We start from the raw sequence: 72,089 nt of genomic DNA, 5'->3' as shown, positions 1-72,089 counted from the left end.
GTCATCTCCCACACACAGAGCACTCATGCTGAGAGCAGGGGCTCACAGCTCAGCTGCCAGTGGGTTCTGGATCTCAGTGTGTGAGAGAAAGCTGAAGGCTGAAGGACCTGATGGCCAGTGCTTGCCCACCCAAGCATTTGTCTTCCAAGAAAGAGGATCTTGAAAGGTATCCTGGGAGCTGCATCATCAGGAAATTCAAAGAGCTTGGGAAGGAGTTCCTTTTCTATGAAGCCATCACTAGCTAAGTTGCACAATTCAATCACTTAGGACTATTTATCTAGGTATAAAATAACATGGGTGAAGTTGTTTTTAATTTGTCATGAATCATTTGGCAGCCTTCCTTTTCAATGTGTATCATCCAGATTATGCTGAAAGGGACACACAGCACCACTGCTACAAATAAAAATGACACACTCTCAACTTTGGACCAAGGATGGACAGCAGGAGACGTGGTGACCTTTGTAGCTTTTTGTGCAGTTATTCGGTGACCTGCGAAACGCATAATCATCAACAAAATGTTCAAGAAAGGAGAGAAGGAGAAGAAAATGAAGAAACTTAAGAGGAGAAAATAAGAGGTGGTTGACAGGGGAAAGAAGATTGAAATACGATGTCCACCCGGCTCAGGGCCCATGTCCATCTTCCCCTCAACCCTCCCTCCCTCAGGGACCTTTAAGGAACATAAGTTAGCTCTTTTTCCCAAATGAATTTATAATGAGAACAGTGTCAAAGGCAAATTTTTAGTTAGCCTCGTCTGTAAAATAGGTATCGTAGTACTATATTACCTCTATTCTAAGACAACTTTAAATCAACAATATGTTTTTAATTAACATACATATGTAATGTAGTAGTATTCATTTTTGCCAAGAAGACATTATCAATCAGAAGACAGATCCCAATTTCAGAAACATTCAAGTGTGACAAGATACTCATCTACGAGAAAGAGGAAACTGTGCAATATCACCTTGGCTTAAGTGAGCCACCGGTGGTCAGGTGACTCATACTGGGCTTTGCACATAACTGGGGCTCATGCATGAGGGCTGCTTGTGTGACTGTTATTCTTGGACATTTAGTGACTACGGAGTCATGGCATTACCATCAGTCTGAGTTAGGAACTCACAGAATGAGCTATGACACTATGGGGACACTTAAATGGTACCCTGTGAGTTGCTTGTTTCAGGGGACCCCTCAAAGCATTATTGGAGCCAGAGCAAAGCTTTTAGAGGAAATTGTTACATTTTTCATTTATTTGTGATTTATTCATAGGTTGGTTTCCTACCTACCGAGTTGATCTAGTGGCCAGTCAATGATGACAACTGTTCAGACATCTTTTCTTCCTTGTGCTATGATCAGCCACGAGGTGATGTTCTCAGAAGCTGGCCGAGTGTACACTCCCCCCAGTCACTGGCTTCGGTAGGAAGAGGTCTGCTCCTTGGAATCTTCTGGGGCCAGGCCATCCCTGAAAGCACGTTTTCCCCATTCCACCGTCTGGGCTTTCTGCTGGCAAGCCCACAGATGCTGAAGGCAGAGCTTGGAAACAAACTGCAGCTGCCAGATGGCTTCTACTCATCTCTACTTCACATGTGGGGGCCAAGTGGGCCTCAGAACAGACTTGAAAATCCATGTTCTGCAGCTGGAGACTGAGCAATCCTGTGCTGGAAAGGGGCTCTGAAAAGGCAGAGGTTTTCCATTCCCGCCTGCGGCACACTTCCTAAATCATGCCTCTTTTAATGCACGTGTAGGCTCTTCCCAGAAACACCACCTTGCGAGGGCCCTCATTCTGCCCTCATAGCTTGAAAACCAGTAGTGGAGTGAGTTTCCTTGTGGCATAGTGGGCTAAGGATCCAGCGTTGTCACTGCCGTGGCTCGGGTTGCTGCAGTGGGATGGGTTCCATCCCTGGCCCTGGAAACTCCACATGCCATGGGTATAATTTAAAAAAAAAAAAGGAAAAAAAAAAAAAAACCCAGCAGTGGAGTCTTCTGTACATACAGCTGAGCCACGCACACACAGGGGCATCTGGCTGGGTTGAAATCCCATGGGGTAAAGATGACTCTTGAAACTGAGTGATCATGGGCTCTCAATTTTTAGAAAATGTCCATTTCTGGTCATGCTGAAGATGAGGATGCTGACAATGACCTTGCTGTTCATTACACAGCCCTGGTCCCCTACAGTGCAGATCTTAAAGAATGGCTGTTTCTAGGTACTGCCATGAAACCCCAGAAAAATAATAAGGGTATTTTGTGAAAAACTCCTTAGTCTGTGGGATAAACCTGGAGCACTGACGTGTATAGCTCGAGGCTTATTTTTAGATCCTCCAGAGAATGAATGTGTGTGAGAGAAAGTCAGAAAGAAAGAGCAGAGAGAGAACGGTTTAAATCATAATAACTTCATAAAACAGAGTTTTCTTGTAATATTCTTTGGTAATGTTGAGCTGAAAATAGATTTACAATCAAAATGGGCTTAATCTGATATTAAAGAAGTCTCTTAAAATCCCCCAAACAATTGAGATTTTTTTCCCCCTTTGGTTTGTTTTTCCTTGGCTCCTCCAAGAGGCTGTGGATATAAAGAAATAGACTGACGTTAATTAAAATGAGTCTTACTTGCTTAGTGGAGGGATTTTCAGCTCCAGATTATCTGCTACAAATAACCCTCATGTTTAACTTAGAGGGTGCCTACCTCCGCCGGGGATCCGTTACCCCCAAAAGGACAGGAGACTGCGGGACATGGGCACTTTTTGACAATACAGACTGCAGGGTAGACGTTCCTATGGTTAATAGAGACTTCTGGGTCCATCCAGAATATTTGAAAGGAGTCAAAATCTAGGTCATTCCTGAGAATATGGAACCTGGACTGTCAGGTTCTGGCTTACTCTGAACAGAAATTGGGAAATTGGGACATTTTAGCAAAAATCTCCGCCAGAACTAGGGCTCTTTCTCCTCAGGCAGGCAGCCTTGGCATCAAAAGTGTATAGTTTTTGCTTGTTTTTTTTGTCCTCAGGAAGACCTTTTCATATCCAGGGAAGCAAATATATTTCACTGTACATCTATTACATTAGTTGATGAGGTCTAATAAAAATGCTTAATTAAAAATAGTCATATTAATGACAACATTATAATCAGGAGCCAGAATTCCTAGTTTTGCATCTAAAATCATTTGATTTTGAAACAAATCCTCACACAGCTCTCAGTCAGCTTCTTATTGACCAAATTAATCAAAGAGGAGAGAATACTTGAAGTGAAATCCCTGTGCTATTGGCAGTTTCCTTCATGATTCACAGCATGTTAGGAGATCCTGATTTTGATGGAAACAGGACAGACCGTGTCTCCTCATCTGTCCATCCCATCCTAGCTGGATCCACCTCTTTGCAATTTGGATAACACTTATCATCTACTTCCTGTTAAGCTCCACCCTGATTCACATGGGCTACAGTATATTTCCCACTACTTCCTGAGTGACTTCACAATCCGATGATGCTTTGGGATGCAGACAGTGTATCACTTCATAATCAGATGATGCTTTGGGATGCAGACAATGTATTTCAATGTGTTCCAGGCTCCGACTGCTAAAGACCATGCTTTTCCTTGCTGAGAGAAGGGAGAACTTTTGAGAGCGTGTGAACAGAGACCCAACCAGGACCGCTAGAGCTCCCCCTGCCCCTCGCTGCCCCGTGCTGCACAAGGAATCTTCAAGGACAACCTGAAGAGGAAATGTCTTCTGCACCCTCACATCAACACTGTGGCTTTGCAGTTACATGTGTGATGCCTGCTCAGGTGGCTTTAAAGGTAAATCATGACTTCAGAAGAATGTCACACATGATTGACAGCTCTGAAAAGTGAGAGGAAATGAATGATAAGCTGAATACACCAGGCAGAATGTTGGACTTTTTTTTTTAACACTAATGAGTTCATGTAAATCTGTCTTGGCTGTAGAGGTTGATGAATAAACTCGGGGCCAAATTCTTAGTCATTCAAAGGTTCTGAGACTTCAAATTGCCTATCGCCTGCTGTCGTGGAAGGATTCTGAGGGGATTACTGCTTTATAGCTGCTTGACTTTTGGCGGCCGCCCCAGCCCTTTATTACATTTGGCAGGTGACAGTGGAGAACAGTTTGCTCAGAGTGGCTCTGGGAGTGACGTTCCCTCCCATGAGAACCTGTGGGTGGAGCCCAGGGAAGAAAACCTAGATGCTGATAACATGTTGACTCTCACTTTTTGGCTTGGCAAAGGACCTCAGATTACAACTATATCCGTAATGGGTTGAATTGTAACCCCCCCATAAAAAAAGAAAAGATATATTTACCCAGGATTTATGAATGCAAGCTTATTTGAATAAAGGGTCTTTGCAGATGGAATTCAGTTAAGGATCTTGAAATAAGCTCTTACCAGATTTAGGGTGAGTCCTCAACCCAAGGGCAAAAGCTTTCTGAGAAGAGGAGAGAAGAAAGGGACCTGCAGCGGGAAGGTGGCTAAGGACGGAAGACAGGGACGGACATGGGAGTGACACGCCAAAAATCAAGGGACACTTAATCCCCGCTGTGGATCCGTGGGTTAGAAACCCGACATAGTGTCGGTGATGACGTAGGTTCAATCCCTGGCCTCTCTCAGGGGGTTGGGGATCCCTGGTTGCTGTGGCTGTGGTGTAGGCTGGCAGCTGCAGCTGCAATTCAACCCCTGGCCTAGAAACTTCCATATGCCACAGGTGCAGCCATAAAAAGAAAAAAAAAAATTGAGGAAGAGCAAAGACCACTGGGAGCCACTGGGAGCTGGGAGAGCAGGGAACAGATTCTCCCTGAGATTCCAGGAGGGTCTCACTCTGCTGACCCTTGATATCATACCTGTGCCCTCTTGGGCAGCAGGAGCGCAGAGAGAAGTGTTGTTTTCTGCAGCTGGCCTGTGGTCATTTCAGCCCCAGGAAACCTGAACACTCTCTGATTGGTGTTCTGGGCACCTCCATCTCTGTGAGAATTTTCGGTGAGTGTAAATGTTCCCTCCTCCTGTTTCCATGCCGGGTGGCCCATCTGAAACACAGGCTCATTTCAGCTGCTGGGTTTTTGTTGGCTAAAGGAAGCCTCTGTTCCGTGGCCCTGTTTACAGCATGCCAGACCTCAAGGGCTCCCTAGTGTGGCTTCTGTCTGAGGTTGGGTTCCCTGAAGCAGAGCCTGAGGCAGGGATTTGGGTCCTTGTGGCTAATTGAGAGAAGGAGCTTCAGGAAACACCTTAACGGGAGCAGGGCAAGCAAGGCAAGAAGGGAGATGAGCTGAGACCAGCCATGAATTCTGCTGGTCTGCCTTGGCCTCATGGGGGCAGGGAGCAATATCGAAGGGCTCTATGAGTATGCATCACACCTCCTTATGCCCGGACTGCTGGTCCTTTTCCCCCCACATCAGCCGCCCGTGCTTCTGGCTGAAGAGGGAATGAGGGTGTGCAGCCCCAGGTGAGCTGTGAGCAGGCAGTGGGGTTTGGGGGTGTGCGCCAACAGCACCTCCTGCAGGTCTGCCCACAGGCACCTTATGCCCTCCGTGCCTCCGACCTATCTTGGAGCTGCCACTTTATATATCATTTTAAACCACCCAGGACCTAGCTATCCCAAGACCACTGGGTAACCCAGTACCCCCAAGACAGATGGCTCCTCAGTTCCTCTAAACACGGGCACTCAACCGCTCTATACAGGAGTGATTACAGCCGCATCCAGCTTCTCATTCTTGGTATTTATCAACATTTCAAAATGAAGCTTCAAGGGAATGGTGTGTTTTGGTTTCATTTGTTCACCCATCCGTCTTAGAGCCACCGAGTCCTGAGTGGTGACGGGAACCAGGGATGCAGCAATGGAAGGTACACTTCCTTCTCTAAAGAGCATGGAGCTGGAGGCAGACCATGGGGACATTGCAGGACCGGGTTGAAGGATGGTGCCCTAGAGAAAAGGACTGGTACCCATGGGGGTGCTCTAGGAGCCGCTACCTCTAGCGGCTAAGAGAAGCAGGACAGGAAGGATTCAGCGGTGGGCGAACCACTCTCCAAGAGGAAAAGAGTGTGGTGTGGGCAAAACCTTGCCGAGTCCGGAAAGCACCAACTTTCCCACACACAGTGATGAGTCTGGTGGCGCTAAGGATGGCCTGTTGGGGAGGGCAGGGCTAGGTGGCGTCAGGAACACCAAGTGGGTCCTTGCCAAGCTGTTTGATGAAGAGGTTTAGGTCAACAGGTACAAAAGTCCTAGTGCAGTCTTGGAAATTGTGGCAACAGCAAGAAAGCATGAGGTTTCTCTGAAGTTTTAAGGAAATATAGCTTAAGGTGCGATCTCAGATATTAGAGTTGGACCCCCTGCCCAGCTCTGACTGTGGGCAAGTTGCTGGAAGGGGCTCTGCCTCAATGTGTTCACTTGTGAAGTGGGAGTCCTACGGAGGTGGTGAAGATTAAAGGACAGCAGCGAAGTGTTCAGGGCAGCGCCCGACCCATCATCAGTCATGTTTTAGCTGCAAAGAGACAAGGACATGCCTGACCTATTGTAGGACAAGATGTCTTTGTGTTTGTTTTCATATAAAATGAATGTTTCACCAAGGGTAGTTTTAAGAGAGCTGCTCCAGGACGATGTGTCCTATTGTCATGGAGATTCTGTGGCTTCCCTGGGGTCACCATGGGTCCCCCGAATTATGTGGTCTGCTTCTCTGTGCTTGAAGCACTGGTAGGAGAGGGTCATCGGTGGGAGGAGCTGGGTCTGAGCAGAGGGGGGTTCTGAGGGTCTAGCCTGGGTCTGCAGTGGTGTGTTGTGCACATCTTAAAAGAGCTTCACAATCAGGACCCTTTTTCCACCAGCGATGTTGGGCAGGCCAGGCCAACATGGTGGACTTGGACTTGCGTGTTACTGCCCAAAGCTAATTCTAATAAAATAGATGTGCTCTACAACAAAGGTGTGATGTTAGAAGCTCCAGGCCATAAATCTTTGCTCATGACTGTAGAATGTCTGGTGCTCAGCTTGTGTGAATGGGATGGGGTGTCAGGCTATTTCTCTCTCTCTCCAGAGTTAGCCATTTCTCTAAAAATATAGCCTCGTTGTGTGTCCTGTGGTCTATTATTATGAGATCAGGTAATAAAAGAACTGTCATTATAAATGTGTGTGATGGAATAAAGGAGGTTGCCATGGGAACCTCGACTCTTAATTTCCAGAAATTTCTGCGTTTGATTCATGAACTTAACGTTGCAGGGACCTAGCTGTTATACTAAACACAGAAAGAACACCATTTTAGATTGCACCTTTCTGTCTAAAAATCCCCCAAAGGCTTTTTACAACATCCTAAGATATTTTTACAGCATATGAAATAGCATTTATTTGACTCCTGGATAAGCAAAAACAAAGACTCCAGCTTTCTAGTAGTCATGTGGCAACTCTGTAGAGCACACGTTAGGAAAACTATTGGGGTTTTAGCAAGTTCAAGTTCTTTTTGCGTTCCTCACTGGGTCAGAACCACCCTGCGTTTCCTGCAACTCTGCAAGGCACATGGTTGAAGAATGATCCTCCATTCTGCTCTCAAAGCAGGACTAAACCTCCAATAAGAACCTCCCAATTCAACCCAATACATTTTCATGACATGCTTTTGGAAGAATTAGGAGCAAATTAGAAAGGGGGTGAGGCAAAGGAAAGTCAAAGAACTGAGTGGACACTTGGTTTCCAATCACTTCCACATGGCTTTGGAGATCCAGGCGAGAGCTTTGGGATGGGCTCTCACCGCTGGAGATGAGCTTCCCTGTCCTTCTCCCCCCCACCACCAGGAAGAGTCTTGACCTTCCCCATGTACAGCCTTTCAGAAGTTGGTCCAAGGGTCCCAATGCTCAAGCATGAAGGTTCCAGAATGGCTAGAGTCATCCCAGCACATTTGAAGCTTGCATGTTTCCTGAGCTGCTCACAGACTGGGATGTCCAACTATTAATGAGGCTGGGGCCGTGGCCTGGGCAAGGACCTCGCTCACTCACCCACAGCAGGATGCCACTTCCATGACAGCCTGGAGTTTTCTCCCCAGTTTGCTGCAGCTCAGTTGGGAGGCTCACACAAACTGCCCCTGGGAATCGATGATGCTAGAATGCCCTGCACAGGGTCTCCATAGTTAATCTGCCTCAGAGATCCCTGCTCCAGAGTCCCTGTCCAGCTTGGCTGTGAGGGACCCACAGCACCCAGAGAGGGATTCTAGATCCAGGATTCCAGAAGAATCAGGAACCAGGAACAGATATTTCACGAGACACCTGCCCAATTGACTGACTCATGAGCACCCCCCCCTGCAACCCAGGGGAACACTGGCATCCCCTGCAGGCTACCTGGGGACACAGACAAGCACCTGCTGTGACGTCCCCCCCGCCATGGAGCGCTACCCAAGGAGCAGTCAGAAAGTTGATGCAGCTCCTTGATGTTTTGAAGGGAGGTGGATGAGTGGACAGGCAGGGGACGGGTGGCAGCTGAACACTGAGGAGGGGTCAGAAAAGGAGGACCTTCCCACCAGGAGTAGCTGGAGATCCAGCCACACTCATAGAACTTGTCATATTTGGTTTAGAGGAGCAGACAAGTCTTCTGTCTTCTCAATCAGTATGTGTTGAACACCTGGACAAATGAATGAGAGCCATCATTAAAGCTTAAGGAGTTTGACATTAAAAAATGTTAAGGTACATATGACGTGCAAACTCCAGAGGGCTTGCTGTGCTCCGCCCAGAGCAATACCGCCCAGTTCAACCCAAAGCCCTGATAGGAGCTTGCGGGCAGGGCTGTGAGCTCCCTGCTGGGGTGTCCAGAAATCTCAGCCTCTGCCTTCCAGGAGCCCATGATGGGGAATTTAGTGAAATGGATATTCCTTTCGGTTGAGGACTGAAGTGATGCTTTCCGTCCCCAAGCTGATGGTTAAGGATGCCTGCATGCGAGAAGCCCCCAAACGTGGAAAGCCTGGGTAGGACTCAGCACAGCATCCCGAAAGCCTGGCATAGAGTGTGGGTCTCACCCTGCATTGCAATCTATTTGGGTGTGGGGGATGCTAGACATAAGTATATTCCAGGCTGAGCCCATGTTCCCTGACACTGCCCAAGCCAGGTGGCAAAGAGCACTCAGGAGTGATGGAGTTACAGCATCCTAAAACCTTAAGGCATTGCTTTTTCCAAAATTGAGATTTAGCATCTAAGGGGACATTCTTGCTGACAAAGGGACCCAGAAGCACCAGGTGGCTGGAAACCCATTCATGTAGTCCGTGCTGAGCCCACACCAGAAGCTCCACCCCTTCTCAGCTCCTCTGATTCCCAGCTGAGCATTCTTTACATTGTTCTCCTATGTGGGAACCTCGTCCAGTGCTTGTCCTTAAAAAGACACCATGGAAAGTAATTAATTAGGGCCGCTCTCTCCTTCTGGAGGTTTCTGTCACTTAGAAAAGGCAAAGGTCTGGTCTCAGTTATGTTCTCTGGGTCTTAGCTTCCAGGGTGAATGGGGTGCTGGTGCTAGGACCACTGCAGTAGGCTCTGGGTGTGAGTAGGCATCTCACTAGGGCATGAAGTAGAAAGAACTCTGTGCATCTCGGTGCTGGGTCAGCCAAGGATTAAAGCAACATTTGCAGCCCCTTGGCAGACTTATATCCACTCCATTTTCTACCCTCCCCTTTGTGGCACCCCAAAGATGACTCTTCAGTGATGGGACCAGGGGATTTTCTGGTCCTGTGGCTGTCGCCACTTGTTAATCCCGTCCCCCACCCTTACATCTTGTCCACCAAGAGATGCCTGTTTCCACCAGACTCTGGTAGCACAAGGAGCTCTTGGGATCCTGAGGGGGCTGTTAGGCTTTCCCTCTAAGCCCCCAAACGCAACTCCATGCGGTCTTCACCCATGAACCCTTCTCGTGTCCTCCCTGACTGTATAGGACAAATGCAGACTTTCTTTCCAGAGATGGACATTCACGCTCTTGGGGTCATCCCCTGGATGAACCCCCACTCTTCTTCACCAGGAAAACTGTCGTGGGCCCCCTAAGCACCCACCCTCTCTCACCAGGGACCCCCTTCCTCCGACAGATGATGGTTTGCTGAAGTATGTTTCAGCACAGTGCTCAGACCCGGACATCGGTGTGGTAGGACCATAGATGGCTGTGAAAGGTGCTCATACGTTTCATTTTGCATTTTGCTGACCTTCTCCTGCAGCTCCTGAGATTCCAGTGCCATGTGGGCACACGCGTGCAGGTGCGCGAGCGAGCGAGGCCAGCCTGGCAGGCGTGGCTGCGTCAGGCAGAGCCCCCTGACAATTCAGCATACTTTCCGATTCCCTGTGATGAGTTAGAGAGACGAGAAGGCAAAGCCGGCTGATACAATGGTGATTTTCTCAGGACTCCAGGACTGAATTAATTGTGTACACCTTGAGGAAAGTGTGGAGGAAACAATAGGAAAGCTTCCTTTAAAGTCATCTTATTAAGGAAGAAGCCGCCTGGCCTCTCTCTCACAGGGAACCTCCAATCTGCCTTATCAAACACAAGGTGCTCGCTAGATGCAACAGGTTCCTTTCTCCAAAGCTGTGTTCTTACATCCTCACACCCCCTGTAGGCTTTGAAATCAGTGTTCAAAGTGGACTTTCTGAATTCATGAAAACCCACAGGTCTATAATCCATCCCTAATGGAAGTCAAACATGACACCGGCGAGATAAAACACAGTGGCCTCCCCCTCTGTTCACAGTAGGTGTCTGCGGATAATAAATATTTTATTTTACTACAAAAACAAATAACTAAACATACCCCCTGTGTTTGTTCTGAACTCGACAGTAGCTTTTGTGAGTTTACTCTATTTCAAAGCCGAGCAAGGAAACCAGAGTATCACGTCGGGAGCTGGGTGCGCTCGTACAAAAGGAAGCTAAAGCTGCTTTCATTCCCTACAAACCGTGGATTACAGGGATGGCAGCCAGCGCCCCTATGCGGACGGCCTCGTTGGCACTCTTTGTCCAAGCTCTGGTTTGGTGTGCGAAGGGTGGCCACGGCCCAAACAGGCAAAGAGCAAAGACGTTTGGAGTTCATTATCTCTTGACCTAAATGGTTACGAGCAACTCTCCATGACCAACATTCGCCAAGAAATTACCAACACCCTTACTGATGTGGTACCAGGTGGACCTTGCCTTCCGGGGCCAAGAACGCAAGGCCCGGGTTCTTCGGCGTCCTCTAGAGCAGAGTGAATAAGTCAAGCTCTCAGCGTCCCAGTCTCCAGGAGACGTCAAGGCCAACTCGGATGAAAACCATCCTGCTCCATGGCCTCCACAGAGCTGTAGGAATGCCATAACAGTCGTGTTTGAAGCTTTCAAGAACGTTCTTCTAAGTTACAAGCTTTAAATCAAAGAAGGGGTTGAACGAATAAAATGGGAGATCCCAGACGTGCATCTTTATGACTATTTATGATTTGTCTGATTGTGAACTGCGAGTTGGTGACTTTGCTGACAGTTCTTTGGGATATAACTGGATCTTCTGCTTCTCTGGTCAGGTTGCTGGGACAAGAGGATGGAGGGAAGATTTTCATGCGACCACGTCTCCAGGTCATTTGCACAAACTAGCAGCCACGCAGAACTCAGTGTGGCAGTGACCAGAGGTAGGGGTGGCTGTAGGCCACGTCTGGGTGAAAAGAGTTGGTGACAGCATCCTGTTACAGAGATTTCATTTTACGCGGCCAATCCCACCGCGTCTTCCGGTTCCAGAGCACATGGATCTGTGTGAATTCTCCTGCAGGACAGAGGAGCAGGCTGACAGATTGTCTTCAGGGTACATCCTCAGACTATCCGCTCTACCTCTGTGATGCTTAACGGTGCGTGTCGACCTGGAGGGTGTTTGGGGATGAGAGTAACTGTGAGTAAAGCAGACTGCCCTCCCCAGTGCGGTGGGCCCCGCCTAATCAGTTGAGGGCCTGGAAAAAGACTGGCCTTCCTGAGCAAGAGGGAATTCTCCAGCAGACTGCCTTTAGCCTGCAACTGCAGCACGGGCTCTCCTGGGCCTCCAGCCTGCCGGCCCATGCTGCAGATTTGGTCTTGTCCACCTTCATAATCATGTAAGCCGACCCCTTACAAGAAATCTTCCTCTTTATAGACACATCTTATTGGTTCCGTTTCTCTGGAGAAGCCTGACTAATATGACCTCCTTGCTAACCTCTGCAAGAATTAGATGCTAACTAATCAGAAAAACATAGTGTTATGACTGCTGGCTTGATCTTAGCGGATTCTTCTCACAATGCAGATGCCCAAGAAAATTCGTGTATTTTGCCTCTACTGAGCTCTGTCTATTTACTCAGGATGTGGCATCGTGAACATAATACCATTTTGAATTCACCACAACCAGCAGCTACTGACATCAGTGGATTTTTGCCTAAAGCCTCCTTTGAAAGGCTCCTCAAGAGAAATAAAGTGATGTTCTGACTTTTTTTTTTAAGGAAAAGGTACTAGAAATCATTATATTTCCATTTTGCAATCGCTCCTCTGAAACTCAGTTTCAAATTTGGTGGTGAATGACAGCATGTAGCGTCTTTCCAAAAACATTGTCTTTTTCCTCATTTTCCTGTCATCATTGCCCGTTCCCACTTTGCTTTCTGTCTCCAAGTGGCTGCCATGATTTGGGGAGGTTGGGTGGAAAGAAACAACTGCTTGGGGTCGGCCCTTCATCCTCCTCACTCTAGCTTTCAGCCTGGGATTCTGGCAGGGAGCTCTGCTCCGCGGGGTCAGCGAATCAGGATTCCGGACAGGAAATCAGAGGGTGTTGAGAAAGAAGAAGCAGCGTGGTTGGTTTCCCTGTGAGATGCTGTGGGCAGGCTGTGTCCCTGATAAGACCTCCCTGCTTCCTCACCAGAGTCCAGGGTTCTTCAGGGAAACAGAACAAAAAGGATGTGTGTGTGTGTGTGTGTGTGTGGAGAAGGGGGGTTGGAGAGCCTAATTTATTTTGAGGGACAGCTCCTACAATTGCAGAGGTTGGCAGATCCAAAATCTGCAGGGCAGGCTGCAGGCTGGAGACCCAGGGGAGAGATGAGGTTGCAGCCTGAGTCCAAGGGCCGTCTGGTGGCAGCGTTTCCTCTTCCTCAGGGACTTCAGTCTTTCTCTCCTCAAGCCTTTGACTGATGAGACGAGGGACCCATAGAAAGGAAGACCCTACTGCTTTAAATGTTAACCTCAACTAGAAAATACCTCCACGGTGATCCAGACTGATGTTTGTGTTGGGTCTATGCAGCTGTGGTGGCCAAACCAAGGGAACACATGCGATTAACCATCACACTGACCCCAGATTATCCGGGTGGACTCTAAAGCCAGTAATGAGTGTCCTTATAAGAGAAAGGTGGAGGGTTTGACACTGTCAGGAGAAGGAAGTTGTCATGAGGATGGAGGCAGAGACAGGAGGGACCAGCCACAGCTGAGGACGCCAGGCTGAAAGAGGCAGGAAGAATTCTGACCCCAGAGCTGGCCCAGGGGGGCTGGCCCTGTGACAACTGGATTTCAGATTTCTGGCTTCCAGAACCATGGGAAAACACATTTCTATTGATTCAAGTCACCTGATTTGTGGCGCCTGCTTACGGCAGCCTCAGAAAATAACATGCACCCATGATGGGGAGTGATGCAGAGCCGGGGGACCTGGGGCTGGGCTTTTCGTGGGCAGCAGCAGTAACCGGACTCCGGAGATCTCCCCAGAGGCCTAGGGCAGCATCCCTGCCTGTGGCTGCCTGGAGGCATGAGGGACCAAGGGCTCCACTCACCCCTAGGTGTCCTGATGTCCCCCCCGGCAGCTGGCTAGAGGAGATGGTGCTGAGAGTGGATTCTTGCCAGGGAGACCTCTGGTGAGCCATAGGCCACTTCTCTCTCATCTTGGGCTCTGGTGAGGGGAAGAGCAGTCCCCTAGGTGTCCTGATGTCCCCCCCGGCAGCTGGCTGGAGGAGATGGTGCTGAGAGTGGATTCTTGCCAGGGAGACCTCTGGTGAGCCATAGGCCACTTCTCTCTCATCTTGGGCTCTGGTGTGGGGAAGAGCAGTCCACAGAAGAAAATCTGATGGCACAGGCGAATCCCAGTGTGCAACTGGTCTCCAATCCCAAGTCGGAGTTGGGGTTTGTCGGAGTTGAAGTGAGCCCTGGTGACTATTCTAAGTTGCCTGCATACCACTGGCCTACATGGCCCATTGACTGGTTTTGTGTGTTTAAATAAGACCCTAAATATCCTTTTAATACAGTTTGGGGAACTTTCTTTTTATGTGTTCCAGTGGTTTATATCATCATTCTTACTCTACTAAAATTTACATGGCCTTTTTTTTTAAAAAAAAATAATATTGTCATGTAAATTTTTGTAAGCTCCAGGGTTATTTTATGACCCATAAACTTAGACAATATATTAAAATCTTGGAAGAATTTAATATCAGTGGCAGATTATCCTAAAAAAAGAAAAACCCACACCTAATTCCTGGGTGTTATAGGGACAGAGGCGTATCAAGTATGTTAAAAGGTTTAATAGCTGTTAGTAAATTTTACTGCTGCTGTCAATAACTTCGTAATATATTGGGCTAGTTAATAGGTCAATGGAACATATTTATATCTTGCTATAAACTGTTTACCCAAGAACAAACTAATTTCTAATGATAATGAAACACGGAGTCAATAAATATTAATTTTAGCATTTCTAATTTAAATACAGTTTTTCTCATCTGCCATAAATGTTGAGCTGGCAGCATTAAGACGTATATTACTGGTTTCGTGTACCCAGGGCAAATGTGTTAAAAACTAGCTGTGATATTGGGCCTGTAATAAAATGTTTGTGATTGACATGGCCTTCAAGGTGGGAGATTCTTTATTTTATTATTAAAACTATAGCAATACTGAGAATATCATCTAAAATATTTGTTCAATAACTATCCAGTTTAATAGATCTTTAAAAAATACTTCTAAATATGTTTGAAGATGCATCTTTAGGAGTTCCTGTCGTGGCCCAGTGGTTAACGAACCCGACTAGCATCCATAAGGACACAAGTTCGATCCCTGGCTTCGCTCAGTGGGCTAAGGATCTGGCGTTGCCATGAGCTGTGGTGTAGGTCACAGATGTGGCTCGGATCACGTGTTACCATGGCTGTAGCTCTGGTGTAGGCTGGCAGCTACAGTTCTGATTTGACCGCTAGCCTGGAAACCTCCATATGCTGCAGGTGCAGCCCTAAAGAGACAAAAGGAAAAAAAAAAAGGATGCATCTTTAATATTAACATTGAATATTTTAAATGCATATTTTAAAAATATACCTTTGAAAATCATGGCAGGTTTTTAAATTTAGGATATTTTGAGTTCATAGATCACTTCTTTTCTTGACGCTAAGGTCTTTTCATTCAGTTAATACAGGCTTGCCTCTCAGCTGTACACACCCAGTAGAAATGAATCTCCCCTTCTGCAAAGGGCATGTTTCCTGGGAAGAAAAGCCAAGTCCTAAATTGACTGTGTTTTCAATAGATTTGAGAGGTTAGGGGGTGACCTGTCCGGGATGTGTCCTCTTGTGAAACAATGTCGCTTGAGAAGAATGAGTTGATGGGGTGTGTTCATCTCCGGGGCTCTCTGGAAGAAGGAAGCAGGTGCACACAAGGACATAGGGAGGGGATCTCACAGCAGGGAAGAGGTCACGGGACCTTATTCCCTGGTGGACAAGAGTTGATAGACCTCCCTCTGCCTGGCACTTTACAGGCACAGCTGCCATCCATCCACCCACCCACCCACCCACCCATCCATCCATCCACCCACCCGTCCATCCATCCATCCATCCACCCATCCATCCATCCATCCCTGCATCCACACACCCACCCACCCACCCATCAATCCATCCATCCATCCACCCACACAACCACCCACCCACACGTCCATCCATCCACCCATCCACCCCTTTGTTCCATCACTGTTGTTGCCTGAGTCACACTCCACTCAAGGCCCCCCTGGCTGAGCTTCAGCTCTTGTTACTGATTCTCCCCAAGCTGCTTGCTGGAAGGAACTGAATTGTGTCACTCAGCCCCCCAGATTCAACTTTTGAAGCCTGAATCCCCAGCACCCCATTATATGACTGTATGTAACAAAAGAGCCTTTAAAGAAGTAACTTAGGTGAAACGAAGCCATAGGAATAGCTCTCATCCAGGAAGACTAGTGCTCTTGTCAGAAAGGAAGAGACACCAGGGGTGTGGACACAGAGGGAGGACCACGTGAGGGCACAGGGAGAAGATGGGCCACCTTCGTGCCATGGAGAGAGACCTCAGGAGAGCCAGCCCTGCCAACTCCTTGAGCTTGGACTTACAGCCTCCTAAACTGTGAGCAAGCGAATCTCTGTTGTAAAGTCACCCTAGGTGAGATGCTTTGTTAAGGCAGCTCTAGCAGACTTCCACACTTGCTGACTCATGGCTCCTAATCTTTAATTTTAAACTATATCACTCTAGTTTTGAGAAGAGAGTAAGTCAAAAATATTTCTATGGCATTCCCCTTGTGGCTCAGTGGTTTAAGAACCCAACCAATGGGAGTTCCTGACATGGCTCAGCAGTTAACAAATCTGACTAGCATCCATGAGGACACGGGTTTGATCCCTGGCCCTGCTCAGTGGGTTAAGGATCCGGCACTGCTGTGAGCTGTGGTGTAGGTTGGAGACGTGGCTCAGATCCCTCATTGCTGTGGCAGTGGTATAGGCTGGCAGCTGTAGCTCTGATTAGACCCTTAGCCTGGGAACTTCCATATGCCGTGGGTGTGGCCCTAAAAAGACACACACACACACACATACACAAAAGCTACCATCCATGAGGATGTGAGTTTGATCCCTGGCCTCACTTGGTGGGTTAAGCATTTGGTGTTGCCATGAGCTGTGGTGTAGGTCACAGATGTGGCTCAGATCTGGCATTGCTATGGCTGTGGGGTAGGCCTGCAGCTGCAGCTCCAGTTCAGCCCCTAGCCTGGGAACCTCCATATGCCGTGGGTGTGGCCCTAAAAAGAAAAAAAAAAAAAAAACCTTCTATCATCCGGGAATTCTCAGCGTGAGAACTAGCGGCGTTGAGGTCAGATAATTCTGTGGGGCCGGGCCATCCTGTGTAAGGTGGGATGTTTAGCAGGACCTCTGGCCTCTATCCACTAGATGCCAGTACCTTCACCTGACTCAGGACAATCAAACTTGTCTCCAAACACTGCCCAGTGCCCCCCAGGGTGGGGCTGGGGGAAAAAATTGCCTCTCCCCGCAAGCTTTTCTGTTAAACCCCTTGCCTATACCCTCTGTGTCTGCCAGGATCTGGTTGGCAGTGATGCTTCTTTGATTTCTACTGAGCTGCATCTCAAGCCGGTGGCCGTCGTCCTCTTGGTTAGTAAAGGTCACTATTGCCCTCAATTTTCTCTTTTATGTTTAAACTGACACAATACCCCCAATTAATGTGTTATATTAAATATTAGGCTTTAATAATCTAGTATTTTATTAATATATTTTAATATTTAATGCTAAGATTTTATGTGGGGTTCTCTGTCCTATTACTCTAGTAAATTTTGCTAATAAAATTGATTTTTTTCTATTTTACCTTTTGAATAGTAAAGATTATGATGAAGTAAAAATAATGAGATTTCTTTGGGGTAAGTGATGGTCAGAGAAAGATTTATTTCCCTGGACATGGTTCTCTGCCTCCTCCTCCAGTTTCCTAAGCCTCCCGTAGGCATCTCATGGCCCCCCACCCCCACCCCCAGACTGGTCCTGAAATGAAGGGGACGGGTGCTGCCAAACGGTTCTTAGATGATCTCTAGGATTTTAGAACTGGGGGAACCTTCCAGAAGATCTACTGAGCCTGTAGTTTTACAGGTAAGAGAAGAAGGGCAGCCTTTGCGACTCCACAGGCAGGAGCTACCCTTGCTGGCAAGGCTCTCTCTCCTCTTCACATCCTCCGACACACAGAAGGTGGCTGGCACAAATCTTTGCATAATCGGGCCTCTGAATTAGTAAGTTGGTCACGTAGTGCATTGGAATATGCATGTCGCCTCGCCGTGGATGGGGCCTCGCCTTCTCTGCCTGTGGGACCGTTTGATGTGCTCCCTTTCATCCTCTTCCTCCTCCTCCTCCTTCAGGAGAGACTTTCCAAGGGGCATGATTAGGTCCAGAGCTTGCGGATGGAAGTGGTGCTGGCATGTTCCCATCGGAAGGTCCCCAGACTGTGGTGCGAGGTCCGCGTCATGGCGCAAGGGTCTCCCTTCCCCGGAAGCCTGGGACCCTGTGCCCTCCTCCCACTCAGCGCCCCTTCCCCAGCTGGAATCCCACCCAGAAGGAAGAGGCCATCCTCCCTGATCTGCATCTTCCTCTCGTCCTCAGCTGGCTTCCAAACTTGCTTTCCCTGGGTAGGGGAGGGAGGCCTTCCATCCTACCAAGTGGTCAGGCTGAAAAATGTCCTAGGGTCAACGAAGGCTTGGAGCCAGGAATTTGGACAGGCTAGTAGCTCATAGGATATTGCTGATGGCCAGTCTGTCAAGGGGTGGCTGTAAACCAGCCCCGATTCTCCATGGGTGGAAGGAAAGCTGCGCAGCAAAGGATCTGGGCAAGCAGACTGTTTGCAAGCCTCAAAGTCGTTCATCTGCATTTCCTGTGGGTGGTGGAAAGCCCCCAGTTTGGTCCCAGCCTGCCCTCTTGGACCGCCTAGCGGCTTTCTGGAAGAGATCCCCCAGGACCCCGCTGCTGCCTCTCCCCAGCAAGCCCAGAGCTCCACGCCTTGGCTCAGTCCATCCTTTCTGCCTGGAATTTCCCATTGCCTTCTTCTTCCCCATTTTACTTCCTTACTTAATATGCGTTTTGATTTTTTTTTTTTAAAAAAAGAACAGATCATAGAGTTCCCTTGAGGCACAGCAGGTTAAGGATCCGATGTTGTCACGGCAGCATTCCCAGCTGGGGCTGCTGTGGCTCGGGTTTGATCCCTGGCCCGGGAACTTCCACATGCTGCAAGTACAGCCAAAATATAAATAAATAAAAATGGTGGATTATAAGGCAAAGAGGATATATATCCACCACGATTTCAATACCCAAAGTTAATATTTTGAACTTTTAATTTCTTTTTATTGCATATATAATTTTGTGGGTTTTTTTTAAAGCTTCATAATTTAGTATTCAGAGAAGGATTTCTATTAGCCAAAGATGCTTAAGTCCCAGGGCCCCTGAGCTGCGTGGGGCTCCTCCCTGGATGGCTGATTTTCATTCTTTCTCAACAAGAGACCACACAAGTTGTGTAGTTTTCAGGACACCCCAAACCTGGATCTGCTCTTGTACGCATGAATTTTCTCAAGGCATTAAAATCTCTTTACGAAGAGCATTCTGGGGTTGCAGAGTGGACCCTGGCAGTGAACCAGAATTTATGCCCTTAGTGCTGGCCCTATCCTGCCATTGCAAATAACGCAGCAGGCAGCACGTTTAGGCATTCCTCTTTGCCTACATTTCTTACTATTTCCTTGGAATAGACTTCCAGAAGGAGAATTACCAGAGAAAAGAGAAGCTATGGATTTATGGTTCATGATGCTCTCCCTAATGGACCTGTCATCAGCAAGATGGGACTTCTTTACCTGTACCCTTACTGGTAATTAAAAAACAGTCTGAAAATTCCTGTCATTTTGGTGGTTGACAAAAGGGATCTTGTTCTAGCCTTAATTTATTTGATTACTAGCAAGGTCGAGCCTTTTGATAACCCCTCTCCATTCGTATTTACATTTGGTAAATGCTCTGGTTATATGCTTGAGTCCTCACACTTTTTTAAAAAAGCAACACGTATGCACTTTGCGTCTTAGGGATGCTAATCTGTGTGCATCCTACTGGTGTGAAATAAGTTTTCCTACTTTGATCCATGCTTCTTATTCTTATTTTTTATAACGATTTTTGTTTTTCCATTATAGCTGGTTTACAGCATTCTGTCAATGTTCTACTGTACAGCGTGGTGACTCAGTCACACGTACATGTATATATTCTTTTTTCTCACATTCTCATGCTCCATCATAAGTGACTAGACATAGTTCCCAGTGCCATACAGCAAGATCTCATTGCTTATCCATTCCAAAGGCAACAGTTTGCATCTGTTAACTCCGGATTCCCAGTCCATCCCACTCCCTCCCTCTCCCCCTTGGCAAGTCTGTTCTCCAAGAACAAGTCTGTTCTCCAAGTCCACGAATTTCTGATCCACGCTTTTTAATTTTCACACTGGAACTTTCTCACCTAAAAACTTGGCCATCAGAAGTCTTGACGATCACGGATGACTCTTTTGTTGATGTTTTCCTGTATTTTTTCCTTTGCATTTTTAATTGGAAAGCCTTCTTACCATGCAAAAGTCAAAGCATGTCGTCTATTATTTGATTTTTACATTTAACTTATTGTTCCATGCAGTGTTGGTTGGAGCATTTGGTGTAAGAGGGGTATTCAGTTCGATATTTCTTCTCTTTGGCCAGGCAGTTGTGCGGGCCCCATTTATGAAGGGACAGATCCGTCCCTCGTTGGTTTGAACAGACTCTTTGATCACATCTTGAGTGCTTGCTTGCACCTCTTAGGGGCTGCTGCAGGGGGCCCATTCTGTCCTGTGGACACGCTTCTTGAACACTGGCTTCATGACTAAACACTATTTGGCACAGTCATCTATGGGAGGGCAAGAATTTCCAACTGCCCTCATCGTGACAAATGTATTCTTTTCCAAAAAGTCTCCTTTTCTTAAGACGCGTTTATGATCAAACATCACACACATATTTAAAAGTGCATGAGACAAAAGTAGAACGTCCCAAATTATGAACATGAGCTTATGGAACTACCATCTGGGTCAAAAATAGAACTCTGGAGGTCCCCGGGTCCTGGCACGCTTGGCCCTGGTCCTTCCATGCTGATCCCCACAAGGAAGCACATCCTGACTTACAGGGCAATCACAGCCCCGCTTTGGTTTATTAATTTTAACTAAGGATGCATCCTAATGTAAGTTTGCACGTTTTTGAATTTTATGTAAATTGACTTTATGTAAAAGGACTTTTTTTTTGTCTTTTTAGGGTGTCCCTTGAGGCATATGGAAGTTCCTAGACTAGGGGTCCAGTTGGAGCTGTAGTTGCCAGCCTACACCCAGCCACAGCAATGTGGGATCCACGCCGTGTCTGTGATCAACGCCACAGCTCACGGCAACGCCGAATCCTTAACCCACTGAGTGAGGCCAGGGATCGAACCTACATCTCATGGATACTAGTCGAATTCATTTCCGCTGCACCACAACGGGAACTCCAGGGTTTTACATTCTATAGCTTTTTGTTGTTGTTCACCGTTTCTTTTCTTTACTTTCCTCCCTTTTTTTTTTTTTTTTTTTTTTTTTGTATATTTAGGGCTGTACCATATGGAAGTTCCCAGGCTAGCGGTAGAATAGGAGCTGCAGCTGCCAGCCTACACCACAGCCATAGTAACTCAGGATCTGAGCTGCCTCTGCAACCTACACTGTAGCTCACGGCGACGCTGGATCCTTAACCCACTGAGCGAGGCCAGGGATCGAACCTGTGTTCTCATGGATATCATTCGGGTTTGTTACCACTGAGCCACAGTAGGAACTCCCTGTTTCATTTTTTAAACTCGTCCATATTTTTACGTAAGATTTTCGTTCAGTCACTTTCACTGCTATGTAATATTCCACAGAATTAATAATTAATTAATTTGTGTATCTGTTCCACTGTTGCTAGAAATTTGGATTGCCTCTGATTTAATTCTCCTATGGATGCTGCTGCTGTGCGTTCCTCTGCATGTCTTCCAGGCTCTATGTGCACACGTGTTCTCTTGAATGTACACCTCAGAGAGCTTGCAACATGTTTAATATTGCTGGATAATAACCCAGTGCTTTTCGGCAGGTGAAATCAGTCTACACTCCTGCCAGTGGAGTATGGGTTCCCCTTCTGCTATATTCTCACCATCATTTAGCATTGATCATCTTCTGCATTTGGCCTTGCAGGTGGGTGTGGCATCATATCTCAGGGGACGTTCATTTCCATTTCCCTGATGAAGAGTAAAGATGAGCACATTTTATTTATTTTATTTTGGCTTTCTAGGGGCTGCGCCTGTGGCATATGGAGGTTCCCAGGTTAGGGGTCGAATCAGAGCTGTAGCCGCTGGCCGGCACCACAGCCCAGCAATCCAGATCCAAGCCGTGTCTGTGACCTACACTCCAGCCCATGGCAACGCTGGATCCTTAACCCACAGAGCCAAGAGGGAACTCCGAGGTGAGTCCATTTTCTGTCAACTGGCTCTTTGAATTCCCTCTTTTGAGGTACCTGTTCTTGTCTTTGGCCCATTTCCTCTCAGGTTTCTGTCCTTTCCATGTTGTTTTGCAGAGATTCTTCATACACTCTAGCTTTAAGCTTTCAGTGGTGTGGAATTAAATATCCTACAAGACACTGCAGGATATGGTAAGATTAAACATCTTTGCCCATGGTGTGGCTTTTCCTTTTCTATACTCGAAGGTGTCTATGATGAAAAGATGCTCTTATTTTGAAGGAATTCAAATGTGTCCACCTGCTCTTTTTGGAATCTGCATAACACGTCTTCTTTAAAGGTCTTTCTCTGCCCACAAGTCCCGAAGTTTTTCTGCGGTGTCTTCTAAACACTCTACTCTTTGGTCTTTCCTATTCAAGTCTCTAATCCCTTGGAATAGAATTTTATGTTCAGGATGAATCGGTGATGTAATGAAATCTTTTTCAATACAGACACCCAACTTTCTCAGCATAGTTTTTGAAGGTTTACCCTTTGCTTTGCAATTGCCTATTTGCTGGGAATCCATTGTCATATCTGTAAAGGTTGGTTTCAGACCTTTAATTCGGTTCCTTTGGTTTATAGCTCTTGCCAGTTCTACCGTCTTTAATAATGTCTTTCTAAGAAGCTTTCCTTTCAGAGAAAGTGATCCTCCCCACTTGTTCTTTTGTTAGATGACCATTTTGAATTTCCATATGAATTTTTTTTTTTTGTCTTTTTGCTATTTCTTTGGGCCACTCCCGCGGCATGTGGAGGTTCCCACGCTAGGGGTCTCATCGGAGCTGGAGCCACTGGCCTACGCCAGAGCCACAGCCACGCGGGATCCGAGCTGCATCTGCAACCTACACCACAGCTCACGGCAACGCCGGATCCTTAACCCACTGAGCAAGGGCAGGGACCGAACCAGCAACCTCATGGTTCCTAGTCGGATTCGTTAACCATTGTGCCACGGCAGGAACTCCCCATATGAATTTTTAAATCAGCTTTGCAATCAGTCCACAAAGAGCACCTGCTCGGAATCACTGAACTCACACCCAAACCTGCTGCTACTTACATTATTGTATCTTATTCACAAACATTACATTTTCGAGTGTCCTGTTAGCTCAGTGATGCTAATAACATCAGTATATCTTCATTATTTTCCTCATCTGCAACTTCATTTAGTAAATTTCATGATTTCTTTTTTTTTTTTTTTTTTAGGGCCACATGCATGGCATATGGAAGTTCCCAGACGAGGAGTCCAATTGGAGCTGCAACTGCAGACCTATGCCACAGCCACAGCAATAGCAACAAGGTAGAATATGAGCTGTGTCTGACCTACACTACAGCTCACGGCAACACCAGATCCTTAATCCACTGATTGAGGCCAGGGATGGAACCTGCCACCTCATGGTTCCTAGTTGGATTCATTTCTGCTGCACCATGATGGGAACTCCAAGTTTCATAATTTCTTATGCAGATGCCTTGCCCATCTTATGTACAATATTCTTATGTAATAAATTTTTAAAATACTATTGCAAATGATAGTTTCCTAGTTTTCACTTTTTGCTTAATGTGCCCATATGACTATGTAGAATGACTTTTGTATTTAACTTTCTACCTAGAAAAAGTGGGAGGGTCCCTTATTCGCTCATTCATTAATCTTAAAATCCTTTTGGGTGACTGATATATACAAATATTTTATTAATTTTTACCATTTTCAAAAATGATAGTCTTGTTTCTTCATTTCCAGTGAGTCTTTCAGCTTTTCTTTGTATTACCACCTGCATTGGTGAGAAGTTCGGAATCGTTTGGAAAAGACATGGGGAGGGAATAGCTATCATGACATTGTTTAGTCTTTAAATTTACTGTTAAATTTTCTTTGGCCATGTCCCCAGCATGTGGAAGTTCTCAGGCCAGGGATCGAACCCAGGACACACAGTGACCCAAGCTGCAGCAGTGACAGTGCTGGATCCTTAACCTGCTGAGCCACCATGGAACTCCAGATTTACTAAACATACTAAATTTAGTAGTGTAGTCCCCTGAATGACTTTTAGACTAATTGTTTTCAAGCTAAAGAAAACCCCCTGAGGTTATGAGAGAGAATGGCCTTTGTTCAGCACCTGTAACAAGTCAAGTCTTCACAACAAGAAGAAAGGGTATTGACCTATTTGTATCCGTTTGGAAATGTTATAACATTTTCTTCTTATAGTGTTGATGCATTCGTACAGGTGTAGTTTTCAATTCCTCTTTTTTATGTTTGCTTTGTTTTCTGATGCGAGAGGGGTGTGAAGTTCCAAATATCTTCTAACTGGTGGTTGCTGATATTTAGAAGCCTATTTGCCTTGAACATTCTTAAATCTGTATTATATTTCCCCACTGATGTTTGGGGCTTTCTAAGTTAATATAATATTTTCAGCAAATGCACATTGGTCTTCTCTTTAGAATGGCTATCTTTTAGATCTGAGATATTTAGAAAAGCTTATTTTGAAAGCTTTCAAATCATTTGACTCTTTTACTCTTCTTTTGTTAGTTATCGCTGATGTTATTATGTTTCTACTTATAACGTTTTTGAACTTTGAAGTCTATTAAAAGTTTATTTTGATTTTCTCCAGTGACTTTATGTATGACCTGTCCTGTGGGTAGTTTTGTGCATATTTAATGGATATTTGTAAAAGTATTTGGAGGGTAAAATTGTGTGTGTGTGTGTGTGTGTGCCCATGTGTTGTATAACCTCATACGCATACAGTAATCATAAAGCAGTAACTCTAGCTCCGCATGTATTCCTGTGCAGGTGTTTGCGTGTGACGGAAACTGCTAACTTTGTCCGTTAAGCCCCCGGCAGGCTCACATCATTTTGTCCCTTAGATTTTCCAGTGCTGGAGAAAGTAGATTAAATCTTTCCTCTATAACTGTGGTTTCACTAAGTCGTAGTTTTAGTCATAATTATTTTTTTCAAAAATGGTTTGATTAATGCTGCTCGCTGACTCGCTGACCGCTGTTCCTTCCTGGGCTATTTTAGCGGTTATCACTGTCAAATATGTACGCCTTAGCCCCATTTAAATCTTTCTGCCTTGAATTACACTTCCTCTGTGAAGCCCAGTGTCACCGTCACTTTTCTTTTTGTTGGCAGTTGACTGTCTATTTTACCACGTTGAGGAGTTCCCAGTGTGGCCCCGTGTGCTTAGGATACAGTGTTGCTGCAGCTGTGGCCTAACCTGCAGCTGTGGCTCAGATTCAAACTCTGGCCTGGGAGCCCCCATATCCTGTGGTGCAGCCAAAACATAAGTAAATAAAATAAAATAAAAAGTGCTTCTCTCTAAAAAATAAACAAATAGATAAAAATGTCTGTATCCCTTGGTTTAACACGCGTCTGCAGGCGCATGTATGCAATGTGTGTTTACTCATCTGCAAATCTTTTAATAGAAAACAAGAATCAGGCACAGTTACCAGCACCGATATATGTTGGCCTTATTTCTGCCCCCATGCTTTTGATTTGTTTTCTATTTGGTAATAAAATGGAATTTAAACTGCCCTGGTTAAATTCTGGAGCCACCCCACAGGGCCCTGCGGTCGTGCTGCAGGGTGACATCCATGCCCAGAGGCACCAGCGGTGCTGGGGACCCTGTGGGGTGCGTGTGGGGCAGCCTCTTGCCAATAGTCTTCTGTGTAAGTGCAAGGCGAGAGCCCTGCGGGGTCATAGCAAACGCCGGAACCTGTGAAACTTTCACTTCTCCCCCGCAAGACTCTTGCCTCGCCCCTGGGAAATTTGGGTCGGTTGTTAATGACGGCAGCAAGAACAGTGTTAATAAAGCAAAAGCATCATCTGAGAACTCACACCTATTTGCTGAAAGACAACGTCGGAACCGCCAGCCCAGCTAGAGTAGAAGAAGCCAAAGGAAAAGGTATTTGCTTCAGCCCCAACTCAGTCTGAGCTCTGCAGCTAACTATAGGAAGTTTTCCACTAGATTGTCCTCCCCACCCAGCACGGGACCTTTGTCACAAAGAAGTTGGAGTCATTTACCTTAGAAGAAAAGCTCATCACATCTAATCAATGCAGCCTCCTCTGGCGTGGGAAGGGCAGTGCCAATACATACCATTCAGCAACAATCAACTTTTTTTTTGAGCGAAATGTCTGAAGGTTTTTATTCCCTCCCATAGGTCATTTCATGAGTCTAGCCACAAGGAATAAGTGATTGGTGTCAAAAGGCCTTACTACAAATTCCAGCACTGCTCCTAGCTGAACCTCAGTTTCCTTATCAGCAAAATGGGCACAGTAGTGTTTATCTCATGAACATCTGGGGTTTATTAAATGCTGTTGCATTTGAAAGTGATAAGCAAAGAACCAGACATATTATAGGCTCTCAAAAGATGCTTTTCTCAGTTTCTCTGTAGGTAGAGGCACCACGGCCACCACTGCTTGGCTTTGAACATGGCCATGGAAAAGGTTAACACATTTGGTACAACTGACCAGATTAGCCCTGACATCTGATCACTTGACTCAAGGTGTTACCATTAAGAAAAACCTGATTTAGTAAGTTGAAGAATCCTTCTACATAGACTACGAGTAAAAAATAGATTTTTACAGTGGTAGTGTTCACATTTTCTGATTGCATACATTCGGATTTAAACCAAATACCCCAATTTACATCCTTTCTTAGAAAGCATAGAGCAATGTGACCAAATGATTTAATTTCCATTCTTTTCTCCCAATTTTAGGCCCAATTTTGCTTCCTTCATATAGTCTCTGTTCAGTTATCTGATGCTTAGTTTCAGTGGATGCTGGAAAATGTAAGCAGCATTCGAATCCTCTGGAAGAAGTTCAGCTCTGAAGTTTACCAATCAGTACATTTGCAGTATGTGAACATAATGCTTTGGATGGAACATAAGGTTTTTAAAATCATCAAAGACAGAGGACCTCTTTCAGCCAAGTCTGCTATTCTGGATACATCTTCCCCTCTTGTCCTGGCTCACTCTCAGTACGCTAACGTAAGAAGCATAAGAGGAAGACGACATTTAAAGCAACGCTGGGAAGTAGGAAAGGGTCATGAGCAGGCAAAGGCATTGAGAAAATTCTGGACAATATAAAGTAGAAGGTAGATGTCCAAATAGAATAGAGAAAAGGAAGGAAATGGCAGTCTCTGGGAGGAGAAGGTAGGATCCCTTAAGAAGTGCTTTTTCCCTGAAGAAATGAAGAGCCACCCCCGGTCAGGTAGGGGATGGGGCCGTGGCTCTTTGGTAAATTCAGGAGTGTGACACTGCTGCAACAAGTCCCCAGGCCCACAGCTCTCTGCTCTTCCAAGAGGAGAATCATGGACACAGCGCTTCACACCCCTCTGCCCTTGGACACCTCCAGAGCAGAGCAGGCTTGGGATGAAGAAGAGTGAGGATGCTTTAGGAGACTGGTATCAGACCACAAAGATGAGAAACCCCCATGCCAAGAAAGCAAGCTACCTGCACAGCCTAAACAAAAGTGTACTTTCCTTGCATAAACACAGGCACCGGGGCTGCTGTAACCCAAATCAGCACTGACCACAGGCAGAACGGGGATTCTCATTCAAACTGAGGAATAATATGCAAGCTTCCAGGTCCAACCAATGTAGTCGTCTATCTATAGAAATAAACAAATTTTCTTTTTTTTTTTAATGTCTTTTTAGGGCCACACCCTTGGCATATGGAGGTTCCCAGGCTAGAGGTCGAATTGGAGATGTGGCCACTGGCCTACAGCAATGCCAGATCTGAGCCAAGTCTGTGACCTACACCACAGCTCATGGCAATGCCAGATCCTTAACCCACAGAGTGAGGCCAGGGATCGAACCTGAGTCCTCATGGACACTAGTCAGATTCATTTCCACTGAGCCACGACAGGAACTCCTTTTTTTCTTTTTTTTTTCAAAAATTCAAACATAGCATACACAGAATTCCAAATATTAAATAGAGGCACTAACACTCCAGAAAAATTCCAAGAAAACAAAATTAACCTAAAAATAGAGATATTTGAATAGTGTCTTCTGAGGGTCCTCATTATTCTTATTTTAGATGATATACATCAACAAAAATTAAAAACCTAATTCAGGAGTTCCCATCATGGCTCAGCAGAATGAATCTGACTAGCATCCATGAGGACTCAGGTTCAATCCCTGGCCTTACTCAGTGGGTTAAGGATCATCTGGCATTGCCATTAGCTGTTGGTGAGGTCACAGACACAGCTCAGATCCCAAATTGCTGTTGCTGTGCTGTAGGCCAGAGACTATAGATTGGATCCTACCCCTAGCCTGGGAACCTCTTTATGTCTCAGGTGTGCCCTAAAAAGACAAAAAAATAAAAAATAAAAATTAAAAAAAAACATAATTCAAATGAGAAATTAGAATTTTAGAAATTAAAAAAAAAGATATATTACCAATACAAACCAATATGAAAATCTCAAAAGTTTGGCTAAATAATAGAACAGATATGGCTGGAGATAAAATTAGTGAGCTGGAAGATCTAGTCAGGTACTTTCCCATAATGGGCTGCAACACGATTAAGAGTTGGGGTATACAAGGGGAAAGTTAAATTCTACAAAGTATGTATCCAGGTCCAGAAGCCTGACATCTGTTGAAGGAGTTCTACCAGGAAAGAAGAGTGGGGAGGAAATGAGCAAATGTTAAGAGAAAATTTTTGGACAGGAGGAATGTCTTAGCTCCTATTATGCACTGAGCAGGAATAATAAAATATACCCCACCTAGATGCCTTAGTGAAATTTTTGCATTGGAAGGTGCGTCAGCTATTATTCCCTGACTCTTAGTTATCAGCCTGGCTCTTCTCAGCTCTCTCTGCACTGAAGGGGCTGAAATTCTTGGACCTATGCTTAGGAGATTGCCTTGTCAGTGAGTTTCAGTTTGATGCCAGGAAGAAAAGTTTAGGATGCTGAAGAGAAGTAAAAATTGCCTCCAGCAGCAGCTATGGGCTGGTGTGCGGGTTCTAGCAGACAGACAGCCTGGGGGCTTCCGGAAACATACATATCAACGTAATGTGGAGCCATGGTCAAGGGACAGTAGCTCCCCCAATTTCTGTCCTACCCGAGTGCCTAAAGCCTTGGCAGTCCTGAATGTCCTCTCTGTGCATTTGAGAGCCTTCAATTTCCTGCATTAACCCCCCTCCCACTGAAATATTCAGAGGAAAATCTGGTTTTCTGACAAAGCCCTAACTGATATACAGGGAAAATGAGAAAATACTAAAAACTAACAGAGAAAGTGGAAATAGACAAAAGCTATCAACAAAAGAATTACTTGGTAATTCTTTTGTTGGTATTAGAATTCTAGCTTGCAACATGGGGTGAAAAAAATCAGTGGAACAGTGTCTTCAAAAAGATATTTTGAACCAAGAATTCTCTGCCTATCTAAATTACTATTCAAACTAAAATCAAAGGTGAAATAAATGCATTTTTCTTCTTGCAAGCCTTCAATATGTTTCCTACTCTCTCTTATGGATTCCCAAGGATGCGCTCCAGCAAAATAAGAACATGAATTTTATAAATACAAATATATGAGATAAAAGAGGCACTAATGAGCAAGAGGGCAACAAAACTTTTTAGAGCATTCTAGTGTATTTTTGGTAATGTGATGGAAAAGTTTTCATGCGATTATAAATGATTACTACGAAAGTAGAATAAGGATAACTTTGAAAAAAATACAAGTACTTTCATTTTAACTTAGGATACAGGAAATAGGATAAGTAGGCAAAATCTTCGCCTTGTTTGAGGGAAAATTATAGTTAAGAATTGTCAGTATGGAGAGAAAAACATTTAAATATCATACTAGAATGATACAAGTAATATATATATAATTCTATATATGTGTGTGGGTATATGTATATACAATGCTTTGGAATAGCAAATAAGTAGAAAAAAAAAAGAAAACTTAATTTATCCAGCGTGGAAGACAAGAAACAGTCAGCAAATCAAATATATCAATTAACACAAAACATGTGCATGTATTGATTTTTCACATTAAAGGACAAAGAGTAGATTGGAAAAAAAAGAAAAAAGTGGTGACAAGCTATATGCAAGAAAGACACACAACGTAACTGACTTTGGAAAATTAAAAGAATAGCAGGTTGAAAAACAAAGGAATGGATTGTAATAAATTCGGCAAAAGGTATTCAAAGAAAAAGAAAAAGGATGAAAAAAAATAAAGCAGGAAAATTTCCAAGTGGGAAAGAACTATGAATACCCATACACCTGTGAGCCCCTTGTTAATTCAATAACAGAGCGCATAAGGAGCGGGAGTAGAAGAGTGATTTCTGGGACCGAGGGGTGGGGGAAATTCGATGTTGATCAAAGAACACGAATGTTCAGCTAAAAGATGAATAAGCTCTGGGGCTCTAATATACAGCATGGTGACTAGAGTTAGCAGTCCTGCCCTGCATACTTGAAATTTGCTGAGAGCAGCTCTGGAGTGTTCTTGTTGCCTCAACGCCTCGGGAGTAAGAATGTGAAGGAATGGCTGTGTTAACTCATTTGACTGTGGTCATCATTTCACAAGGTATGTATGGAGTCATCACGTGTACACCCTTAAAATTGAGCAACTTATAGAAAAATTAGTAGGGGGTATATTGCAAATTGCAACAGCAAAGAGAGGCTGTGTTTCGCTCATGCAATGTGGAGTGAGAGCAATGGTTGGGAGCAGTGGGCGAGCTCATTCACATTTACTGTGCTTTAGTGAGTGGATTTTGCTAGCACGTTTTTGGAGGGCAATATAGCAGCAATTATCAAAATTTACAGTGTGCCTGTCCTTGATAGCAAGCCCCGCGTAGAGACTTATCCTGTTGAAATACTAGCACAATTACATAAAGCTAAAAGTGGGTATTTACTCATTGCGGCATCATGGGTGTAGCTAAAACCTGGAGCCAGCGTCAATGAGCTGGCTGATGATCAAATGCATCGCAGTACAGCCTTTCTGTGGAACCCTATGTAGGCATCAAAACTCATAGCATTAAAAAACAGCATCATAAAAGGTGAAAGACGGACGGAAGGGAAAAACGATGCTGCAGAATACTATGAAGACTATTTAATAAGAGCAAACATGCACGTGCAAAACATGCACTTAGGAGTTTCGACATAGAGACACAAATGTTACACACCAGGAGTTTTCTGTAGTTTGAAAGGGCAGGGGGAGTTGGGAGGGGCAGTGAAAGGAATTTATCTTTTATCACTTTTTTTTTTTTTTTCTTTTTATAGTCGCACTTACAGCATATGGAAGTTCCTGGGCTAGGGGCTGAATCAGAGCTGCAGCTGCCGGCCAGCACCACAGTCACGGCAATGCAGGATCCAACCCACATCTGCAATCTATACCACAGCTTTGGCAACACTGGGTCCTTAACCCACTGAGTGAAGCCAGGGGTCATACCCCCATCCCCATGGACCTTATGTCAGGTTCTTAACCCACCGAGCCACAAAGGGAACTCCTGGAATTTATCTTTTAACTCAATAGGATTTTGCATAACTTGACTTTTTTTTTATAAGCATGACTCCATTAAATTTTTTGGTAATTAAAAAAATATGAAAAAGACAAGGAAAAGAAGGAAATGGCCTTAAAATCTTTGTTGAAGGAGCTCCAATTAAAAACCAGGGGAAATATTAAAAATGCGGAGCATTTGGGGTTTGTCTTTGAACAACTTAGGGTTCAAAGTAGTTGAAACCCAGCTACTATAGGTTGATGTCGAGTTGAAAGGAATGTTCTCAAAAATAAGAGGAACTTACTACGAAGAGCTAGTATAAGTTTTATTGGTTGTTTTAACAAAAAAAATTATGTATGAGACTGATATTTTCAAACAAAACTGAATGAACCTGATTAGCTTGAGTGGATGCAGATATAATTTAGCACTTAAAAGACGCCTGTTTCTGGAGCTTCCATGCATCGTGGCAGCATCAGGACCCAAGTTCAATCCCAGGAGCCACACAGTGGGTTAAAGAATCCTGAATCATGCCTTGGATCTGATCCCTGGCCCGGGTACTCCATATGCCATGGGGCAGCCAAAAAAAGAAAAAGAAAAAAGATGCCTCTTTCCTGACTTTTGTGTTATTGACCAAGATACTGTGTTGTGTTTTATTCACTCTGCAGACACCTAGTATTCATATATTTATCAACTAATATTCCTGTAAAGCATCACTGTGTCTCGTTCTTATACCTAAGGTGGCTGGAATGTCGTCAACAATACAGTTGCTAGGAATCATCTTTCACTTTAGCAGCGGATAGGTTTGAGACAAATCCCCCAGGAGAGAGCAAAACTCATAATTCCCTGTGGGCTTGCCTGAAACGCCAAGCACAAAATTAAGCACATCAGCCTATCAGGATAGGCTAAGTGGCCCAAGGGGAAAAGTTGAAAACATAAAGAATCTCCAAATATCAGTTGTTTACAGCAAATGTCATGGGTCTATTATGGTTTTCTCCAGACTGTTTTCACAGCAGGACCCAGGCTGATGGAGCAGCCCATGCCTGGGGGGCTGTGGATCTCCTGGCAGAAGGATAAAAAGGAAATCACGGCAAATGGGCCCTGGTTCTAACAGCATCTGACTGGGAGTGGCTTCTGCTCACGTGCCCTTGGCTGAATGAAGGAGGTCATGTGACCAGCAGCCGGGACAGGAAAGTCACACCCTGAATTCAACAGTTTTAACAATATCAAAGCATGGTGCCTGTCACCTGGACAGTTGAGTCACACACCTGTGCGCACACACACAGATCAACCAGACACACTGGTCAGCTGAAAAGCATTAAGAAGAAAAGCATGGAAGAGCATGGCTTGGGTCACCTCAGAACTGAATATGTGCAAAAATAGAAAATTTCAGTCAGAGAGCTTTTGGGTTAAGTGAAGGAGCTAGGAAAACCTTGCAAGAATGACTTATACTGTCTTTTCCCAACAAGGGCACAAACTGGAGGGCCATCATGTGACAGCAAAGAAGGGTACTCTGAGCCCAGATCGCCCCAGCCTTAAATATGCGACACATGGCTATGTGCATAGACATATATTCTGACTTAAAATCCGTTGCAAGCGCTCCTTTCCTAAGGAACCGTTCCAGCATTAGCTGGATGCCCTGATAACCTGCCCACCTCCTCCATCCTTATCTTATCTGTGCTTATCTGTCCTGACTTGGGGGGAACGCCATCCTTTCCCCAAGGACCTCTTTCGGCACTGTCACATTTCATAGTGCCTAAACGTGTCTTCCTACGCGTTACTCCTTCTTCCTGGGCTCGAATAAATCCTCAATAAATATTCATTTAAAAGTGATACATGAAGGAAAACGGAGATGAGGAGATGAGGTTACAGGAAGCCAGGAACGTGGCGAGAGAGCTGCAGGGTTTCTAATCGGATCAGGCTGGAGATCTTGGGGAATGTCCACCCTGTTTACGCCTCTCCTAGGGTTAAGAAAACCTTTGTTTTCCCTTTCTTTTTTTTTTTTTTTAATTTTTTGAGACCCAAACTATCAGGAAGGAAACCTGGAGAAGTGAGTTGTGATGACCTGAGCGGGGAGGGGCGGGAGGAACGGGGGAGCAGAGTAAGAGCCGAGGGTGGGGTGGGGTGTCTGCAGGACGGTGGCCCTTTTGCCCCAAACCGGAGAAGGTGCTGTGGTCCAGGCAGTGCAGAGTCTCCAGACGAGGGGATAGCACCCATTCCTCAGGTCACCTTGCTTCTTTTCAATATCAATCAGAGCAGTGCCCATCCTGGCTTATCGGGTTAAGAACCCGACCAGTATCCACGAGGATGCGGGTTCAATCCCTGCCTCACTCAGTGGTTTAAGGATCCGGCATTGCTGTGAACTGCGGTTAGGTCGAAGACACAGCAGCTTGGATCCACTACAGACATGACAGAAAAAAACCTGTGGCCAGCAGTTGCAGTTCCATTTTGACCCTTAGCCTGGGAACGTCCCTATGCTGCAGGTACAGCCCTAAAAATAAATAAATAAATAATCAATCAATCAATCAAATATCAATCAGAGAAAGTGGAGAGCTTTACTGCAAAGACAGCTGGTGTGTGTACCTCCATCTCCAGGAAAGGTTTGCATGGCATGCGTGGAGCTCCAGCTCACCCAGCCAACAGGGGACCGCAGGCTCCCCCTCCAGCAAGCAAATAAAGCACCTTCATCATTGGTCGTGAAAGGGTGCATGGCACGACTGGCTGATGAGCCAGGCTGTGAGGGAGGACCCTCTCTGGCACAGTGGGTACGTCTTGTCCCTGGGCTGATTTCCACTGGCTGCAAAGTTTGCAAACGTATCCAGGTTATTTCTGTCATGTCTGTACAACTGGCCTTCAATTTTTAAAAGAGCCCTTGTTTAAATCCAACTCCATTTCTACGCTGGCCAAATTGAAAACATCAGTCCACCCTCCAGACTGAACCTACTTTATCATGATTTATACATGGGAACGTGAGCACTGCCAAGAAACACACAACCTCTGCCCAGCATTAATAATTACAGTATGGAGACGCCGTCCATTACATGGGATAGTGCTGTCCGGGGCTGACTCTTTTTAAAGGAAAAGATAAATAAAAAGATGAGACCCTCACTTCCCACAAACGGGAGAGAATGGACGTTAGCTGATAAATATGGATGGGCAGCCGGTTTCATGAGCAATACCAGTGAAGAAGCAGGGTTTCACATGAAATATTGCAGGGCTGTGGGTGTAGGCAGGGCTGTGCTAGCAATTACTTGACAGCCACTTCTCCAAAGGGGAAAAGTGCTGCTCCGGAGCGTTGGCCAATTTCTGTGGTGTAAATGCTGCCCCCGTGTCGCAAGCCAAAGAATGCACTGTGTTTTCACCATATGAAATCACATCGTCATAGATACTAGGAAAAGGTAGCAGAGCCACTAGAGAGTGAATTATTCTGGGAATCTATTACCTTTTTCAAAGTACGATTTATTTAACTGTATGTTTAATATTAACTTAATATTTAATAACAATGGTGTTTAACAACCAGCTCACAAAACTCCAGAAAATTTACGAGTTGACTCTAGAGACCCAGTACAAGCCAGCCCCACTGGGTCGGGGCGGATGCTACAGGCCCACACGGACATTTTTAAGAGGAAAAAAAAAATCTCAGGGACAGAAGAGTGACTGAATATCACGTGATCCATTTCCATCTACTTTACCTTGGCTAGAGTCTGGTGGCAGACTGGCCTGTACCAAGAGTTGGCGATCTTGTAGGAAGCCGTGCATTCAAGCAAGAGCCAACAGCCTGGGGCCTGTGGTCCTTGAGCCAAATCCTGAAAGAATCACAGTCTCCTGTGCCTGTTTCTGAAAGTGACTGTATCAGGTGTATTTTTTTTTTCCCTCCGTATCTAAATCCCTTAAGACAATCTTGCTCTGGGTGAGATGGAGCCATCAGAGTGTTGCATTTTCCTTCTGCTGTCTCTACGCCAACAATCAGAGAACGTCAGAGACTTCGACAGTGTTCCAAGGCGGTTATTATTATTATTTTTTTTTTTGGTCTTTTTTGTCTTTTTAGGGCTGCACCTGTGGCATAGGGAGGTTCCCAGGCTCGGAGTCTAATCAGAGCAGTAGCCACTGGCCTACACCACAGCCAAAGCAATGCTGGATCCTTAACCCACTGATCGAGGCCAGGGATTGAACCCACGTCCTCATGGATGCTCGTCGGATTCATTAACTCCCCCAAGGTGGTTATTAGCAACCAAGCATGGAGAAGGTGGTGCTTGATGAGGGCGGAGGAGCCAGGAAATGATATGTACCAGCAGCAGGGCAGCAGGAAGTGGGCAGGTGTTGGGAAGGATCCCAGAGTCCCCGTGCTTTGGGGAGCTGTAGGGAATATGGGGTAGGGGGTTCTGGTCCCTGCATTCTATCTCATCCTCGTCCCCTGAACCTCAAGAAGGTGGGGATGCCCACCAGGGCTTCACTTGAGAAAGCCCCCAACCCATGTCTCTGAGGCTTCTAATACGAGGGAGAGTGTTTCCTGGACTCAGGGCTGGGCTGGGGTGCAGTCCTCACGGGCTGGGCAGGTCCACTTCCAGCCTCGTTGGCCTGGACTTGTCCCAAGAGAGGAGGTGAGGGGGGAACTTGTCTTCCTAGTTTTTAAGGACTTTGGGTCAAAGTCACGCTCCTGGAGTCAGGACATGGCGGAGGCATCAGCAGGTGGCAGAAACCCTAGCGGCCGTTTTCTTCATCGCCTGGACCCACCCAAGCCTCACTCAGGTCACCGACGCTGCTGCGGTCAGAGCTCTGCTGGGGCTTCAAGGAAGCGCACGGCTTCTGGGTCCCACGGGGCGTCAGCCCAGGGAAGAGGGTGCCCTGAGTTGGGAGCTCTACAAAAGGGCAAAGGCGCATCCTTCTTGAGCTTAGAGGAGGTGCTTCAGAGAGGCTTTTCTGAAAGCAGTCGGGAGGGTTGAGTGACCTCCACAGGGGCTTGGTTCAGCTCGATCGTGTGCGAGTGACAGCCATCTGGACAGAAGGGAACACAGGTGCCGTCCCCCGGCCAAAGGACCTTAGCCCTCGGCCTGGGGCAAGACATCACTAGAGGAAGCAGCTCGGAGCGTGCGTGTGATGGACCTGCTCGGTGACAAGGAAAAGGACTCGCGTTGTCCAAGAATGGTCGAAAAGTCAATTCTGGTTTTGAAAAAACTCTGTCAGATTAATTAAAAGACAGTGTAGTAGAGGAGAGCTAATTAACACACGCTCGGCCTCTCTCTCCCCATCCAGGGCTTTGTTCTCGCCTTGCCCCCCGCCCCCCTCACATCACTCCGGGCTCCCAGGCTCCGGGGTGCCGGCTTCTCCTGACGGAAAAGTTTAGCCCCGAAAACAGCAAGGTAAACTGACACAAACAATTAGTGTCTGTTTCTAGAACAAATAGAAATCAACTCGCAATTAGCGTTGTCATTTCTAATCCTGTTAAATTATTTGATTGTAACAAAAGCACAAAAAAATCAGAAGGGGAGACCTTTTTGGGGGCATAATTGATCTTTTAAATTGTCCTATTTTATTTTGCATTTTGTCAAAAATGAAAGTACCTCTTGAAGCCTTGCATGAAGACATTCATAGAAATTATTAAAGCTCTGACACCAAATTACCTGGGAGATTACTTGAGGTATTTGACCGGTTTGCCTGTCAACCTGTAGGCAGCTTCTACTATGGTTGTTAACCACCCTTGATTGGCCAAGACAGCGCTGCCTCCCCAGGGGAAACTTTTAGGATGAAAAAACGTAATCAGAGGGGACCCTCCAGAAGACAGAGCCAAAAGGATTCCAAAATGGACCACTGTGGGCTGGATCGTTGGGGAAGTCTGAACAGAGCCTGTCACATCATCTGTCTGTAGCAATTATTTTGATAAATTTGCCACGCAGTTGCATCTTCTCACTTGCATTATTTCATGATGTGACACCGGGAAGCACAGTCTCAATTTGGGTTCCCTCCAGCTGCGAACAAGGAAGAGGAACCAGCGACTTTTCCCACGATGCGGCTTTTTGAAAAATCCCCCAGAATGCTCGCCTTATTTAGCAACTCTCGGGGATCCTAGGGCTGAATCTGTTTATATAAATGGAAGGCACTCTTTTGTCATTTTGCATCTTTTGGCGGCTTCTTCCCTTTACTAAGAGCGTTCAGAATGCCAAGGTCAGTGGTCAGTCGCCTTCCCTAACAGGATGCACCTTCAAGGCCAGCATTGGATGTGGCTTTGCATCTTCTGCCAATTTCACGGAGCAAATCAGAACACAAATGGAAGAGGATTAGCCATTCCAGTGGCTGGGGAAATCTGCGTTCTAAAAGGCCTTAAACTACCAAAGACACAGGAAACTCCAGTCTAGGAATCCAACATGGCCTGGAATGATCTAGGTGGTTCTGATAGCCAGCGTTCCTGGGACAACTGCAGTTCTGCTATGACAAGCAGATATTTTGCAGTCTGTATTGCCTCAGAAAAAAATGTGGTTTAAAGCCAAACACAGCCAAGCCTCGCTTAGTCCAGTAAACGCAAAGGAATCAAGGAACTGAAAGCTGCTTTACAAGGAGCTGCTATTTTTGTGACCTATTAGCCCCTAAGGCAGGACGGGGGTGGGGGGCTGTTAAACATTGAAAGGGGGGCCTCCCTGTGCTACTTTTGGCTTCCCCACCATGTCCACCTTCCTGGGCAGTTGGGGGGAGGCAGGTGGCAACAGAGCACAGGGGTCCTGTAGGAGCAAGTGAACTCAGACACGAATAAAACGCAAATCTCGGTCCCGATGGCTTAGAGGGTATGGGGAGTTGAGGGGGGGCAGACCTGGCAGTAGAAGCTGAAGTAGAAACGAGGCCCCTGCCAGCTTCCCAGTCTCAGGCTGGTACTTAAAAGCTGTGCCATCTAGGGCAAAGTCACTGTTGTCTGCAGCCCTTTTCTATGTCTGCTTGTTTGTTTGTTTTGTTTTTTAATTAATTAATTAATTAATTTGTCTTTTTAGGGCCACACCCACGGCATATGGAAGTTCCCAGGCTAGGGGTCAAATCAGAGCTGCAGGTGCCGGTCTACACCACAGCCACAGCCAGGCGGGATCTGGGCTGCATCTGTGACCTACACCACAGCTCACAGCAACGCCGGATCCTTAACTCGCTGAGCGAGGCCAGGGATCGAACCCACAGCCTCATGGTTCCTTGTCGGATTCGTTTCTGCTGTGCCATAATGGGAACTCCTCCTTAATTTATTTTTTGTAGGCCTAACCTTGCAGCCTATGGAAGTTCCCAGGCTAGGGGTAGAATCAGAGCTGCAGCTACCAGCCTACGCTACAGCACATGGCAATGCCAGACCCAAGCCGCATCCAAGACCTAGGCCACAGCTTGTGGCAACAGCGGATCCTTAACCCATTGAGCGAGGCCCTGGGTCGAACCTCATCCTCCTGGACACTAGTCAGGTTCTTAACAGGCTGAGCCACCACAGGAACTCCTTGATAATTGTTTTGAATGTTGTTTTCTTTCATTTCATGATAGAGCAAAAGAAAAACGGATATAGTAAACCATTTCATTTGGTAGTAGCTGTTTGCAATTTGTTAGAAGGAGCCAAAACCAGAGGTGCTATGGCACAGACTGGCCTTCTTGGCCACGTGTTCAGTCCGTTTCTTCACCCGTCTCCCTCCCCACCCGTATTGATTCCCTTGTCCGTTCCCCACTATGGGCTGCAAGTTCGGGTCCCTGCCAAATTCCTACGTGGAGGCCCTGACCCCAAGAGGGTGGTGTTAGGGGCCAGGCCTTGGGGAGGCCGTTGGATCTGGAGAGGCTGCCGGTGCTGGTGCTGCCACCCGGGGGAAGGATTTTGCTCATCTTCCCCAAGGGGAAGACGCAGTGGAGGAGAGCCTTTTGGAAGCAGGAAGGGCCCTCCCCAAACCCCGAATCTGCTGGCATCCTGGTCTCTGGACCTGTAAAAAATAGATTTTTCCTTTTGGGCCACCCGGCAGCATGTGGACTTCCCAGGCCAGGGACCACATTGGAGCTGCCGTCGTGACCCACGCTGCACCTGCAGCAACACCAGACCAACAGCGGCTGGAGATGGAACCTGTATCCCACTTCCAGAGACACCCCCAATCTGTTGTGCCACACAAGGAACTCTGGAGACTAGATCTTTGCTATTCAAGCCCCCGGGTCACGGCCTCGTGTGACAGCTGCTCACACTAGGACACCCCCTTCACTCCTGTGTTGCCGTGTGTGGTCCAGGTGCGCGTTCTGGCTGGGCATTGACTATGAGAGGGGACTGCATCGCTCATCGGGGTTGTCAGGATCTGCTCACACGGCTGTTGGCCCAGCCAGCAGGGGACCAGGGACAGTGGCCTTTCACCAGATGGCATCAGAGTGCAGCCCACACCTGGCGTAGGGCAGGCCCTCAACCATGCCAGGTGGATGTGGTCTCAGAGGTAAGATGCAAGCGCTGAGCCTGTCCCAGGCCACAGTGCACAGCCGTGCCCCCAGGACCCACCGGGCTATGACCTCTGACCTTGTCACGCCCCTACACCTCCTCCTGGACCTCCCCAGTTCCCAGCCTCCTCGTTTTGCCTTGGTTGGCTCTTTGCTTCTCTTCCTTTGCCCAGTCTCCCACCCACTCCAGGCCTGGATGCCCCGTGGATGCCCCGTGTTCACCTACCGCGGGCCATTCATGCTCATCCTCTGGCCTGACCCCCAGCTGAGCCGCTGAGCCGAGGGTGACCTTTCTGCCTCCCTGACCCCTTCTGTCCTTCAGAGCCCCAGGTCCGCATCCCCGCCGTGCAGACCCAGGGCTCAGCCAGGCCAGTGGCTGTAGGGACGATGGTCAGACTTCTCAGGCAACCCATTGCCTGGGAAGGCGGCTCTCCACTGCCCCTGTGCCGTGCAGGTGGCAGCCAGGCCCCAGCATGGTGGCTGAGTGGGTGGGTTTGGGCCCCTTTCCCTTCTGCCAGAAAGCTCCTCCGGACAGGTAATGGGCTGCAGGGGTCAAGCATTTAGCTGAGCTCTGATAAAGCGGGCGGTGGGGGGTGTGCCCCCAGGATGGAAAATAAAGAGGGGGCTGTGAGCGACTTTGCTGATTTGAGAGGCGGGGGAGAAGGCGTTACAGCTGACCCGGGGGAGCCTTAGGGGGTGGGGAGTCACGGACAGGCAGCACTCGTGGGGGACCCCCTGGGCTGAGCTTTCCAAGACCAGCCCCTGACCCCAGGAGACCCTGGACGATGACAAAGGGCCATTGCCCCAGGGGGTGGGAGGCCCCACCCTTTCAGCACAACATTCACTTCTCAAGATGGAACTGGGTCTCGTTGGTTTATGAATGTTTATTTTCCACTTTGCTTCTGTGGTGGGAAAGCAGGATTTTGCATTTTGTGAACTTTTTAATATTCTCTGGGAAAATGTGAAAAGATGTGGGCAGCGTTTACTTACGTGCAGAGAAGCTGGACACATAGGATCGGAAAGGGAGCGGCCGTGTGGGTTTGGCTCCTGAAGAAACTAGGAAACTTCCAGCCATTGTTTGTGCCTTTGACCCTCTGGCTCCCTCCACGCTGATGAAAGGCACCCTTTTGTCAACCTGAGGCTTGAAAGTGACCCTGGGTCGAGACCTGCCGGCTGGTTTCTTTTGTGTTTTCTTACTTTTCTGGCTCCTTCCTTCCTTCATTCCATCAGGGGAAGCGCTGCTTTTTCCCCAAGCAGATCCCACCCCCACGGATGGTTGGGGCCGCATTAAGCCCCTGACCCAGTGCATGGGCGGGCGTCACCTCGAGCTCTTCCTGTTCAGAGCCCAGCTGGAACCGAACAGGCGCGCATCTAATGTTTGTGGAATGAATACAGGTGGGTGGCTCCCCAAGCTTGTCTCTGAAGGCTCCGCAAGACATCCTCAGGTAGGGAGGGGGCCAAAGTCTCCCCAGGCAGCAGAGGCAGCCGCAGGAGATGCTGACGGCCAAGGAGCCGGGGGTGGGCGGGAGAGAGTCAGCGGCCACTGCACTGTCTGGGGCAGCTCCATCTGGCTGCACCCGATGTCCCACCCCTCTGGAGTTCCTGGTGGCAGGGGAATTTCTGTGTCTTTACTTTCTCTCTGGGGACACCCAGCAGCCAGTTCCTAAACCCCTACCCACCTAAAGCTGGCACAATTTGATGCTCTGGCCCCTTTCTCGAAGGGAGGACGGACCCCTGGCCTTGGGTCTCTTGCCAGTCAGTTCTCACTCTGAAAGGACGTGGGCAAAGGTGTGGTTCTGGTTGATGAGAGAAAAACATCGAACCCCGTTGTTGAACAGAGATGTTGACTTCTCACCGGCATTGCCAGCAATTAAAGCAGTATATTTGGGTAGGGAATTTTAATTGAAGAAATATAAAATGTTCGTTGGTATAATGTGCATATGAATTTAATAGAACGTGAGTAAGAAGTCGCTTGAGATGGAGGCTGGAAGCAGCCCCCGCAGGGCTATTGCCGTGACAGCAGCAAAGGCAGAGTCTTATTAACCCATTGGAAGGAGGGTCCCTGCTGCCAGTGGAAACTAAGGGGATGGCTGGGTGGGCCAGCAGGATGTGCCCAGCCCTGTTGGGCCTTCTTGGACCCCATCGGGGGCCGTGTCAACTAACACAAGATCAAGGCATAGCCAATAAACCTCGAAGCACTGAGCTAGGCAGTAGGAGCCAACATCTCTGTAACACGTTTGGGGGGTGGGCAGGGGAGAGGGGTTGTAAGTGAAGCTTCTATTCAATGAGAATTCTCTAAACCACAGAGGGACCACATTTCACAACAGTAATGACAGTAATGATGACAATAACAACACAGACGTCTCAACTAACCAGTATGAAGGGTCCTAAGAGGCCGCTGGCGGGAGTTCCCACTGTGGCTCAGCAGGTTAAGAACCCGACTAGGAACCATGAAGATGCAGGTTTGATCCCTGGCCTCACTCAGTGGGTCAGGGATCTGGCGTTGCCACAAAATGTGATGCAGGTTACAGATGTGGCTCGGATCTGGTGTGGCTGTGGCTGTGGCTGTGGTGTAGGCCGGCAGCTGCAGCTCTCATTCAGTCCCTAGCCCTGGACTTTTCATGTGCCACAGGTGTGGCCCTAAATAGAAAGAAAAAAAAAAAAAAAGAGGTCGTTGGGTTAATATTTCAAATCAAGCCCACCTGAGAAATCTGAAATATGTCATTTCTGTACCCAGTGAACTCTGCATGTATGACCATTTTCTAGAAATGGAAAACACACTCAGTACAAAATGGTACTCCCGAAGCTTCTGGAATCATCCAGAAGGCCGACTAGACACTCAGAGACCCGCCGAGTCCTGGGTGGTCCTTGCCCTCTCAGCCCTGGAAACAGGGAGGTGGGCACAGCCTGATGGTTTCTCGAAAAAGCTCTGCTCAGAGATGCTCCTGGGGGGCAGCAGCTGACACCTGCCTTTCCCACCGCAGACGAGAGGCGGGGCGGGCATGGGCTCCGTTTTGCTGATTTGCATCCAGATAAACAGATATTCACGCGAGCTGACTATTTCCCCAAAGGTGAGCTAATACAGGATACCATGGACCTACAGCCTCCGGACCCCTTTTCCCATGATTTAATGGAAAAAGCACTGGCTTTTTATCTAGGAAGTTTTGCCTCTTCACATTAAAAGTTGCCAAGTAAAAGATATTTAGACCAATTTACAAACATTCCCATCTATGCCAAAATCGTATTTTTTTTTGCTAGCATTGCCAACAATATAATCCGAAAGTACCACAAATTTGCTCTGAACAGCTCAAAAAATGTACACTTAGAGTACTTGTTCTGGGTGTGCTTTGCGTTAGATTCTGTGTCACTCCTTCTGTGTCACATCTCGTGATGGCTATCGCTGAAATATTCTCCTTACGTTTTTGGCTCCATGTAAGCCCCCATGGAGCTGATGATGAAAGTGAAAGGCTTCTGCCTTCCTGGATTTATTTTGAGGCTTGTGCTGTTGAGGGATTACTTTGCATCTTTTTAGTTGCTCTGGGTTTTAATATTTCTTTTATTTGGATTTTTCATCTTTTTTTTTAGGGCCACACCTGAGGCCTATGGAAGTTCCAAGGCTACAGGTCAAATGAGAGCTACAGCTGCCGGCCTACACCAGCTCACAGCAACGAGGGGTCCCTACCCACTGAGCCAGGAGGCCAAGGAGAGAATCCGCATCCTCACGGCCACTAGTTGGATTCATTTCCGCTGCACCACAACGGGAACTCCACAACTCAGTGTCTTCAATGCAGGGAAGATTTATTCAGCAGTGAATGAAGGTCCTGGCATCTGTGGTTCATTCTTGGAGGGGAACTTGCTTAGAACAGGTCTGCAGAAATAGACAAGGATCCTTGAAGAAAACGCTTGGTTCCGTCAAAATGAGTTTTAGCCACAGGGGGCGCTGGTGGGCCGATGGTGCCAATCAGACAGGTGGGATGCTCCTTAGCGGCCAAAAGGTTAGGATTCAGCGCCCTCAGACAGGGGTCAAGGTCAGTCCTGGTTTTGACACATGGGCAGGGCTGGCTTCACGGGCTTGTGAGAAGGGACACCAGTCCCTCTGCCGTTAGCGTCTTAAAATTCTTAACAATGTGTTTAAAAGGGACATGTTCTGGCTGTGCTCTGGGTCCTGCAAATGGCTCGGCTGGTCCTGATGTTGGGGTGTAGAGAGCAGCTCTGTGATCTTCAGGCTTCCCTGTAGACCTGCCTTCATTCTCTTAACCCAACCCAAACTCTCTGTTGGATGTATTCCTTCTTCCTTCTTTCCTTTTTGTCTTTTTAGGGCCGCACCTGCGGCATATGGAGGTTCCCAGGCTAAGGGTCAAATCAGAGCTGTAGCTGCCAGCCTACACCACAGCAACAGCAATGCCAGATCTGAGCCTCGTCTGCAACCTGCACCACAGCTCACAGCAACGCCGGATCCTTAACCCACTGAGCGAGGCCAAGGATCGAACCCTTGTCCTCATGGATACCAGTTGGGTTCATTAACCACTGAGCCTTGGCGGGAACTCCTGGATGTTTTCCTCTTAGTGCAAGACAGCATTTCATTCACACAAGACACGGAGCAATCCTGGAATCTCTAAGGTCACTTCCAAGGCAGAGCCTGACTCCTCGGCCTTGAGCCCTGGGTCCTGCAGGTAACCTTCTCTTTCCTGGCCTGTGGCACCCTTGGTTGCGGAGCTCGGACTGCAGGTCTGTTTCCTCCGGGGGCAGTGATCTTGTTGGAGGCAGGGATGAGTACAACCCTCAGGTACTACTTGGGCATCACCTGACCCTTGGGAGTCCACTGGGGTCATTGAGATCCAGAGGAGAAGGAAACTGTGTCTGAGTCAGGGATTGGAAGGAGGAAGGGGGAGCCATGAATTCCGAGACATGCATATAGCATGCGCAGCTTGACTGCCCGGGAGGTTTGGGGGTGCCAGGGCGAGCTCCAAGAGTGGAGCCAGACAAGTGACATCCTGCCCCCTGCAAGGCCTGGGGTGGACCCTCAGGGTATCAGGGACTAATAAGGGACAACACCAAATCCATTGCCAAGGACGGTGTGCTCTCCCAGAGAAGGCGATGGTTTATCGTCCTCTTCCTTATTTCTTGGTTGCATTCCATACAACCACTTTTTTACATGAAAGTGTAGTTGATTTAAAAGGTTTCTTCACTTTTTGTTGTGTAGCAAGGTGACCCAATCACGCACAGTTCCCTGTGCTGTACAGTAGGCTCCCCATTGCCCATCCATTCCAAATGCAGCCGTTGGCATCCACCAACCCCAAACTCCCCGTCCATCCCACTCCCCCCCCCACCCCCCGGCCGCCACGCATCTGCTCTCCATGTCTGTGATCTGTCTCTGTTTTGTAGGTAGGATCCTCTGTGCCAGTTACCTTTTTCCTTGAGGTTCTTTTCTTTCTCCACCATCAAGCAATTAATTCTTTGGCAGCCCCCTCTGCACGTGACAGCGCAGAGGGAGAGGTTGAGACGATGCAGGACTCAGGACCATTCTCTTGAGAAGCTTACAGCCCACCCCCTGGAGAGACACGATTAGTATTCACTCATTTACTCAGCAAATATTTACCCAGTTGCAAAGCCTGAGCCAGCACCCCCCCGGGCCATTCCTCCAGCAGGCGATCGATCAGTCCGCCGGGGTTGTGACGGAGTGTGGAAACCATTTGGATGATGACCTCATAGATGGTGAGACCCCTGACCTGGTTGCATGGGGATCGGAAATGACCCCCTGGGAGAAATGACATCTAAACCAAGAGAGGCCCCGTACACAGTGGCCACGTCGAGAAAGTGGAGACAGAGGCAGGGCATAGAGCGTGCGGACCTGGAGTCCAGGAAGAATGTGGTGCCTGAGATCTGCAGGCAGGGACCATAGCGTCTCCACAGGTGCAGCAGGCGGAGGGAGCAAGAGGGAGCCTGGGACTTGCGGGGGAGGGGCTGTGCACGCCCTGGTAAGGAGCTGGCTTGATGCTGTGCTGTCCGCCAGTGGAACCTTCCCTCTGCTGAGGGTGCCCACTCTAAGGACATTGTCATGGTCACTCTAAGGACGGCATCTCCCTTAAGCCTTACAACACAATCATTCTAAAAATTCCAACCAAGGACCTCCTCCATCCTGCCGTGCTTTTAACCTATAGATCTTGAAGTTCCATGTATTAGTCTGTGTTCTCCTGAGAAGCAGACCCAGGAGGCTGGAGAGAGATTTCCACAGAGATTTATGATAGGGATTGGCTCGCTCTCTTGTGGACACCAAGAAGCCCCACGATCTGCCCCCTGCAAGCCGTGGCCGGGAGACCTGGGGGGCACTTCAGTCTGACTCTGAAGGCCCGGGACCCAAGAGAGCAGAAGGTGTGAGTGCCCTCCTGGCCCAGGGCCCAGCTGTCTGAGGATCAGGGGCTCAGATGTCTGAGGGCAGGAAAGGATGGTGGCCCAGCTCGAGAAGAGATGGAGAATTCGCCCTTCCCACACGTTTCTTTCTATCCGGGCCCTCAACAGACTGGCCGAGGCCCCCTCACCCTGGGGAGGGCGTCTGCTTCACTCAGTCTCCTGACTCAAAGGCTGATCTCCCGAAACACCCTCCAGACACCCCCAGCAGCAGCGTCTGGACCGGCTCTCTGAGTGTCTCGGAGCCCAGTCGCAAAAGGAACCATCGCATCCCTGTGGGCACCCATACAGCCTTCATCTGGTCCCCCCAGGCTGATGCCTCACATAACCTGGGGAACGAACCATGGACGATGCTCGAAAATTCACTCAGATCCCCCTGTTTCCCGTGAATGCCCTTCTCCTCTTCCAGGATACCATCGCATTGGATTTAGAGGTCCATATTTTCACGGTATTTTTTAAAATTAAAGTATAGTTCATTTACAATGTTGTGCCAATTTCTGCTGTACAGCAAAGTGACCCAGTCATACATCTATATCCATGCCCTTTCTTATATTTTTTTCACCATGGTCTCTCACCAAAGACTGGCTGTAGTTCCCTTTACTGTACAGTAGGCTAGAGGTCCATATTTTTAATCCCTAATTTATTAATGAGGAGACCGAGGCTTTCGGAGTCTTCAGGATTTACCCTGAGGCCGGTGCCATGCTGCCTGACCCCCGCTTCTGCCTGTAACCCCCCGTCAGGCATGCAGGCTGAGTCCCCACCCTTTGCTCCTACGGAGGAGGTCCCGCCTTGCCGTCAGCATCCTGCTATCTGTTCAAAGGCTGTGGTTCAAGAACCTTTGCAGAGACTGAACTTTTCTCTTGGGTTCTGCGGAAATTTATCCCGGAACCAGGCAGGCTAAAGTCAACCAGTAAGCAAATGCATGAATAAAAGCAATGCTTCCTCTTGACTGGTATCGGGGTCTCCCCTCTCACTTCTAGATCCCATGGGGGTCCAGGGGAACTGTCACCTCCAGCTGCCCAGGCAGGACTGCCCCCTGGGACTTTACCTGCTAAAGATAAGAGGGTTGTGAGGTGACAGGGTGTGACACAGGATGCCACATGGAGGGAGATAGAGGGGAGGGCGCAAAGGCTCCTTCTGTCTCGGTGTGACCTTGGCTTGCCCTGAAGCCCGGGAGATGCCCTGGAGATGCCTGACCGCTGGCTGGAGTCAGGTGCTGTTACTTGCACCTGGAGGGCCCTGGACTTTCTGAAGCTGTGCCCTGAGGACCACGTGCCCCCCTCCAGCCCTCGGTGCAGGGGCTCCTTCTCCCTGGAGGTGCTGCCAGGACTTTGCCCATCGCTCCTTCCTGCTGATTGTTTCAAATTAGAAAATGCTTACACGAATTCCGTGGCTCAGTCGTAACAAAGCCAACAAACTGGTACCCATGAGGACTCAGGTTCAGTCCCTGGCCTCGGTCAGTGAGCCTTGCTGTGAGCTGTGGTGTAGCCGGTAGCTACGGCTCTGATTTGACCCTTAGCCTGGGAACTTCCATATTCTGTGAGTGTGGCTGCAAAAAAAGACAAAAAGAGAGAGAAAGGAAGGAAGGGAGGAAGACAGAAAATGCTGACAAACGCCCTCTTTTGGAAGATTCTGAACCCTTCCTTCCAGCTTCTGCCCCATGGCCTCCCCCGCTCCCAGCAGCTGGAGACAGACCAGTGCAGGACAGGGAGCTGTCGACGGCCCGGGGAGCCCAACAGCATGAGAAGCATCTCAGCCAGCAGCCCCGCCGTGGGTGGAGGGCGGGGGGACAGCGCCTGGGCTGTGGTTGCACCTCCTGGATCAGAAGCTCCACGGGGAGGCTGAGCAACCTGTGTTGAAAACGCCCATCATGTGACTCCCTCCAGCCCCGGGGAAGCCTGGAGAACTTCTGACTTTCCCAGCGTTCAGGTTTCAGAGTCAGAGACTGGAAAAGCAACGTAGGCTCTGAATGCATCATCGCTCCAAAGCTTGTTGCAGATTCTTTGACTCAAGCAAAGAGCTCCCACTCCAAAGGCTGGTCCTTGAATTGCGCACTGAGGAGCCACTGAATTCCCCAGGGGGGACAGGGCAGACTCTTGGGCCATTTAATGAAAAGACGATTAATTAAAAATTGACTCTGTGTGTAGGCGCATATGTAAGACAAAGCCACAGCATATACACACCCTGCACCGTATATGCGCACGTGCAGACGGGGTGGATGGACTCGTTCACGCCCTTTCATGGAGCGCTCGCTCGACGCCAGCTGTTTCCTTCACTCGGGGGACGCAGCTCCTCCACCGTCTCAAGAGGAACACACGGCCGCCAGGCCAGGGCCAGCTGAAGAAAACGAGCGCCCGGCAGGAATCTGGACTCGGGTGTGACCCAGGCAGTCTGGCATTTGAACGCTTTCCCTTCACCACGACCCCCTGCCCTCTGCAGCACAAGTCCTTACAGGCTCCAGCTTCTTCCCCACAGCGGGTGTCAGCAGCAACTGCCGAATGGCCAGGGGAGAGGCTTAACCTCCATCTGAGCCTCCTCACCACCTAAGCCTTTGGGATGCCAGTGAGTTTCCTAAGGCTGCAGCCCTGGGAAGGGGGCGGGGCCACCCTGGGAAGGGGCGGGGTCACCTGGGAAGGGGCGGGGTCACCCTAGGAAGGGGCGGGGTCCGTCTTAGGTAACCGCCCTCCCTTAGCACCTCCTCTTCCCAACGTGGACCCAAAAGATCTCAGACGTGGTTACCAGGCAAGCAGTGAAGAGAGGGTGCAGTGAAGTCCTCCATTTTCTTTCAACTGAAAGACTATTTTTAGGCCAGATTAATTTGGGTTGTTTTCCAGGGCAGGGCCAGGCAGTGAGGGAGCTGGACCATTTCAGGCCAGGAGCTGAGAGCTCTGCAGAGAGTCCTTTAGCTGTGTGGCCCGAGGAGGTGAGTGGGATTTTTCCCACAGCTCAGCTAGAGGAATCTGAAGCTGAGGTGGCCAGGTTTAAACCCCACCAGCACCGTCGCCTGCAGAATGCCCATGAATCAGCCTCTGTACCAGGTCAACCAGTCTGTCCAGCGTGGAAACCAGCTCCTCCCACCCCAGCAGGAAGCTGAGCAGCCCTGGTCTCAGTCAGGCCCCCTGAATCCTTTGGATTTTGTACCATGGTGGTCAGGTGTGCCCTCCCCTCTGCCCTGGCGAGGACACGGCCCAGTACCCACCACCCAAGGCTTTAGTCACCACTGCTCACGGCCAGCACGGGGCCTAAGAGGGGGTCATGCAGTCCTGTCAATCCCAGTGTCCAGAGGCGTGACGAGTGCAGGGACTGCAGAGGACAGGAAACTGGTCTCCTAGCCCCCCCTCAGTGTCCCTCCCCACCCCGGCCCCAGGTGGCTCAGGCTTCTCCCCTGGCTCTGCAGGTTCCAGCTTTCCCCCAAACCCACTGGCTTCTAGAACAAGAGTCATGTCCCAGGTCAGGACTATGTGCTTGGCTCCTTCTGGAAAACCAGAAAGGGAATCTCCGGCTCTGCCTTTGGAAGGTGGCCTTGGCAGCAGTGGTTTTTTCCCGCCCCTGTCAGGGCTCTGCAGTTAGCGCCGGATGAACATTCCAAGGCCAAGGAGCCTCAGGGCACTGAGACTCCCCCATCAAGAGAACCTGCGCTCATTCGGATAACAGATTTGGGTTCTTTCTCTGCCTGGCATCGCTGGGAACACTCTGCAATGAAATCGACCCTGGACCAAGCTGGAAGAATAAATGAGCTGTGGCAGGTTCTGAGAACTACTGGTTGCCAACTGTCAAAGTATTTCTAAATACTTTTTCTAAAATACTTTTTCTTCGGCATATAATGAGATTAATCTTCCCAGGGTTTCTAGTATCTTTTTAAAAATTGGTAACCCTTTAAGAGTCCAGTCAGGATGCATTCATTTGGTATTCATGGAAATAGCAGCGATCCTAATGAAGTCATTTGATATTCATGTGGTTGTCACATGCACTTTCATAAAGATACTATTGTAATGCAGCCTTCCTTTGGCTAGATGCCTTTTTATGACGCCTCCTGTTGCATCTGATCCGATTTTGCAGCCTCCAAGAGGTAGTGCCTTCCAGGTAGTGCCTTTGTCTCAAGACCAGCTAAGGTGCTTCAGAAAACATTCTGCTGCAATGGCCTCCTTGCTTCTTGCAGATTCGCACCTGCACCCAGTGCCACTAGACCTTGAGATACATTATCTGCTCTCTCTCTCTCTCTCTCTCTGGCCACCTGGCTTGGAAGATGGCATGCCACATATTCCCTAAATCCTGCTTGAATTCTCAAGCCTTTGAGTAGATGCCAAGGATTCCCTGAATTGAGCCTGCCTAAGCCATCGCCCCTCAGGACAAGGAAGACAAATTGCATGATTGCTCCTTTGCCTCTGTGGCTTCGATATCTTGCCTTCACTAAGAATCTACCCTTCACGTTACATGTAGCCTAGTGATGAATCCTTCTTAGCATCATGATGGATATAGGATCTGTGGGTACTGTCCTAGAAATTTGAAATGAACCCAGGCCAGAGTGTTTGCCATCCATGAGATGGGGCAAGGAGCAGCCTCGTACTTTCTTGGACGTGGCTTTACAATGGGCTTCTTCTCTGCCCTGTGGGCATTTCCTGTGCTTGGCAACCCTGAGAGATGGGAACTATTTTCTGCACATTGCGAATGGCAACGTGAGGCTCTGCAAAGCCAAGTGCATGCCCGGTGAGCAGCAGAGTTGGCATGTGGTTATGCACCTGCTGGAATGGCCTCACCTATTTCCCCGGGAAGAGGAGATGCCTTTTGATCAGTGGGGAGAAAGGCGAATGCTGTGGTCCATCATAAAGTGGGTGTCCTACCCCAGGAGTCATTGTCACGGCTAACCCAGGGCACATTCTTCCAAGTGGGCATATTGAGAAGCAGGGCCCCATATGCTCTCATGATCTCCCCGGGACAATCAAAAGGCGGGTCCCTTTCCGTGTGTCTCCCTGGGCATCCCAGACTCCCATCCTGGGGAGTGAACAGAGCCTTTGAGAAGAACTACATCACGCATGGAGCTTCTGGGCCCAGCAGTGTAAGGAACTCGGAGCAGGACAACTGAGGAATTCGGGGGAGGGGGGAGAAGCCGGCAGGGAGGCTCTCAGGACATCCTTTCATCTGGATTTTCTTTCATGTTTTCCCATCCCTAATCAAATGCATTATCACAGATTTAGTTTAATTACCATATCAGGCAGAAATTCGTTCTTACTGATACAATTAAAAGACTAGCAAATAGTGTGTTACAAGTGGCTTGGAGCCACATTAACAAAATGTGTTCGTAATTGATGTGATACTCACATGATCCAGTGGCAAAGTGGATTCTTTTCATTGTGTCAGGGGGAGGCCTCTGCCTGCCTCTCTGGTCCCCCTGCATCAGCCCCATGTTAGCTGGCAAAGGGGCAAAGGTGCCACGTAGGTGCAGGCGGGGTTCACTGGGCTCAGAGTGACTGGATGCACACACAGCCCCCAGGCTGAGGGGCTGGGATCCAGTTGGCCCAACCTCACCTGATTCGTGGGCAGATGTGTCTGGTGGTCAGAAAATATTTCACTTAAATCAGTTAAAAAATATAACAGCAACAATCTTGGCAGAAACCCATTGTGTGATCATTTCAGAAATTTTAGTGACAGCTTTTGTTGCATCTATTGCATTTATCTTTAAGTAAAGCCAGGGAATAACTTCTGCTTTTGTACATCTTTATGAATTGCTTCGGTGGTGGCAGAATACATTAAATAAATTAAAACCAAACGCTATTCAAATATGTATTGGATATCTTCACAGGACACAGAAAAGAGCCATCTTCCCACAAAGCACACGCATTATTAATTTCTTCACAAAATATCTGAACAAGATTTTTCAATTAATTTTTTTTCCTGTTGTGTTTGCCTCCACCTGACACCACAGATGTGATGTTGTCTTTTTCACAGCTGGAGACCAACTAAAATGGCCTCTGGGATAATGCGAATATGTCAAGCAACAAAGAATATGGCATTTAAAGCAAGAGAATTCCTATATTCATGATGAAACTTTGCCCTTTTCTCATGCTCCTTTCCTAGCTCGTTCAGATGAGTGTCTGCAATTTCCTGACCTACCAATTAGTTCTTGAGTGAGCAGGTTGGAAACCCACCCCGTGTCACATCCATGGCTAATACCCTCACTTATGGGACCTTGACCCCAGCCAGCCAGCCTTCTCCTGGTATGCGGTGTGATTAATAGTGCCATGCCGGTCTAATTGCAGTCTGCGTGCTGGTCCCCACCAGGGCATTCCCTGTCGATTTTGGTGCCATCTCAGACTCTGATTACTTGCTGCGGGCACAATAGACCCTGTGTATAAGCATGAGGACTCGTGGGTGCTGAGCCTTTCCGGCTGAGAATCACCCTGATTTGGGGAGCAGTGTGTATTCAGCCACCAGTAAACTGAACCTAATGACTGGTTGTCTATATAACTTCTATATACAGGGTTTTTTAATGAAAGTACAGTAGATTTTCAGTGTTGTACAAGTTTCTGCTGTACAGCAAAGTGATGTAGTCATATATATGTGTACGTATACACATTTGTTTTCTGCATTATTTTCCATCATGGTCTATCTCGGGAGATTGGATATAGTTCCCTGCGCTATACCGTAGGGCCTCATTGCTTATCCATTCTACATGTAAAAGTCTGTATCGACTGACCCCAAGCTCCCCATCCATCCCTCTCCCTCACCTCCCCACTTGGCAACCACAGTCTATTCTCTATGTCTGTGAGTCTGTTTCTTTTTCTGTAGATAGATTCATGTGTGCTCTATGTCAGATCCCAGGTATAAACGATGTCCTGTGGTGTTTGTCTTTCTCTTTCTGACGCACTTCAGTTGGCGTGAGAATCTCTTGTTGCATCCCTGTTGCTCTGAATGGTATCTGAGCGCTAGTCCACGTGTCATCTATGTACCACATCGTCTTCAGCCACTTATCTGTCGATGGACATTTAGGTGGTTTCCATGTCTTTGCTGTTGTGACTTGTGCTGCTATGAGCACAGGAGTACATCTATCTTTTTGAATTATAGTTTTGTCTGAATATGTCTATATAACTTCTAAATAAACAGGAAGGGAAGTAAATTCACCCAGATGGATGATTGTGCATCAGAAAGGCAAGGAAACCTGTTGTTTGAATTTAATGTATGTAACCTTTAAATCATGGTCTAATGGGTTCTTTTGTGTAAAGAGTTGGTGGTGGTGACTATAGCCTGTTTGCTCGTGCTGATGCTGGTTCTTTTCTCTGAACACTCCCCCAGCACCCGAGCTCTCACCTCTCATCTCCTTTGCCACAGCCTCGTAGCCATTTTTCAGACCGTCTTTAATGCGGCAAGTTTAACTGTGTGGGTAAAAAGGGTGAAAACTATGTGAGTCTGTGTCCTGTCTTCTCTCTTTTGTGTTTGATTTACGGCATTGCGTCTTTGGCTGTTAGATCAAAGAAAGTGGTCTAGTCACACTTTTAGTTAATTCTTTACTCAGTTAAACTAATTTATTGACCATCTAAACAATAATTGATGCTGAACAATAACCTTTCATATATGTTTATTAATTTATTCATTCAACGAGTAGTCATAAGAGCAGTGTCTAGAGAGCTTCATGAATCCTTTAAGAGAGAGAGAGAGAAAAAGCACACCCTCCCCAGCCTGTGAAGAGTATTCCTGCCTCCAAGGTGACAAAAGCAACAAAAATGTGCATCTGAGGTGCCAGTCTGGCATGTTCTCCAGCTAAGTGGCACTCATTCACACTCAGGGAAGGGAGGTTGCCAGTTTTCACTCCCCAAAGGACAGACGTCGTTTGGCCCTGTGTGTGACTGGCTGATGGTCCAAACCATGAACGTGCAGCCCGTGAGTCTGAGGTCTTCAGGAGGAAATGCTGGGTAAGTCCTGAGAGCCACCAGACCCCACCCCTCGGTCATTTATTTCTTCCACCACCTGTGACCGAGAGCCTTCCATTCGTCGGGCACCGCAGTGACCGTCAGATGAAACGAGGACCCACCTCTCTGCCATCTAATCTGGGGAGGTAGGGATACGCAGACAAAACCGGTGAAGGAAACTCCGTGTAGGGCTTCTTTCATTTGGGACGGTCTCTACCAATGAGATGGTTAAGCTAAACTCAAAAGAGGACGAAGAAACTCTTCTGTAGAAACCTAGAAAAAACATGTGATGAATACAGAGCAGATAATAAGCAACAAAAAGGTCCAGAACAGAAAAGAAGAAAAAGCAGAGGAAGCCTGAGAACAGAGTGGGTGGGTTGTGGGTGGTTCCATCATGGCAGCCAGCAGGGATCCTGTGGATACGGGAGCGTTTAGACCAGTGTTTCATGGAAAAGCAAAGTCCACGGAGGGTTTCACAGAGGGAGCATCCTAACTGGAGTCAGGTTGTAAAAGATCCCACTGGAGCAGAGAATGGGTTTGGGTGGGGTAGGAACAAGAATGGAAGCAGAAAGACTTCAAGAAGATTCAGCTAGGTTCCCATCTTGTAAAGTTCCTACCAACCTCACTTCAGTTCTTGGTGAATGATGTCCTTAGCCCCAGGGAGATGGTGGCGGCGAAGCCATTGCTGTGGTCCTACAGTCAACAGCACCTCTTCAGCTCTGGGGTGGTGGGCGAGCACTCTGGATTCAAGGGTTAGGATCTGACCGCTGTGTAGACAAGCTCAGTTCCCAGGCTGCGTGTGCCATTCCTTCCGAACAGCAAACTAGGGCGATGCCCCCATCTGCCCAGCTCTCATGCTCAGGGAGACACTCTCAGTAACAGGTTCACACCCATACACAATGAAGAATCGATTACGTATTGAGAATAATATACAGGGACCATTGGAGAAAGTATGACCCAAACTACTTTAGCCTTATAGATATACCTTCAGAATCTGCAGAAAGATACACAGCGACTCCAGAACTGCCGTCATAAGCGTGCTCTGCTTTGTGATGGCTCACCATCAGCCCTTCCTTCCTCTGTGGGTTGTTTCCATTCTATCCAGTATCTCTCTTGGGACCACCCACTGCAGAACCCCACCCTCGGAATAAAGCAATCCATCCCTCTAAACTGTAGCTTGTGACCTGAAAGGGAACACACACGGCCCACAGGGCAGCTGACACATGTGTGTGATAGGGTAAAATGTCTCTCTGCAGAGCTCCGGGGCCTTGAATCCAAGGTATTCTCTGCTCCCTTTTCCATGTGTGGAGCCCATCAGTCTATCTGCAGAATGAAGCCAGTTGGAGACCAAACAAGAGATGAAAAGCAGACATGATGGGGAGAAAGAAAGAAAACCGGAGAGGAACCCAGCATCCCCGAGTCCTCTGTCGCAGTCCCAGGGCCCTGGTTTCCAGTTCTCTCCACCTGTATACGAATCCTGCTTCCCTTCCCTGGCCTAGGAACAAATACATTCAGGTTTTGCAGAAGTTATTGGACTCAGGTCTCTGTACCTCAAAGCGAGCCCTGACCAATAGCCACTGTCCCATGAGTTTATTGAAGCCTCGATGTTTCCATGCTCCAGACATGCCCCCGAGCGTGGGGCTGAGCCCAGACACCTGTCCTCGGCCCTTCGGGCTTGGAGAATTTAACCCCGGCTTGTGCCCATCACGACCAGCCCTCTAGCCCGCTCTCTGACCCGTGCGGTAATTTACCAATCTGGCTGGTCCCCACCTCGCCGGGGAAGAGTCGGGTCTCCAGAGATGACAGCGAGGCCAGATCCTCGGAAGCCTTGTCTTCTGTATCATCTCCCAGCACAGATTCCACTCAAGGTCTTAGACAGCTCCTGCCTTTAATGAGCCAGCCGGGCGGGTTTATTTCTCCAGATGTTTGGTGATCTCATCTTTTATTAATGTCTTCGGACCCTCTGCCCACCCGCGGGGTCAGACACGCTGTCTCGGGGCTGGTTAATCTCCCAAGCCCTTTCCTAGAGACTGGAGTTTGCTGTCCTTCAATCTGTCAGCATCTCTCATTTCCAAAAGAACCCTTTCAAAAAAATATCTGCCATGGGGAAAAAACGAGTATTTCTCTCATCTGATGAATGATTCTGGACAGAGCATAATTAAAGGAGAATCCCATTTTCCTTTCTAATGTTTTAATTTTTTTTCTTTTTAGGGCTGTACCTGTGGCATCTGGAAGTTCCAGGCTCGGGGTGGGATTGGAGCTGCTACCTACACTGCAGCTCACAGCAATTCTGGATCCTTAACCCACTGAGCAAGGCCAGGGATCAAGCCAGCATCCTCACGACATTATGCTGGGTTATTAACCCACTGAGCCACAGCAGGAACTCCCCCTAATATTTTAATTGTAACGATCGGTCCTGTGTCACGTTGACATTTCTCCCACTGTATCATGTGCCCCCACGTGTCACCCTTTGGTTGCAATACCCAACCCTGCCTTGTGTTTTCTCCTTGGGTCATGTTCGGGCCCCCTTCCCAGGAGCAGGGCTCTTGGTCTGCCATCCAGTCACTGCTGCTGCTTTGGAGGAATCAGCAAAGGGCATTAACACTCTCACCTGTATCTCTTCCCATGTGGTGGTTTCCTCTTCTGACCAGTTGAGCTCCAGCAGGGGAGCAAAGGAAAGGGGCGGACCGGCAGGCAGGTGAACTTGCAGTTGGGGGCAAGTACAATTGGGCTGGCACGGGGTTTGGGTCTTTGCTTCTTCTTTGGACAGGACCAAGTTCCATGCACCAGGAACCCTTCCCTTTGAGCCGACCCAGTAAAAGGCTCCTCTGCCTCAGCCATTCTGCCTGGCAATTGCATCCGGAGGGTCCCTGGTCCCGGGTGGGGAGATGCAGCCTGGGCCACACTCGGCCGTGGCCTCTCTGCTGGACACCAGCATGCAAACTGGGAGCAGAGCAGACCCTGAAACTGGGGTTTCTCCTTCCTGCCAAAACATGTGCTTTTTCAACGACTATTTTAATGTTTAACAAAAAGCCATGCCCCAAGGGGATCTTTGCAAAGGTGAATAGAATCTGAAGAGACCAACAGCCTCCAAGCCTGGCAGAGTCCCTTCAGTTACAGGAGACAAGGTTTAGGGGCCTCAGACTGTCCGCCACCTCCTTGAATTCACCAGCGAAACATCTATTTCTGGAGGCCAGCAAGGCATGTGCCGTTTCCATTCAGATGCAGTAAATGGGGAAACTCACAGGGAAGGAGCTGAACTAACTGTGAGGGTGAGAAAGAAAATCTCCAGGCCCCTGGCCCAGGTGGGAAACGTCCCTTCGTTTTTAGGACGACCCTTTCACAAAGGGACAATCTAAGGGCCCAAGTCACCTCTCACGTGAGGGGCCTGGAAGGAGCGCTCATGTCCACCACAGACTTGAAACCAGCCCTCTTTCCCGGATCAATCACCCAGACCTCGGCAATGGCAGCGTCTGTCCCCAGCGAGAGCATTCAGAATGTGCAAGGCAGGATCGAAGTGGCAGTTCCCAAACCTCCCATCTGAAACCCAGTTGAGGTTATGGCCACCCAGACCCGGCCAAGGAGGGCACGAGCTCCTTCTGCCTGTTGAATTATTTTTTCCTCCCCAAACACCATTGTTGGTGACAACTAGAGTTGGGGGCTGCATTGCACCCAGGTTCTCTGGTGCTGGTGTGAACACACAGAGAGGAGGCTGCAGAATGTTGACCCTAACAGTGGAGACAGCAGGTAATTCCTCCGAGGGCTAAGGAGCGCTCATGTTCAAGGGCTATGCTTTATTTCACTAAAGCTAATTAGCTGTGCTCTTCCCATCAGCAGTAAAAGCAGCACACTTGCTCTTCGACTTTATTCCGCAGGAAAGGTTTTCCAGGAATTGGTATCATTCAGTGGTGTCATCAATGTCTTAAAAATCCCCAGCGGCCACTCCTCCCCTTTCTCCAGAGTGCTTTAAGTTGGGGGCAGGTCTACACCACCGGTTTGGGAAAGGAGAGCTCCCCAGGTGTATCTGCTGGCCTCGCTCCTGCTCCAGCTTCTTGGCTGCGCTTCTGTTAGGTTACGTTCAGCTCTGGGAATCAAACAACACTTCCACGCCTGAGTTTTCTTGACCAAGTCATTTTAAAGCTTTTTATGCTGCCTCCACTTCAGGACAGATTGCCAGCTTTAATTATGCTGCCTGGAGTCCCTAATAGGCCTTGGATGCCATATCTGAGGGAAGGAGGCCAAATGCAGCATCTCATGCCACCGATGACACGGCCACTGTCCCCAGGAAGCTCAGACACGTGAACGGTCGCTGCGATTCGGTTCCATTTATGGCCTGAATTCTAGTCTCTGATAGGGTCCTGCTGCAGCTTTCCTTTTATCTTTCTAATCCCAGCAAAACAGGTTTCTGAAGCAAATGCTGCTTTCCCCTGAGAATGAGAAGCACACTTTTCCTGAAACTGGGGAACACCAACACCCCCTTGTCCCGCGAGGCTGGGAGGCTCCCTCGGACCCCAGAGGCTCCTGCGCCTCCACTGCCAGTTGCATTCACCACCAGATCCAGTTCGTGTTTTCTGTTCTTTTGAGAGGTGCTCTCGCCTCCGTGATTGTGGCTATAATTACACAAATGATTGGCTCCACTGTCACTGCTAGTCAAAGGTGTCATCTAAAATTAAAAATTCATGTAAAATCTGGAGATGCAACTTTTAAGCAGCCAGTGGAGACCTGATCTGATTTTACAATCAATGTTTTACTTAACCCTTTCATGCCTCTTGGATTGGGGGTGGGAGACGAGCGATTTCAGAGGCCTGGCCACCCGGAAGATGTCTGTATGAATTTGCGACAAAATACCACAGACTGGGCAGCTTGGGGAACAGAAATTTGTTTTCTCACAATTCTGGTGGCTCTAAGCCCAAGTTCGAGCTATCAGCAGAGTTGTCTTTTTCCAGGGCCTCCTCCCCTTGGCTTGCGGAGGGCAGTCTTCTTCCTGAATTTTCGTGGGGTCCAGCCCCTGTGTGTGTCTGCAGCCAAATTCCTTCCCATTATAAGGATCCCAGTCATAGTGGGTTAGGGGCCACCCTAATGGCCTCATTTTAACTTAATTATTACTTTAAAGACGCTATCTCCTAATAGAGTCACATTCTGAGCTTCTGGGATTAGGGCCCAACATATGAATTTGAGGGGAAGCAACCCAGCCCATAAAAAAGCCCTGCTAGCATGTCAGCTGAACAGGAGCCCCACTGGGAAGGCCCTGGGTCCAGCTACACAGACAACCACTGGATTCAAGTCTGGAGACTATGTCAAATCAGAGCCCTTAGACTCTGAAAGTTTGCTGGGACATCTTAATACTGGGATTTGCAAAGCCAATGTAAGACCAAGATGCTTGCTTTTTTTTTTTTTTTTCCCCCATGCCTATGGCCTGTGGAAGTTGTGGAAGTTCCCAAGCCAGGGATTGAACCCCTGTCCCAGCAGTGACAACGCCAAATCTTGAATTTCTAGCCCACCAGGGGACTCCTCCTAGGTGCTTACTTTCTTGTAACTGCATTTTTCCTTTGTTTGGGCTTGGAGAGATTGCTAAATCCATGTGTAAGACAGGTGAAGCATATTACTATATTATTAATTTAAATTTTGACAATATCTAAACTAATACAGCAAAGTTAATTTTGGGGGTTTAGTCCACTAAATGATTCTATGAGTTTTAGCATATATTGCTGCATGTAACCAAAATTGCAATCAGGATGACAATTTCATCACCCCTTAAACTCTCCTTCTGCTGCCCCTTTGCAGTCAAATTCTCTGCACACCACCAATATATTCGCTGTCTTTATGGTTTAGCCTTTATGAGAAGGTCCAATAAATGGAACCTATAATATATGACCTTTGGAGAGTTGCCTCTTCAGCTGAGCATCATGCCTTGGGAATTAATCATGTTCAATGTATCAATAATTTAGTTCTTTTCATGGGTGAGTAGTATTCCGTTATTTGGAGGTACCTCATCTGGTTTGTCCATTCATGTTCTTGAATGACATTTGTGTTAGTTCTAGTTCTCAGTGACTAGAAATAAGACTGCTATAAACACACATCTATAGGTTTATAGGTGCACTTGTATCTTCCTTCCTTTTGAGTAAACATCTAGAAATAGGCTCGCTGGTTCATTTGCTAAGTGCATATTTAGCCATCAAACTTTTCCAGAGTATATGGGGGTTCTAGCCGCTCTACATCAGACTAGACTTGCCATTGTCAAAGTCTTTCTTTCCTTCTTTTCTTTTTTTTTTTTTTTTGCCATTCTGACATGTATATCGTTTGTAGGTTTGATTTGCATTTTTCTGCTGGGTAGTAAAGTTGAGCACCTTGTCATGGGCTTTTGCCATTTGTATGTCTTCTTTGGCGAAGTGTCTTTTCAAACGACTTGCCTGTTTCTCAATTGAGTGGCTTGATTTTTATTTTATTTTGAGTGTTCTTTATATAGTCTCATACAACTCCTTTTTAAAATAGTAATGTGTAAATATTTTCTTCCAGCCTATAGCATTTTTTAAATTTTATTTTTTTGAATCATATCTGAAAACTCTTAGCCTAAGCTAAAGTCATGAATATTTTTCAACATTGTCTTTTAAAAGCTTTATAGTTTTATACTTTACATTTAGATCTGTGATCAATTTTTAATTAGCTTGTGAACAATGTATGAAATATATGTTGAAATTGGTGTTTTTATGTATGAATATACACCTGTTGAAAAACTATCCTTTCTCTATTGAATTGGCATTGTACCTTGGTCAAAAATCAATGGATTTCCTGTGTGGGTTCAATGGTAAATTCTATAACACATTTAAGGAGGAAATTATACAAATTCTCTCTAATCTCTTCCAGAGAATAGAAGCAGAAGGAATACTTCCTAACTCGTTCTATAAGGCAGCATTACCCTAATACCAAAACCAAACAGACATTAAAAGAAAAGATGACTACAGACAAATATCTCTCACTAAGATAGACACAAAAATCCTCAACAAAATACTAGCAATGAAATCCAAAAATTATTTTAAAAATTATACAATACAACCAATTGGGACTCATCCAATTTTGACTGTTTTGTTCAACATTCAAAATCAATAAGTGTAACCCAACATATCAGCAGACTAAAAAAGAAAAATCACCTGATCATATGAACACATGCAAAACAAAAGCATTTAACAAAATCCAACACTGTTTCATGATATAAATTCTCAGTTAATTAGGAATAGAAAGGAATTTCCTCAACTTGATAAAGAACATCTACAAAAACCCTGTAGCTAACATAATGCTTAATGGTGAGAAACTTGAAACTTTCCCAATAAGATCAGGTACAAATCATAGATGTCTCCTCTCACCACTTCTTTTCAACATTGGACTAGATGTCCTCGCTAATGCAATAAAGTAGGAAAGGGAAATACAGGTTATACCAATTGGGAAGGAAGAAATAAAAATGTCTTTGTTTGTAGATGATATGACAATCTATGCAGAAAATCCAAAATAACTGATTGAAAAATATCCTCCAGGAACTAGTGATTATAACAAAGTGATTATAACAAAGTTACAGGCTACAAGGTTAATATAAAAACAAATGAATTGCTTTCCTATATACTAGTAATGAAAAAGTTGAGTTTGAAATGTAAAACATAATACCATTTGCATTGGCATCCAAGCATGAAATACCTAGGTATAAATATTTTAAAAATGTACAGGAAAAATATGAGTAAAATTGCAAAAGAGATGAATGAAATCAAATAATTAAATAAATGAAGAGATAGTCCATGTTCATGGATAGGAAGACTCAATATTGTCAAGATGTCAATTCTCCCCAATTTGACCTATTGATTCAGTGCAATCCCCTCCCCCAAATAACAATAAATTATTTAGTCAGTATTGACAAACTGATTCTAAAGTTTATATGTAGAGGCAAAAGACCCAAAATAGTCAATTAGTGTTGAAAGAGAAGAACAAAGTTGGAGGACTTGAACTACCTGGTATTAAGACTTAACATAAAGCTATAATCATCAAGATAGTGTGGTATTGGTGAAAAAAATGGACAAAAACATCAAAGGAAGAGAATAGAGAGCCCAGAAATAGACCCACACAAATCTAGTCCACTGATTTTTGACAAAGGTGCAAAAGAATTTCAATTGAGAAAGGGTAATTTTTTTTGTCTTTTTTTTTTTTTAGGGCTGCACCTATGGCATATGGAGGTTCCCAGGCTAGGGGTCTGATTGGAGCTATAACTGCCAGCCTACGCCAGAGCCACCAGCAATGGCAGATCTGAGCCGTGCCTGCTACCTACACCACAGCTCACAGCAACACCAGATCCTTAACCCACTGAGCCATGACAGGAACTCCAAGAAAGGGTAATATTTTTAATAAAGGATACTGAAGTAACTAGATATTTACATGGAAAACAATGAGTCTAGACATAGACTTTATATCCTTCACAAAAATTAACTCAAGGAGTTCCCATTGTGGTGCAATGGAAATGAACCTGACTAGTATCCATAAGGATGTGGGTTCAATCCCTGGCCTTTCTTGGTTGGTCGGGGATTCAGCATTGCCATGAGCTTTGGTGTAGGTTGCAGATGTGGCTTAGATTCCCACATTGCTGTTGCTGTGGTGTAGGCCAGTAGCTGCATCTCCAGTTTCAACCCCTAGCCTGGGACCTTCCATATGCCATGGGTGAAGCCCTAAAAAAGCAACAAAAAAACAAAAACAAACAAACAAAAAATTAACTCAAATTGGATCACATACCCAAATGGAAAATGGAAAACCATAAATCCCTTAGAAGATAACATGGGAAAAAATCTAGATGACATAGGGTTTAACAATGCTTTTTCAGATATAGCACCAGAAGCACAATCCATGAAAGAAATAATTGATAAGCTGGACTTCATTAAAGCTAAAATTCTGCTCTTGTGAAAGACAATGTCGAGAGATTGAGAAGATAAGCCACAGGGGAAGATACTTGCCAAAGACACATCTGATAAAGGAATTATCCAAAATGTATGAAGAACTCTTAAAACTCAGCAATAAGAAAACCAACAATGCAATTATAAATAGTTCAAAGACCTTAACAGACCCCGATCCAAGGAAGACATACTAATGACCAACATGAAAAGATACTTGACATCATATGCCATCAGGAGAATGTAAAGGCAACAACGAGGTAGAACTGCACACTTGTTAGAACGGTCAAAACCCCAGACCCTGGCAATTCCAATGCTTGTGAGGATGGGAGCAACAGGAACACTCGTTCACCACTGGTGTCCACGCAGAAGGAACGGTGCTGCTACTTTGGAAGAGTAGTGGTTTCTTATAAAATTATTTGTACTCTCATCATACAGTCCAGCAATCATACTCTATAGTCTTTACCCCAAATACTTAAAAACTTATGTCCACATAAAAATATTCACCTGGATGTTTAATGCTGCTTTATTCATAATTTTGCCAAAACTGAGAAACAATCAAGATGTCCTTCGGTAGTTGAATGGACACCTAAACTGTCCACACCCAGACGAAGGAATACTAGTCAGTGCTGAAAGTAAATGAGCTGTCTTGGCAGTTCCCGTCGTGGCACAGTGGTTAACGAATCCCTAGGACGATGAGGTTGTGGGTTCGATCCCTGGCCTTGCTCAGTGGGTTAAGGATCCAGTGTTGCCGTGAACTGTGGTGTAGGTTGCAGACTCAGCTCGGATCCCGCGTTACTGTGGCTCTGGTGTAGGCTGGTGGCTACAGCTCCGATTAGACCCCTAGCCTGGGAACCTCCATATGTCGCAGGAGCAGCCCTAGAAAAGGCGAAAAGACAAAAAGACAGAAAAAAAAAAAAGTCAATCTGAAAAGTCTACTTATTGCATGATCCCAACTATATGATATTCTGGAAAAGGCAAAACTTTGGAGACATTGAAAAGACCAGTGGTTTCCAGGGGATTGGTTTTGGGGTGATAAATATGCAGAACACAGAGGATTTTCAAGGCAATGAAAATACTCTGTATGAGGTTGTGATGAAGGATCAATGTTATTATGTATTTGTCTAAATCCACACAATGGGCAACACCGAGAATGAATCTTAACGTAAACTATGGATGCTGGCTGATTATAGTGTGTGAATGTAGATTCCTCCTTGATTAAAAACTGTGCCACTCTAATGCATTGATCATGGGAGGCTATGCATGTGTGGGGACAAGGGGACATGGGAAATCTCTCTACTTCCCTCTCAATTTTGTTTTAAACCTAAAACAGTTCTTTAAAAAGTATTTTAAAAACTCAATCATCTATATTTTGGTGGGTCTATTTCTTTTTTTCTTCTGCTCTTTTTCTTTTTTAAGCCCACACTCATGGCATATGGAGGTTCCCAGGCTAGGGGCTGAATTGGAGCTGTAGCTGCTGGCCTACACCACAGGCACAGCCATAGCCACGCTGGATCTGAGCCGCGTCTGAGACCTGCACCACAGCTCATGGCAATGCTGGATTCCTAACCCACTGAACAAGGTCAGGGATTGAACCTGTATCTTCATGGATGCTTGTCAGCTTTGTTTCCGCTGAGCCACAATGGGGAACACCTGGGGGGCCTGTTTCTGGGGGAATCTATTTAGTTCCATTGATCAATGTATTTGTGAATTCACCAGCATAACATAGTTTTAATTGCTATAGCTTTCCATGATGTCTTAAAATTGGGCAGTGTGAGCCATTTAATTTCATTCTTCTTTTCCAGAATTGTTTTGGCTAATTTCTCTTTTGCTTCCTCATATACATTTTACAGTCAGCTTGCCAAGATCTACAAAAAATCCTGCTAGTATTTTGTTGGAAGTGTGTTCAATCTATTGATCAGTTTTGGTAGTTTGTATGTAACTATCTTGAACCTTCTAGCCATAAATATGGTGTGTCTCTCCACTTATTTAAGTTATCATTAATTTTATAATTTTGACACCAAAACATTTACATATTTTATTATAGTCATACCTAAATATTTTTTGAGGTTTCGTAAATTTTTTTCTTTTTCTTTTCTTTCTCTCTCTCTCTCTCTCTTTTTAATGGCTGCAACTGCAGCATATGGAAGTTCTCAGTCAGGGGTTGAAATTGGAGCTGTACCTGAGGCCTATACCACAGCCACGAAAACACCAGATCTGAGCCACATCTTGTTGCAGCTATGGCAATACCGGATCAGATCCTTAACCCACTGAGCAAGGCCAGATATTGAACCTGCATCCTCACGGACACTATGTTGGGTTTTTAACCCACCGAGCCACAATAGTGGTTAATGGAGTTCCTGTCGTGGCTCAGTTGTTAATGAACCTGACTAGTATCCATGAGGACATGGGTTCAATCCCTGGCCTTGCTCAGTGGGTTAAGGATCTGGCATTGTCGTGGGCTAGTGGTAAAGGCCGCAGACATGACTCACATCCCAAGTTGCTGTGGCTGTGGCGTAGGCTGGCAGCTACAGCTCCGATTAGACCCCTAGCCTGGGAACTTCCATGTGCCATAGGTGCGGTCCTAAAAAGAAAAAAAAAAAAAGAAAGAAAGAAAAAAAAATGTTGGTTTCTAATTATTTTTTGCTAACATATAGAAATATAAATAGAAATATGATTGATCTTTAAGTGTTGGCCTTGAATCCTCCAACTTTAATAAACCAACTCAAATTAGAGTCATTCTAGCAACTTTATTTCTACAAATTCTACCGAGTTTTTTACATAGACAATCATTTATTTCTTTTCTTCCAAACTGAATGGCTCTGAATTCTTTTTCTTGCTTTATTACACTAGCCAAAACATTATTTTCACTTGTTTCATTTTTTTTCATTTTTTAATAAATGGTACAATTTTATTTGGCATGTTCAAGGAATTATCCGAAGTCACAGGATTAGTAGGTGTCACGGTGGAAGCTGGAATCCAGGCCCTTGGTTTCAGTTCCAGCTTCCTTCTACCTCCATCCCCTGAGACTACAGACACAAAAAGAGAAAGAGTATGGTCTGGATCTTTATGTCGTTTTCCGAGAACATGTGATTGAACTTGATCACTGAAGATGCAGCCTCTTCCCCCTTGTGGTTTTAAAGTCAAGCAGCGTCTAGGGTGACTTGGGGCTTCAGCCCTGACGAGGGGTCGTTTCCAGCCATGAAAACTCCCAGCAGTCGCTGTGAGGTCCCCAGGCCTGCAGAACAAATTCTGAGTGCTTTTAAGGTGATGAGGTAAATGAAGATGTTAAAGCAGGTGATGGATTCTGCCCGGGCTGCCTTCCATTAGCAACATCGCTCGCCGTTCTCTGGGGCGCTGGAAGGTGGTGATGGTGATTTAGAAATGTCCACTGCAATTTAGCTCACCCATTCACAGTTGCTGTCGGGGGGCTGCAAATAGAAACTTTGCTGCATGGAGTGAGGGACAGCACTCTGGCCTCACCAGCCAGTATCCCTGGACCAGCAAAGCCATGTCTCCAGGCAAGGCCTGATGGGGATACAGGCACATCCTGCTGGAGGCTCGGCATCTTCAGGAGCAGGCTTAACATCCTGCCAGGTTTCCTACTTTCGGATCATCCCTGTCCTTGGAAAGTGCCCTCCTATCCGTATCATGGGCTTCGGACCCAAGATGGCCCCTGGACAGGTCTCTGCACCTTCCCCCAAGACCTCTCATTGTCTGTGTAACACAGTGAAACCCATTTTATCAAAACGTAGTCAAAGAGAAAAAAAAATTGCTTTGGAAAGAGTTTGAAGGTTGATGGGGCCTTTCCTTCAAAGAAAAGGGAGATGAGAGGAAACGTTAAACTCCCCCAAGTGCCCTCCTCGAGTATGTGCTGGGTAAGGAGGGAATGGAAGAATCAGAAGCCTGAAGAAATGTCAACAGGCATTTTCATTCTCTTTTCTACCTGGAATGCTTGGGCTCGATGGACTTTGTTCCGAATGTGTTTGACCGAACAGAATACAGTGAATCATACGGTACGGACGTGGACCACATACTCTGCGACGTACATCAAAGAGCTCCTGGTGTGCTGAGAAGGGACTTCTATTTCGTGCACCATTTGCAGCTTGCTGCTGTAACTCCACAGAGTCTGCCATCCCTATAAAAGAAGGGGGGGGCGGATTTGGTTGTTGCAATTCTGAAAGGGAATCTTTTGGGGTTTTCTGCCATTCCCTGCCCTGCCACAAAGTGTATTGACCACATACTCAGATTTATCTCATTAATCCAGGAAGTTAGACTGCAAAAAAAAAAACAAAAACAAAAAAACTTGTGTGGTTTCCTATCTTCCAGATTTTGCAATTTCAAATGCACATTAATTTAATCATATTGACCCAGCAAATGACTGTATTAGGAATGCTGCCTTTCTCCACTTTTCCATAAACCCTTCAATCTGAAAGGTGTTTCCAAAGAGATGAAGAGACCCAGAGCCTTCGAGAAACTTGTTAACTAGCTAATGTGCTTAAATGCCCTGGAAGTGAAAGTTTTTGGCAAGTGGGCAGCGCCAGGCCCCTGGCTGGCATCGTTTGCCAGACAGGAGCACCTGATGCTTCAGTGAGCTTTCGGCACTAAAACAAGAAGGTTCGAAATGTGTCTCACGCACTAGGTTGTAATACAAAGGAGAGAAAAGGGGGCTTTGCTGCTAGAACCCCAACATGGGAACCCAAGAAGTTGAAGGGAGAAGAAAGGGGCCGAGCCTGAGGCTCTCTTGGTGGAAGGAAGCCTGACCTCAGCCATCACCTGCCCAGGTACCATCTGTGTCTTCCCTTCAACAACAGATCTCCTTAGCTTGTGGCACTTGGTGCAGGCAGGGGCTTTTTGCCAGGACCCCAGGGTCACCTCATTGGCAGGGCCACCTGGGGACTCAAATGGCCCACCTAGTTGGCACCTGTGGAGCAGGAGCAGGTGCAAACATGGTTGTGTAAGTTGCCGGACCTCAGGTAGAGGTGGCGCCCAGAGACATGGCCCATGTCCCTCTAGAGGGAGGTTCTCCAGGGCCCCTAAGATCAAAGCCACACGCTGTCTGGTCTTGTCTAGGTGAAGCCAGCAAAGCATTAGGAGGCAGTGCCCAGTTCAGATGTTTGTCTACTCACAGGCCAGCACCTGGAAAGGGCCAGGCTGAGGGGACAGACAGCTGGCATATTTTATCACACCATTAGATGCCCAGGTGAGGGTCTTTATGAGATTCTATTTATCAGGCCTGACCTACCCTGAATTTGATTCCAAAGGCAACTAGATGGACAGACAGAGGAGCCCTGGGCCAAGGACAAGGTGAGGCAGCATGCCTCCTCCATGAGGACACAGGATGTCAAGGGGTGGAGGTCGCCTCATTCCGTGTCTTCAGCCCAGATGAAAACCAGTGGGACCTGGTGGATTGTGCATGATCGGCAGGGATACAGAAGTCCGTACTTGGGTTCAAGGAGCTCAAATCTAGAGTGTAATCCATTTTATACTCCAGAGTTAAGCAATTTGGAAACAAATCAAAGCATTGGGTTCCAGAACCCAAATGGCATACAGAGCTTTGCATTTCTAAGAGGAAAACTATTTGGGCAGGAGCAGAAACAGGTGGTTCACTGGAAGCCAAGAGTCACAAGGGAATCCCTGTGCCCTGACTGCACTGCTTGCTGTGTGACCTTGGCCAAGTCACTTAACCTCTCTGAATCAAAGTTCAAAAAATATTAGCTTCATTGGTTTTGTGACAAAACTCAAGGAGATCTTTTTGAGGCACTTCGTGAATTCTAACACCAAGTTTTACTAAAATTTTCCTCCAAAGTCCAATGGAGAAAGGGGCTCTCATTTAGTCAACTAATATTTATGAAGAGCGATGTCTGCTCTAAGTGCTGCAGGGTCTGTTCAGAAGAGAAGCCAGGAGCTGGCCCTGGACATGCTCCCACATAGGCTGGGATGCTTGCACAGGATGATTTTGCCGCAAAACGAGCAAGTCTGTGTGGAAAAACACAGAGCCATACTTCTGGTCATGTCCCCACATACATCACTGAAGCCCAAGAACAAAGAAATACCAGGAGCCTACCTAAAACGCAAATCTAAGATAAAGGATGTCTTTGTCCTAATTTTGTATTAAAAGATGCTCTTCTTCCAGGTTTCAGGAGTGTCTTAAGCTACTTTTGCACAGCACATCGAGTCGATTTTTTGACCTGCATTCCTGAACTAAACATAGTATTTATTTGACAGGGAATTGGACAGGGATCCAAGGATCCAAATTGTGACTTGTCTTTGCATACAGACTGGATGGATCCTAGTGAGAAGAGACATGGGGTCGCTGGCAGATGCTAACTGACCCCCGTAACAGAGAAGGGAAGCTGCAGCCAGACAAGGCATTGCACTTCCTCACAGGGGCCTGAGTGAGCATATTCCTCCCCAAGAACACCCAGCCTTTTGCTGATGTGTTAATGTGACCATGGTCCCTGGCTGTCAGCATGCGACCGGGCCGCTGTCTCGCTAAGGGTCCGTGCGGGCTCCTCCCTCTGTGTCAAGGAGGAAGGCAGTTTGCAGGCAGCCTCGGTAACCAGCCAGCCCATCGTCTCAGTGTCATAAGCGACTCCACGTTGCCCTTCTGTCAAAATGGATTTTCAGGCGAGAGATACAATCCTTCCCATGCATCACCGTGTGTGACAGTATTGATTCGATATTGACTCTTGGCCGTCTTTCTGGGCTGCCTTCCAACAGGTGGCCAGGCAGACACCATTTTCCCCAGAGTGTCAGCCCAAGAAAATGTGCCAGTTGCCTTACAAAAAAAATCCTTCCATTAAAAAACTCTTCTGAAGATGATTTCTGAAGGCAAGGTGACTCGCACAGCCAAGCTGGGAGGTAGGGTGGGCAAGCGGACTGAGTGGGGACACTGCAGAGAGGGCAGCAGGACCAGAATTTACTGGAGTCCACTCATTCCTTTATTCACTGGATGGCCGGCTTGCTAAGCCTCACCTTTCAGCTTCTGCCTCCCACGGCCCTGTGTGGGTCCTGTGCTCTTGTTCTCGAAAAGCACTCTTGCTAGTGAAGAGGCCCTGGGGGAGGGGCCTCTCGTTCCCCCAGCCCCCCGAGGGAGCAGTGGAGGTTGGGTTTGCAGTCCTGCCTGGTTCCCACAGCCTAAACAGCCACCACAGGGGACAAATCCAGTCCCGGGGTACCTGCCATCCCCTCCCAACCCATCTGTGGGTCCTTCAGGTACGTGACCGCTGGTGTCATGTTCTTCCTAATTTAACTCCTAGAACCTTGCCGACGTCTTGGCAGATGCAGGTGCGGGGTATACACCTCCATATTCTCTCCAAGCCCAAACATCTTTCTCAGCTCAGTGCCCAGGCCACTGAATTAGATGCTGCTGAGAGAGGCTGGGTTTGGGTTTGCACATGGCAGAGAGGCAGGAACATGACGGCAGGCTCTTCCCAAAGAGCCAGCTGATGGCTGTGTCCCTCCCCAGGATTGGATACTGGACACGTTCTTGACAGTTCCCCAGATGGGGACATCTGACTTCATCACATAACCTTTATTTCTTCACGTAGCCAAAAGGAGAATATTGAGCACGAGCATCCAGTGTGTATTTTGCCTCGTCCATAATGTGACTGGAAAGCATCTCTAAGCAGCGTCCTGCAGAGACATTCAGCACAGAGGCTCCTGCAAAGAGAGGACTGTGTTGGGGGAAATGAATCATGAACTATACACAAGGCGCACTTGGGTGTCTGCTCTACATGTTCCTGCGCAGTTTTATAGCTAATTGATCAGGGGACCATGGACACCAAAAAGCTTTAAAACCGTGGAAACCAATAGGAACTTTTTCTCAGACAAAAGTGCCACAGGCTGGTAGCCGGCAGGGAGATCTGAAAAAAGACTCTCGTAGTTTGGAAACTAAAGAAAAAGCCTATTTCTGATATTCTTGAACATTTGAAAACGTGATCTTACGGATATGCTCTTTGTGCTGATTTCTCTAAAGTAAAAGTTACAGATAGTTTTGTGATTAAATTTTTGTCTAATTTTAGTGAAAGGATGTGTGGAATTCTTAAGTAGAATTGGTACCTTTTCATGAGATAAGGGAAGAATGCTAATGAAGGTTGGCGCATGTATACTGTCCGTAAAAAACGTACCCTCATCCAGTTTAGTAACTAAAAAGGCAACAGTCACCATGTCTGCTGGTTTTCAACCAAGAAGCAGCATTGCATCAGGTATGAGACGGAGGGACACCTGTGCAGGTGAGGTCCTTCCATCTTCCCCTTCCACTGGTGGAGTCTCCCCCCACACACCCTGGACCCTTCCTGTCATAGCAGCTCTGACCTCAGCTCCTCCCTCAGCTGCCCCCACCCAAGCTCTCGGCATCTCCTGGTCCTTCCTTGATCCCCCCAAACCTATTTCCTCCAGCCCGGTTCATGCTGCTGTCTGCCCTGCTCCCTGAATAACTTGCCTAAGACACCATCTCCAATGCTTCACCCTGCGCCCCTTCCCCCATGTTGACTGGCTCCATCACTGGCAAAGAAAGCTGGAGCTTCTAAGCCAACCTCTCTACTGCCATGTCCATCGCTTCTCCTCGAGGTTCTCCCCAGCCAGGACCTTCTCCGAGGTGAGAAGCCTGTCCACGCCCCTTGTAATGATGCTCCGCCTCCCTAGGGAACCCCTCTCCCCTCCCCTGCACCTTCTATTGCTGACTCCAAAAGGGGAGGAAGGGACAGTGACTGTGTTTGGGCTTTGGAGCCAGGCAGCCTTCAGTGCACTTTCTGTCTGTATGGCCAACAAGACAAAGCTATTAGCCTCTTGATGCCTCGTTTCCT

Source organism: Sus scrofa, chromosome 14 (assembly GCF_000003025.6).
Source record: "Sus scrofa isolate TJ Tabasco breed Duroc chromosome 14, Sscrofa11.1, whole genome shotgun sequence".
NCBI classification, from domain to species: domain Eukaryota; kingdom Metazoa; phylum Chordata; class Mammalia; order Artiodactyla; family Suidae; genus Sus; species Sus scrofa.
This window is presented reverse-complemented; position numbering follows the sequence as displayed.